Here is a 72,089-nt window from a genome sequence, read left to right on the forward strand (position 1 = left end):
CCCTGTGAAATTCAAGGTCCCTGATTTTGAAAAGTACAAAGGAAATACTTGTCCTCTCAGCCACCTGGTCATGTATTCCAGGAAGATGTCGACTCAAACCGATAATGACCAACTACTCATCCACTACTTTCAGGACAGTCTGTTCGGTGCCGCTTTGCGTTGGTACATGGGTTTAGACAGCGCGAACACCCGATCCTTCAATGATATCGGCGAAGCCTTCGTCAAGCAATACAAGTACAACGTGGATATGGCTCCCGATAGAGATCAATTGAGAGCCATGTCCCAGAAGGATAAAGAAACATTTAAGGAGTACGCCCAAAGGTGGCGAGAGGTGGCAGCACAGATCGTGCCTCCGCTAGAAGAGAAAGAGATGACTAAGATCTTTTTGAAGACTTTAAGTTCTTTTTATTATGAGCGGATGATTGCTAGCGCTCCTTCTGACTTCACCGAGATGGTGAATATGGGGATGCGTCTATAAGAAGGGGTCCGTGAAGGACGGTTAACCAGAGAAGAAGGCTCTTCTGCCAAACGTTATGAGGCGTTTGCAAAGAAGAAAGATGGAGAGGCACATGCTGTGATCTCCCATGAGAAACCAAGAAGACCATCTGTGAAGAGGAAGACTGTGCGTCCCGCCAGAAACCAGCACCAGGTGGCTCATATAGCATCTATTTTCATAGACAATCAACAGTATCAACAACATAGTAACAATCAGCAACCACATTCGCAATATCAGCAACAACAGCACCGACCGCAGCAGCAGGCCTACCAGCCTCGAAACAGTAATCAAACCAGCACGAGTTACGAGAGGAAAAGGGTCACCTTCGATCCTATTCCTATGACGTACGCAGAGTTATATCCCTCTTTGATAGAAAGGAAGCTGATTACTCCGATAGACCCACCGGCTATACCTGCTAACCCCCAGTGGTGGTATAAGCCTGAGTTACATTGTGTTTACCATTCTGGTGCTCCCGGCCACGACGTGGAGAATTGTTACCCTTTGAAGACCAAGGTTCAAGACCTTGTGAGGTGTGGTATTTTATGTTTTGAGGACGTAGGCCCTAATGTGAAGAAGAACCCATTGCCCGAACATGGGAAATCTGTCAACATGGTCCAGGGTTGCCCTGGAAAATACAAGGTCAAATATGTCAGTCATATTCAACAGTCTCTGGTCCAGATGCATCGTTTGTTGTGTGACTACAGTCATTATGAGCATGACCATGATAGATGCCGAGTTTGCTCTGTTAACCGATTGGGTTGTTGCCAGGTGCGCAAGGATGTTCAGGAAATGCTGGACGAAGGAGTCATTGAGATCCTTCAAAACAGGAATGTTGATGAAAATGAGCCTGAGGTCAACGTGATTTCCCCAGTGTTCCGGATACCCGAGCCTGTTATCATCAAGTACAATGGTAGCAAGCAGAAGGCTTCTCCCGCTCTGATCATTAAGCCTGATGGTCCTGTGCCTTACTCTTCTGAAAAGGCAGTTCCCTATCGCTACAACACCGTAGCAGTAGAGAATGGGAAAGAGGTGTCCTTGCCCTCTTCTTCTGTTGTGAATATTGCCGATGTTAGCGGTTTGACCCATAGTGGCCGTGTATTTTCAGCACCGCCGAAGCCTCAAATTAATGCTGATTTTGTTGAACGCCCGATCGGGAACGCTGTGAATTCTTCGAATCCGGCACTTGCTGTTAAGCCCTCCTCCGTACTGAAAACTCCTACTTCTGTTGGCCCGAGTGGCAATGTGAAAGAAGACTGTGATGAGATGCTAAGACTCATCAAAAGGAGCGAGTACAATGTTGTAGACCAACTTCTACAAACGCCATCCAAAATATCTGTGTTATCCTTACTCTTAAATTCAGAACCACACCGAGAGGCTCTGCAGAAGGTGTTGGATGTGGCATATGTAGATCACGATGTCACTTTGGAGCAATTCGATAACATTGTTGCAAACATTACTGCTTGCAACAACCTGAGCTTTTGTGACTCTGATCTCCCTGAGGAGGGAAGAGACCACAACTTGGCTTTACACATATCTATGAATTGCAAAGACGACGCCATGTCCAATGTGCTGGTGGACACCGGGTCATCATTGAACGTATTGCCAAAGTCCACTCTCTCAAAGCTATCATATCAAGGGCCTCCCATGAGGCAGAGTGGAGTAGTTGTGAAGGCTTTCGATGGGTCTCGCAAAACTGTGATTGGGGAAGTTGATCTCCCAATCAAGATCGGACCAAGTGATTTCCAGATTACCTTCCAGGTTATGGACATTCACCCATCGTATAGTTGTCTCTTAGGCAGACCATGGATTCACGAGGCAGGCGCCGTGACGTCCACCCTACACCAGAAATTGAAATTCGTGAAAAACAAGAAGCTGGTGGTGGTAGGGGGAGAAAGGGCTCTCCTGGTTAGCCATTTGTCTTCCTTCTCTTATATAGATGTTGAGGTTGAAATTGGAACTCCTTTCCAAGCTTTATCTATAGCTGAGCCTATTGAGAAGAGAACTCCTTCATTTGCTTCCTACAAAGATGCAAAGTTGGCCATTGAGCGTGGTGCAACCACTGGTTTAGGAAAAATGATTGAGTTAGAAGACAACGAGTCCCGGGCTGGCATAGGTTTTCTTCTGGTACTTTCAACAAGCAAGGGTTATTCAAGAGTGGAGGTTTCATCCACACTGGTCTAGATGAGGAGGCTGCTGCCGTTTTAGAAGAAGATACAAAGGATTCTGGCAACTTCATCATCCCTGGTGGGGTCTGCAACAATTGGGTCGCTGTGGATATTCCAACAGTTGTCCACAAGTCAACGTAATAATCACTTTGTTTAAAAACCCTTCTCCCATGCCAAAAGGAGGAGTGATAACATTGTTGGCAACATAAATACAATGATATTTTCATTCAATAAATTCATGTTAAATGTTTGTTTTTCCCATTTATTTTCCCTTTTTGTTTTTGCATGAAATTGGTGATCACATAAAACCCTAAAAAATAAATAAAATCAATCTTTTCATCTGCATAATGATTTGCTTTGTTTGAATTCTAAAATCTCTTTTATATCCAAAATCATTATGCAGGTTGATTTCTAAACCCATTGAACATAATGACCCAACACCATCTCCCAATTTTGAATTCCCTGTATTTGAGGCGAAAGAAGATGATGTTGAAGAGATTCCTGATGAGATCACCCGTCTACTTGAGCGTGAAGAGAAGATCATTCAGCCACATCTTGAGAATCTGGAAACAGTCAATTTTTGGGGTCTGAAGATTGTGTGCGAGAGGTAAAGATTGGGGCACTTCTGGAAGAATCTGTTAAGAAGGGGTTGATTGAATTGCTACGAGAATATGTTGATGTCTTTGCCTGGTCATATGAGGACATGCCTGGTCTAGATACTGATATTGTGCAACATTTCCTACCTTTAAAGCCTGAGTGCGTGTGAAGCAGAAGCTCAGAAGAACTCATCCTGATATGGCAGTGAAGATCAAAGAGGAAGTTCGGAAGCAAATTGATGCGGGGTTTCTGGTGACTTTTACATATCCTCAATGGGTGGCCAATATTGTGCCCGTGCCTAAGAAAGACGGTAAAGTCCGGATGTGTGTGGACTATAGAGACTTGAACAAAGCTAGTCCGAAAGATGATTTTCCTTTACCACATATTGATAAGTTGGTAGTTAATACAGCTAAATTCAAGGTATTCTCATTTATGGACGGATTTTCCGGATATAATCAGATTAAAATGGCACCCGAGGATATGGAGAAGACAACATTCATCACACCTTGGGGAACATTCTGTTATCGAGTGATGCCCTTCGGTTTGAAGAACGCCGGAGCCACGTATCAACGAGCTATGACTACCTTGTTTCATGATATGATGCACAAGGAGATTGAGGTGTACGTTGATGATATGATTGCAAAGTCGAAAAACGGAAGTTGAACATGTAAAACACTTATTGAAGCTTTTTCAGCGTTTGAGGAAGTACAAGCTTCGTCTGAATCCCAACAAGTGTACATTTGGAGTCCGTTCTGGCAAGTTATTGGGCTTTATTGTCAGTGAGAAAGGTATTGAGATTGATCCTGCAAAGGTCAAAGCAATACGAGAGATGCCTACGCCCAAAACTGAGAAACAAGTCCGAGGTTTTCTTGGCTGCTTGAATTATATTTTCCAGATTCATATCCCACATGACTGCCACATGTGCGCCTATATTTAAGCTCCTCCGGAAAGATCAGTCCCATGATTGGACCGAGGATTGCCAGAAAGCTTTCGACAGTATTAAAGAATATCTGTCTGAGCCTCCGATTCTATCTCCGCCTGTAGAGGGAAGACCTTTGATCATGTATCTGACTGTTCTTGAAGACTCGATGGGTTGTGTCCTTGGTCAGCAAGACGAATCAGGAAAAAAGGAGTATGCTATTTACTACCTGAGTAAGAAGTTCACTGATTGTGAGTCTCGATACTCAATGCTTGAAAAGACATGTTGTGCTTTGGCTTGGGCTGCTAAGCGCTTACGCCAGTATATGATAAATCATACGACTTGGTTGATATCCAGAATGGATCCAATCAAGTACATCTTCGAGAAGCCTGCTTTAACAGGAAGAATTGCCCGTTGGCAGATGTTGTTATCTGAGTATGATATTGAGTATCGAGCTCAGAAGGCAATTAAAGGTAGTATCTTGGCTGACCATTTGGCACATCAGCCTATTGAAGATTATCAGTCAGTTCAGTATGACTTCCCGGATGAGGAAATTCTGTATTTGAAAGTGAAAGATTGCGATGAGCCTACACTTGATGAAGGGCCAGAGCCTAGTTCCAGATATGTAAATCAGTATGGAAATGGTATTAGGGCCGTAATCATTACGCATCAGGGCACACATATTCCTTTTACAGCAAGGCTAACTTTAAAATGCACGAATAATATGGCTGAGTATGAGGCCTGTATTATGGGATTGGAGGAATGTTTTGATCTAAGGATCAAGCATCTTGATGTATATGGTGATTCGGCCCTCGTGTTAATCAGATTAAGGATGAATGGGAAACGAATCAGCCTGGTCTCATTCCATATAGAGATTATGCGAGGAGGATTTTAACGTTCTTTACTGAGGTTGACTTCCATTATATTTCTCGAGATGAGAATCGGATGGCAGATGCTCTTGCTACGCTTGCTTCAATGATTGTGGTTAAATTGTGGAATGAAGTCCCCAATATCACCGTGATACGCTTGGACAGACCAGCTCATGTATTTGCAGTAGAAGAAGTAAAAGATGATAAGTCGTGGTAATATGATATCAAGTGTTTCCTTCAGAGCCAGATTTACCCGCCTGGGGTATCTGTAAAAGATAGGAAGACTTTGAGGAGATTGTCAGGCAGTTTCTACCTCAATGGCGAAGTGCTTTACAAAAGAAATTTTGACATGGTTCTGCTCAGATGCATGGATAGACACGAAGCAGACCTGTTTATGACTGAGGTCCATGAGGGTTCATTTGGTACTCATTCCAATGGACATGCCATGGCTAGAAAGATGTTGAGAGCAGGCTACTATTGGCTGACAATGGAGTCTGACTGCTGCAAATTTGTGAAGAAATGCCACAAGTGTCAGATTTATGCTGATAAGATTCATATTCCCCCGACACTTTTGAATGTGATCTCATCACCATGGCCTTTCTCCATGTGGAGAATTGACATGATTGGCATGATAGAGCCGAAAGCGTCCAATGGACACAGATTTATTCTCGTAGCAATTGATTACTTCACCAAGTGGGTTGAAGCGGCATCGTATGCAAATGTGACCAGGCAGGTGGTCGTGAAGTTTATCAAGAATCAACTCATATGCCGATATGGTGTGCCAGATAAGATCATTACTGATAATGGATCTAACTTGAATAACAAGATGATGAAAGAGCTGTGTAGTGAATTCAAGATTGCACATCATAATTCTTCTCCGTACAGACCCAAGATGAATGGGGCTGTTGAAGCTGCTAACAAGAATATCAAGAAAATTATCCAGAAGATGGTTGTTACGTACAAAGATTGGCATGAGATGCTACCATTTGCTTTGCATGGCTATCGTACATCTGTCTGCACTTCAATAGGGGCAACCCCTTTCTCTCTTGTTTATGGCATGGAGGCTGTACTCCCAGTAGAGGTGGAGATCCCATCAATGAGAGTCTTGATGGAGGCCAAGTTGGCTGATGCTGAATGGGTTCAGAGTCGTTATGACCAGCTGAACTTGATAGAAGAAAAGAGATTGACTGTCATGTGCCACGGTCAGTTATATCAGCAGAGGATGAAGAAAGCTTTTGATAAGAAGGTCAAGCCTCGTGTGTTCCGAGAAGGTGACCTTGTGCTCAAGAAAGTTTTGTCTTTCGCGCCCGATTCCAGGGGCAAGTGGACTCCGAACTATGAGGGTCCGTATGTTGTTAAGAGAGCCTTTTCAGGCGGTGCTTTGATACTTACAACTATGGATGGGGAGGATTTCACTCGTCCTGTGAATTCAGATGCAGTCAAGAAATACTTCGCCTAAAAAAACAAAAAAAAAACTGAATAGCTCGCTAAGTTGAAAACCCGAAAGGGCGGCTTAGGCAAAAATGAGCGTCTCGGTGGATTGAAAACCCGAAAGGGCGGTCCAGGCAAAAGTTAGAGACATGAAAAATGAATATAGGTATCCCGCTAGATTGAGTACCTCATCCTGGGGCAATCTAGGCAAAAATTAGGGATTTGGCAAGTAACTGCATCCTGACAAGACTTTGTTCTACAACTGTCGTCCATCAGAGATCCTTGCTCATTATCAGCCAAAGCTTCAAATACATCGGATTCAGAATTGGTGGAGAAATGGTCATTATGTTCAATGTAGCCCTTTTCCAATATATATCACCAATTTCAAATTTGTAAAGATCTATGGAGTCTTGCCATTCGCAGACTACCATTCTATCAAATAAATTTGAGCCTTTTATCCAATTATTGGCACTCTTATCTGTTTCTATTCAACAAATGTTTTGCATGTTTTGATTAAGAAAATATCATTGTTTTAAACGATCAAATTTTTTATAATTTGTTTTTAAACAAAGTGAACATTCATAATGACGAAAGGATACTTAGGAGATCCTCAGTGCTCTCCCAAGGGTGGTACGATCCCCAACAGGGTAAGATTTTTGTCTATATTCCTGGCATGACTGTATCTCCTCCCTCCGGAACCCCTTGTGGTTTATCCTACCAAGTGGATTGCTTGTTGAGAGTCACCTCTCTTCCCTTCAGCAGAGTAGCAATCTTTCTTCCTCAGCAGCTTGGATCTCTTTGGGCAAGAGCGGTATTTGGTGGTTGATCCCGATAAATCCTTTATCTCCTCGGATAGATTCCCCAGTAGAGTTATTGGTATGGTGGACCTTGTCTGTGATAACTCTCGTCCCCAGCTGGAATGATTGATGATTCATCCCTTGCAGAGTTCTTTGCTTCCTGGTATCTCTGATCCCCAGCAGATTGGATACTCCCCGGTGAACTTGGCTTTCTCTCTTGAGATGTAGTACCGGGTGGTTGATTCCTGGACCTGGTTGTGTTAGATATGTTTGTCTGTCAACATACATCATATATAAACCACGCATATTCATGCATAATTATAACATTCAGATATTCATGTTGCATTCTTTGTCATATATCGTTGTTTGCTGTCTCCTGCTATTTGGTGATATACTTCCCCGAGCAGATGTGTGTGTCTGATCTCTCCATATAGAGTCAGCTCCATAAGCAGAAAGCGTCTATCCTTTCTTCCATATTCCCCACCGGGTTATATCCTCGTGGATGTTGATTGTTTTTGTTCCTTCCCAACACATATACTGGGATGGTTTTCCCCGTTGAGTTATATCCTCACCGGGACAAGTCTTGATTTGGTGTGCCTATCTAGTTTGATCCTAGATCGGTCTCTTGAGACTCTTTTCCTGTTTCCCCGTGGTAAATGAATAATTGCTCAATAATTAGTAATTATTATCCCCGGCGGAGTCTGTGTTTCTTTACCCTCATACCGGTAGTTGTAAACCCTATTTCTTCCCTTTTTGCAGAGTAACTATTTTTGCTCATCTTTAATTGGTGACAGTTATCTTCATCCAATATTCGGTGATGATATCCCCTCATCTGCTTGGATAATTGCCCTGATTACACAATTTATCCCTAGCGGGTCATCTCTCGTCTACCTTGTTGTTGTTGGTAACGATTGTTTCTCCCCTGAATTGGTCATCATTATATACCTAGTTTCGGTATCCCGATGCCTTTTCTTTTCGGTCGATTTATCCTTTATTAACCCAGTAACTGGTTGTGGATAATCGTCCATGCGAGTATATTATCTACGTTCTGACGGTAATAGATAGTATATCTCATGCACTCTCGGGTCTGAAACCTTTTGTTCTTCCCCAGTTGAGTAAGATTTGTATCCCCTTTGTGGAGTCGAATATCCATCCTGTAATCGAGTTTGCTTTTAGCCCTCTTTTGGATGATGAGTGTTTTGGGAATATTCCCCAATTCACGCCTTGGTTGGTCACCTATTATATGCCCAGTAACCGGTATCCCTGGTGTTCCTTCCTCTCTGCTCCCTATTATGACTTTTTGTCCCCTGTGGAGTCAGAATCCTTGAGTTAAAGTATACCTTTTAGGTTTTCCTCAGACGTTTTGAAGTTTTGATATCTCTCACCCTTATACCGGTCTTGGATATTCATCTCTTCCTGAGCATGTTGTATCTCTCACCCTCATACCTGGCGTTCAGATCACATGTCTCCTTGAGCTTATTACCCAGTAACCGGTAATACCTCGTCCCGCTGCTTCCCCAGGAGTGTCCTTGTGGACATCCCCAGCGAAGTCCCTTAGTGGATTGTTTTCATCCGGATTTTATCCGAAGTATCCGCTGTGGATAGTTTTTTGCTGTATTGGCATATTCCCCAATACATGCATCTTCGAGTCAGCTCGAGTCTTTCCATTGGATCTTTTCCCTTTAGAATTCTGTTCACCACGCTTTGAGTCGTGACCTGCTCACGCATTTTTATCCCTTTTCTATCCCCAGGAGAGTCCCCAGGGTCTTGGTCCCATAGAGTGAATTGCTCATATGGATTATCAGTGGCTTCTGATTTCTTTGCTTTTGTGGACACATATCTCCACAGAGTGCTACCATTTTTCATACCTACATTTGCATCATGAGGTCTCTTAGGGACCAAAATTCGTCTCTTTGTTATTATTTAAGCCCATTCTACCCCGTCGAGACGAAGATTTTAACCTTCACTTCTCCGGCTAGAATGACCTTAAATAGGGGCATCTGTAAGACCCCAATTTTTGACCCTAAGATCCCTCATGGCATCATAACATTGCATTTGCATTGCCTCAAGGATCTTTAGCATCTTGGTTCCCTTTTGCCTTTGGGTGGGACTCCTTGTGATTGGTTTGAGATCACCAAGCATGCTTGAATTATACATCATTGTTTCTCTTACTTTTGTTTACTAACCAAAAGCACAAAAATGTGTCACTAACATCTTTTGTTTGAAGCTTGAGTATCATCCAAGACACTTTGTGGGTTCTATTTAGATGATCAGTCAACACAAGGGAATGGCTTGAGATACTTCCAACAGGTTCAAATGGGGTCTATTCGTCAGTCAAAACGTTAATCTTGAAGGAGCAAAAGTTTGTTCATGAGCTGTCATGCTCGCTAGGCGAGCAGAATGGGTCGCTTAGCGAGTCCCAAGAAAAGCCACCAGAATCACCTACGCTCAGAGGAATTTCTTGAACTGTCATGCTCGCTAGGCGAAGCCCACGTGTTTAAAAAAACGAAAAACGAAAAAAAAAACGAAAAAATATAAATAAATAAAATATAACAGAAAAATTTTGGACTTAGGCATCTCTCATTTGAGCCCACAGGTCCACAAAAATCAAGTTATAAATTCAGAGTTTCAGTGAAACAAAAGGCAATTCTATTCCTATTACCCTGGCAGGAAAAAGATAGTGAGAGAAGAGCTAACAGAGTTCAGAGCAACCTCCAGATACTGAAGGGAACTCATCGGCAAAGAACCAATTCCCCCTCATATAAACCCTCAGATTGCTTTGCAAACCCAACCGGGCAATTCAATTTCATTCGATCTCTCCAGTCAGGTTTGCCTTATTCCCATTACTTTATGCTTTTAATTTGAATGCTCTGAATGTATGAGGTATTATGGGTGAATTTGATACCCTTTTGATGTATGTGTTTGACAAGAGGTTTAGGCCTCCTACCCTTGGTTGCGTTTTGTGAGCTTTTTTTGAATTTTAATGGCATGATTCATGTGGTTACATTTTGATTTGGGGGCAACTCTTGATTACCCTATCTTGTTTCTCTAACCTGTTTGTTGAGTTTTATTTTGTGAGGGCTCATATGACTCTTGCAGAGATGGCTTGCCTGGTGTTCCACTTTATTTATGGGGTACCACCTGGAGGTCTATTCCGATTACCTGTACTAACTCACTTTCTTTGATGGTGTTTAGCTTGGAAGAGTCTTTGGGTTTCTTATTTATCTAATATTTGTTACTTCGGATCTTTATCTGTATGGTAGACCTCTCGATACCTTTACTTTTCCCACATGTTACCGATTTCTTAGGTTTCGTATAGCCTCTCGTGGCATGTCATTTAAGGTAGCGCGGTTCCTTCATCTAGGACTGCCTTTTTGCATGAGCATCCCTAAACACCCCAAACTCATTAATTTTTCTTCTCCTAAGAACACGTTATCTCCTTCTACTACAGGCGAGTAAGTCTCCAAAGGTCGAGAATCCGGTAGATTGCGTAGTAACGTCGTTCACCCCAAAACACAACCCTTACCCCATAGGTGGTCGAACTACGTTTTGCTCTGATTTTCATCCCAGATGAGATACGTAGGCATAAGACGCGATGTCTTAGCGAGCACACTCCCCTTTAACCCATAGGTAGCCGACCTACGAAGACTCTGATTCTCAGATTCAGATGAGATACGTATGCAGTGGATGCGACGTCCGTGCGAGTCATTTTCTTTTGACCCTTCTTTTAGTAAGTAGTACATTAGATAAACACACACGCTTTTCTCATCCCTTCAATCATGTTTGCACAAATAAATTTTCACAAAAAAACAACAACCTTTGCAACAAATGTGAAAAAGGGCTCCCTAGGAGTACCTAGGATGCTTTGGGTGCCTAACACCTTCCCATTGCATAACCAACCCCCTTACCCAGATCTCTGACATTTTTACTAGTTTTTTATTCGATAAAACTTTTAGGTTTTTGTTCGCTTTCTAACCATTCCTTTGGATAAATAGAAGTGCGGTGGCGACTCGACTTGTATGATTTACCTTGGATTTAGTCAATATCTCTAATGGTAACGAATACCCCGCTACAAATGCATGAATGCAACAATCACACAAAAGGGATCACACACAAGGAAAACACAAACAAAGGTCACGGGATGGATCAAGTCATCATCAAGATCAATCATCCATTTTGGTGGATTTAAGTTTTTCACCTTATCAACACCCAAGATCCATTTATTTTAACGAGACCGATCGGATCAACCGAGAATCAAAGGGTTTGTTGTGAGTCACGAGCATGGAGTCGAGTTAAGAACCATCCAAAAGGACTGTACTACGGATAAAAACCTGTAGAGCATGTTCTAAAAAGTTCCCAAAGTCGTGATATCATTTATCATATACTATAGGTTTAGATGACTGACTCATCAACCCATAGTATTCTTAAGAGAAACTCGTCTGAGTGTAGTATCGTGTAACAACTGTTATCAAGTCTATACTTGAACAGTCTCCGCACTACGTCCTAAATAGGCCAAGTTGGGTTATATGTTCTACGGTCCTCATCTTCTCGGACTCCCAGGTCGGAAAAAATAATTCCTATCCACAATTTACTCGTGTGACATCAGTAATTCCAAAGGGGTCTCCACTTAGTAGATGAGTCTCAAGCCAACTCGTTAAGGACTACTCCACACGAGTCGAACATGACTATACCATCCTCCTATCTTAATTACACTCAAGTTCGGGTTAGAACTTATCTCACCACTCAGAGATCACCAAGCACAATAAATAGATTATATCACACAAACAATATATACAATTAAATATCAACAAAATATTGCACACAAAAAAGTAGGCCCATCCCACTGAGGACTACTCCCCAGCAGATTCGCCACTTTATTTTTGTAGTGGTGCATTCGTGACCATCGAGCTATGGATAAACCCGACGTCAATTAAAAAATCAGAGTCGCCACCGTGCCTTATTTTTTTCCAAAGGAAAAGGGAAAAGTACGAACAAAAACCCAAAGATGAGAAGTTTTAAAATCAAAACTAATAAAATTCCAGAGATTACATGTAAGGGGGTCGGTTACACAGAGGGAAGGTATTAGCACCCAAAGTGTCCTAGGTACTCCTAGAGAGCCCTTTTTGTGTGCAAGTGCTTTAGTTGAAAAGATCTTTGATAAAAATAGAATGAGGGGATGAGAAAAGAATTCATTAATTATATTTTTGTGTTTTACAAGACATTTGGTCTTATGCCTACGTACTAACATAAAAATGAGGGATCAAAATCCCGTAGTTCGTGGTAAAAATTTCAAAGAAGTTGGTGAATTGATTTTAGCAAAAGTTCTAATGAAGATGGCACAAAATGGCCAAAAGATTTGAATGGAGTTGTTAGTTCTTTTGGTCTTTTTGAAATTGAGGTCAATATGATTAAATTTATTCACAAATTTGATTTAAGAAAAGGTTTGAAAATTCATTGGCATAAGGCCAAAGTTTCTAATTATTAAAACATGTCTGAGTTAAGGAACACAAGCGAAGAAGATTTTTGAAAAGAGGAAGAGATTTTGAAATTAAAGAAGTGGGAGGAGATGAAGAGGCTACCTTAGACAAAAAATTTAAAAGTTAAGAGTTGAAAAGATCTCACCAATGGGATGCAATCCACAAGACAAGAATGTCAGATAGAAACTCATTTCCTTTGGACTTTTAAGCAGACAATGAGCATAAGCAATATCCAAGAAATTATATGAAGGCCAAGGCATCAAATAAAGATAGCCATAATATCCAAGCAAGCATTCCAATATCAAGCAGTCTTCAATATCTTCAAATGTATCAGATGAAATATTTCCTTGGTAAACTCACATAAACAATCATCAACCACAATCAACAATAATAATAAAACAATCAAGCATAGAGACAGAGTAACAGATGAACCCAAGTGGAAATCAAGGCTTCCATCAGATGAAAGGTACTGTCAAGGATATCTCAGTGTCAAAATATTGGCATTGGTCAAGTCCTTTAAAGCACAAGGAATGTTCCCTAATTCTAAGTCGAAGAGTTCAGATCAAGTCAAAGAGCAGAGCTCCAACAGTCCACCAATATATTTTTTAGGGTTTTTGTTGTTATTAGGTATTTTAAGGTCCTAAGACCACAAACAAAACAAAATCAAAAGAGCAAAATATATACAAGCACAAATGACATGGCTCAAGTGAGCAAAGTAAAAATGACTGAAACATAAACATCTTGCATGAAAATCTAAATGGCAATGAATGATAAAGGTGCTGAAATTTAAATTGTGTTAAGTAAGTGACTTGAAAGTAAAGCAATATTAATGAAATGTTAGTCAAATGTTAGTGAAGAGTTTCAATTGTTTAAGCCATTCTTTGGAGAACACTCAACCATCCATTCACAAGTATGAAGACATGAACCAAGACATCATCCATGAGAAGGGCTCCAACTTGGATAAATTAACAAGTATGCCACTAACTCTCATGAATGGAAAAAAGGCCAAGTCTTCACACAATACCATGAAGAATGGGAGACTTACAATCTCACTTACTAGAATATTATGCCTTGCTGGACAAATTTAGCTATATGTTAAGCAATCATAATTGGACTTATGTAGAAGTCACAACTATCTGAGGTCAGACAATAAAATATATTGGTGTTATGCATGTTAGAGACTTGGTACAAAGAACCAAACTCCTAAAACATACCACACACAAAAATAAAGTGGGAATGGTATATCTCAATCCAGCTCATGTTGATTAATCTGACACAAGGTCATTGATGAATCAACTAACATTTGGACATTAAAGAAATCATTGGTCAATGATGGATTGGTAAAGAATAGAGATGAATATAAAGAGGGGAAGGGAAATAGAAACCCAAATTGATCACATGAGGAAATTCATCTGATCAATACTATCCATTCAACCTGATGGATGAAATGTACATTTCATCAACCCCTAAATCCAATAGTATTGATTAAATAAAAGTTCAAATCAACCATGATCAAGGCCAAACAGAAATTCAAACATCACAAGGTCAATCAAATGGCTCAACAATATTTTTAAACAATTAAACAATTAAAAATCAATTTTTAAATGAATTAAAATGTATTTTTAAATGGACAAAACCTCAAATCCCTTCAAATCACCAAATAAATGTTCAAGGGATTTAACCTATGTTAAAAAAGGTCAAAGGACCTTAGACAAAAAAATTCAAATTTTTTGAAAAGTCATAAGTATTTTAAAATATTTAAAAACAACTCAAAAACAATTAATTCACAAAAAATATCAAAATTAATCTAAAAAATGTTTTTAATTCAAAATATAGAAGAGGAAAGTATTTAAATATTTTTGGTGAAAGTCCCATATTTTTTGGATTAAAAATGAATTTATTATGAATTAAATAAGAAAATGCTAATTAAAATATTAAAACAGAAAATCAGTTAATTCAAAAAAATGAGGGTCATCAGATCTCCCTCATTAATTGAGGTAGCAGATCTGATCGACACGTATGTGCAGTCCATGGTGGACTCTGGTTAATGCGTCTGCAAACATGGTAATTAAAACCAATGGCCAGGATTATAACATTCAAACACGATCAGATGGTTGGAAGGGTGCCAACACACCGTCGGAGCCCTACCTCCGGTCTTCTTCTCCTGTGGAACTCACCGGACTGGTCCACCACCAACCTCCATGAAAATGAAAAATGAGTACACTAATTTGAAGGAAAAAACCTCAGGAGTCCGAATCTGACCTCAATTTCTTCCAATTCCAAGTATATTGAAAGATACATGGATTTGAAATTTGAGGAGTATGATATGAGTTGCTTCGATTTAACTTCAAAGCAACTCAATCTTGTTGCCTATATTGGTAGGACTTCAGCCAACCAAAAACCAAGTGAAATGATGAAGAATTGAGGGAGAATCGAAGAAGGAAAATTTCACAAAATTCACCTTCTGTTTGTAGTGATGAAGCTCGATCTGGATCTCAATCTGCTTGGGCTTGCTTCCACTAGCTTGCAAGATATGAAATGGATGCTCAACTAGCTTGGACACTTGGAGTTTCAATCTCAAAATAGAAGTGAATTTGAAACTCGATTTCAAATGAAATCTTCAAGTTTATCCTATCAATGGAGTATGGGAAGGTTGCAGGAGCAAGGCTTGGGCAAGGTGTCCTCAATTCTGAGCAGGATGAGGTGCATTTATAGGCTTGGCAATTAATTTCCACACACTTCCATTCAAATGCCAAAAATAGTAATTCAAGTGTGCATGCTTGCATGGGCGTGTGATAGGCCCATGAAATGATTGGAAATGGCCCAAAATGATGTGTAAACCAACCTGAAACAATAGCATATAGTCATGCATTAGTGAAATGGAAACTGATCATGGAACTTACCAAATGAGGCCATGCATTACACCTATGCGCAAGTCCTTCAAAAATGCTCCAAATTCCATGATCTTGGACTATTTAGAAAGGTAACATGAAGGGGAGCAACTTTGTTGTTGAAGAAATTTCCATTTGGAGCTTGGATCATGATGAATTTTGATGTGGAAGTTGGAGGAATCAAACATAGTTGAAAATTTCTAAGTTAAAAGTCAAATGACCACTTTTTCCACCTTGAATAACTTTTGCTAATCTTTATATAACTGATCAGAAGAATACATGTGTGATCGGTGGATGAATCTCAATCCCAGCAAGCTTTCTCATATTTAAAACTTCATTTATTATTTACCATTTTTACATTACATATTTTATGCAAATAAACAACTTGACCATTTTTCACTTAAAACTATATTAAACTGTTGAATGGTTGTGATATCGCATCGGTCCCTATGGATACGATAAAAACAATACTTACTTTTTATATATTGAACATCAAGAGATTACCTTATCCATTGAGTGAGTCAAAGTGATATAAAATACAGGTTAAGTACTCGTCAAAGTTTGAGGATATTTTTCGAATTTGCTGGATAGAACTTGGAAGCTAGAACGATGGTTAGGTAAAGAAATTTTTTATTTTGTGATGTTCTATTGTTATTGTTCAACTTATTTTCTGTTGGAATGTGTAGTTGTATACAAGTTACTTAAGGACAAACAACGATTCAAGTTTGGGGTTATGATGACATCCCATTATTGCGTGATTTTGGTTGAAGAAACAGATCAAAACAAGTTAAATAGGATAAAAATGAAGAAGAAAGACCAAATAATGAGGAAAAAATAGCTAAGTGTGAAGAAATAGAGACTTGGTGAAAAAGGGAGCAAAAGCATGCAACCATTGGAATAATCACGCACAACTTCATGCATGCGATAAGGAATTAAAATATGTATCGCGCGCACGATGCAGGTCATCATGTTTACGATGGTCCCTTTTTCTGGGCTTTTCTGACGCGTTTTGGTCCATTCTAAAGGCTTTTAAGGGGATTTTCTACACTTTTTCAAGGATTACGAAATTTAGCATAACAAGTACGATTTTTACAGCATCAGTGGTGATTTTGAAAGCATTTGAAGCCATTGGAGGTTAATCCTTCAAGGGATCTCATATGAAATTCGTCTTAATTGTTTTTGGTATTGTATTCTGAATTATGAGTAGCTAAACTCCTCTAGGCTAGGTTGTGTTTGATGAACCTGTTTCAATATTGTTGGGACACATTCTGATATGACTTTGCATGAATATTTTCATCTATAATTCTATTCAATTTCTTCTTGTTTTTAATTCTTTTTATGTGAGATACTCTTTTAATCTGATTTTGAACACATAGGGAATACTGGCCATTAGTCTATATGTTGGGCCTAGTGCAATTATCATGCTTATGCTGGTTGACTGGGATAGAAAACCCCGAGTAGTGGCTAGTGAATTAACGTTATATTGCATCGTCTAATCCTGCTTACGCTAGTGGACTAGGGATAGGAGACTCTGAGTAGTGATTAATGATCTATATTGTAAGGGATTGATTATAACGGTTTTGTTAATTCGTCGCGAGATTATAGTGATAAGATTATTCATGTAAGACATCAAATATCAACAATAGAGAAATAGGAGATTCTATACACAACTTGACCTCTTTTATAATTCTGTTTAAAGACTTTATTTTATTTTTGCACTTCAAACCTGAAAACCCCCAATTTACTTCTTTTTACGCATTGCACAAGTTTGTCTTGTTAAATAACAGTCCATGTGGATTCGATCTTATTTTATTACTACAGAACTATTGGTACACTGTTGAGAGGTCATCACTAACCTTTAAAAATCCTTGTATAAACCTCCTGTAATAACCATCCATACAAAGAAAACATTTGATCTCATTAACAGACTTAGGAGTCTCCCACTGTAACATTTTGTCTACTTTAGTCGAATCGACCGCTATACCACCACTAAAAATCACGTGACCAAGGAAGCTCACTTCATGCAACCAAAACTCACACTTGAACAACTTTTCATATAACTTATTCTCTTGCAAAGTCTACAACACAACTCTCAGATGTCATCCGTGTTATTCATCTGACTTTGAATACACCAGGATATCATTGATGAATACCACAACAAACTGATCCAAATAGGGATGACAGGTTCTATTATTGTACTCCATAAACACACCTGGAACATGAGAGTAATTGAATGAATCACTGAGTACTCATAGTGGCCATATCGGGTTCTAGAAGCAGTCTTTGGAATATCTTCATCCTTCACTCAAATATGATGATATCTTGATCTCAGATCAATCTTTCTAAAAGCACAAGCACTTACCAACTGATCCATAAGGTCATCAATTCTCAGAAAAGGATACTTGTTATTAATTATGACCTTATTCAGTTGTCATAGTCAACACACAACCTCATTCTACCATATTTCTTCTTCACCAACAAAATCGGCGCTCCCTGCGGCGACATACGAGGTATGACAAACTTCTTCTTCAACAACTCTTATAACTGTTTCTTAAGCTCACTTAACTCTAACGCAAACATTCTATAAGGATCCATTAACATAGGTTTAGTGAGAGATACTAAATGTGTGGCGAACTCAACATCACATTCCGAAGGCAAGTCAAAAATATCTTCAGGAAAAACATCTGGAAATTCATACACCACCAACATATCACTAGCCACAACATTGCTCTCCATTTTTAAGGAAGTGAATATCACGAGCATTTGATAATTCTTCCTCAAAGACATCTCAACCTTACTGGCGTACATGAATCTCGAATCCATACTCTCTTCGGTTTTGGGAAACAACACAGTCTCAATAACACCCGCACTCTCACCCTTAGCGACATGTTGACCCAACCATTCACACCTGAAATACCTCAGAGAAACAAAAGCTCATCCCCCACTTATTTCAATTCCGCTCCTGCTGGTAAGCATTTAGGAAATAAAAAATATCATCGACAATGTTCACACACATGTCGTATGCCATGGAAATAAACAAACTCACAAATCCTAGGCTGAATGGAATGACCTGCTCTGGTACCACTATGTAATACTTTAATTCACCGACTCAACATTTAGTACAATAATTCAATTTTAACTCAACGCTTAGAGTGACACACATGTTTCACCAAACATAAAAGCCAACAAAATATAATCATGTTAATTAAGAAGCGGAAACAATAAAGTTTAACATATAACTTCTCAATAACAAATGAATAATAAAGTGGTTCAACAACTTCAAAGTGAGTAAGACATGTAACAATGAAATATAGACAGCATGTCCCCATTTCTACATATCAGAGCGACCCCACTAAAGACCCGAGCGATACATAACTAAAGAGGCCTCAATGTCATCATCTAGATCAAGCTACTACTATTCTACCTGATTTTCTATACTCCATAGGAGCACATACACCATAACAAACAAACAAGGGTGAGAATACACTCAAATATATTAATGTTGCAAAACATACCAAGGGTAGCATATTCACACAAATCAATAAATACATCACATATTCACAACAACGAAACAATTTGCAATACTTTTATGTATGCAAGACCAACAATCTCGACTCAATGCATGTGGTACCAATTTGTACATCAGAGGTATATTGCTGATTTTTGTACATACTTGCTCCTGGTCCCCTCTTATGAACCAGAGCCCACTATAATTGTCATTGATCCCCACTACTGAATCAGTAACGCTTCGCTGATCCCATTACTAAAATTAGCTACTCGCTCCATGTCCCCACTTTTGAACTAGATCTCACCATAATCATCACTGATCCCCACTACTGAATCAGTAACGTTTCACTGATCCCATTACTGGAATCAGTTACTCACTCCCAGTTTCCACTTCTGGATCATAGCTCACCACCGAACCGAAGTCCGTACACCATGATGCATAGACTCAACAACAACATGCAAATATGATCATTCACAACCGACCCCACTTCTGACCATGTACACCGCCAATAAGTCCATCACCTCAATACAATAAGTATGATATACAAATATATTTAATAATACATAATCATACGATTATATCCACATTCCAAATGTTATTCAATTTCTCATAATATTTTACCACAACAATATCATCTCAATATCAACATCCCTTCTCATGAGTAATCATTAATTTAATCAATCACAACAACCAAAACAAAATGTTTTCATCGTCATTAACCATCAATTAGCGTTACACAACAAGTAACACCATATAATCATGTCCTCAATCGGAGTCACAAAACTCAAGTTACATCATTTTTAATTATGCAGTTTCCCACCCATATAGTGGTAATCGGTTACACTCAGTGTGTACCCGGTTATAGGCACAAAAACTAGCCCAAAAACTCATTTTTCTCATAGGTAACCGACTACCAACTACTAAAACTGATTACCACTGTGCCCAAAGTCCAAATTCACCATTGAAGCCCTATCAAAGCTCTGATTTTGACCCCCAACCAGCCAAATTGAATAGAAAATATCATATACATATTATACCATGATTAATACATCACATGCACGAATTAACATTCAAATTCATCAACTAATCATGAATCTAAGGTTATGCTAATAAGATCAAAAATACATCAATGACAACAACAACATTCATATTCATATCAATACAAGATGCATAATTTCCAGTAATACACAAAGTACGAAATTACACATTAATTGGAGCAATTATCGTATAACATTCATACTGTTTTATCACAAACTCATAAACATAATCAATGGTGAAAAGGAATGAAAAACCTAGATGAGGGTGAAGATCCATCTCCATCTTTCATGCATTTGGCACCAATATTAGAGTAATCCCCCCTTACCTTAATTTCCAGCAAGAGCAAGTTTTGGCTATGACTTGTTCCTCTATCTCAAACTCTTGTTTTACCTCTTCTCACAATTTGTTTTTTCTCATAATTTCCTCCTTATTAATATTAACCTAATTTCTAGATTTTTAATAATTTCACTCTTTCCTCAATTTATACTTATTTTCACCTCACTCTCTTATTTTTCAAATAATCCTAATTTCCACCTAAATCTCATGAATTATGTATTTTCTTATTATTTTAATCATTTAAAATTAACCAAAGTCCTAAATAATTTTCACCACTCTCCATAAATCCCATAAAAACATTCAAGCACACCAATAATTAAATAAAACTAATAAATCATATAAACTCACCAATACTAAAAAATAAATAAGCAAAAGCAAATTTAAAATTCAATTAAATTATTAATTGAAAATTTGGGGCTTTACATCCTTCAACAGTTTACTGGTAGAACCTGTAACACCCAAAATTCGATTAAATTATTTAATTGAATTATGTGGATTTATTTTATTTAATCATTGAATGTTGGTGTGATTTAAATTATTTATTTGAATATGGTAGAAATGGTAGGGTGTGGTGAGAAGGTAGAATAAATCAGAAAATACTTATAATAATTGGAATTTTATTTATTATTATTGATAAAATAAGAAATTAGAGAAAATAGGAGTCTGGACCAATTGTGGGATTTGAGGAAGCTAGAGTTAAATTGAAAAAAATAATAATTAAGTAAAAATAAGGAGGTTACTATATATTTTAAAAATTGGGAGAGAAGTTAGGTTTTTGGGAGAACTGGTCAGTACATGAAATTGGAGAAAAGAGGCAAAAAAGGAGAGTAAGAGGTTGAGGTTGAGGAAGAACTCTCAAGATCAGAAGTTTTTTGCTGGAAATCGGGTAAAGGGGAAAAAAGACTACCAATTAGGTGTATTGTATGATGGGGTAGTGATGCGAATTTCTTAATCTCATTAGGGTTTTCGGTTTTCCTTTGATGAATTGTTATATGATGAATTTCTAGAATTTGTTGGTTGATCTTGTGTGTATATGTGTTCCTATTGTTGAATCTATATTTGAAATATCATGAACATGCATGTATAAAGTTCTGCCAATGATGAATGTTTGAATGCTTTAGTTGTGTTCATGATTGATGATGAAATTATTGTTGAAATTGTCGATGGATATCCATGAATCATAATGAAAATAAGTGTTGTAACATGTGATGATTATGATAACATGATTTCAGTATTTAATTCGTGTTGGAGTTGATTAATTTTTGGGAAATATTGGTTTGGTTCATGTATGGTGATTTAGGGAGGAAGAAGAAGATGAACGGGTGTAAAAATTGTTTTTTTAAGAAAATAACACAGTGACAAACGATTGTCACAGCATTACAATCAACTGTCATGCCTAGAAAAGTGATTTTTTTTAAGTTAGTAGTGAAATCCTCTTGGAAACAAACGATTATCACAACATGACAATCGATTGTCATAAGCCAATTTTGTGAAAAAACTGGTTTTACCTTTGTTGTGTTGTCTGACGATTTTGGTCGTATCTTTTGATCCGTAGGTCCAAATAACACGCTGTTTGAAGAGTTAGATAGATAACATATAGAGCTACCTCATGGTAGTGCTTAGTGAAATGTTTGAGTTATAGATAATTATCTAATTTATATATTTTTGTGATGACTTATATGATTGGTTAGTGAATCGTTATGTTTATACGATGATGTGTTATGTTTTAGTTGTCGTACCTCGAAAAATATGATCCTTCGCGAGGCACATCGCACGCTCGCGGAAAAAATATTCAAAAAAAGTCGTCACCAAACTTTATTTATTCTAATGAAGGAATATGACAATATCGATAAAATCTTTGAAAAAGAACATGATCGTCGCAGCCATATTTGGGTTCGGGAGTCGATTACGCAAGAGAAAGATATTAGCACCCCTCACGTCTGTTCTACTCAATGGGAGCCTTTCATTTAAACTTGCGATTGAATATTATCTTATGTAATTTGTTTTCTTTGAATTATTAAAAGATAGAAGAGAGAAGAAAGGGGTCGCAAAAAGTTTTTTTATTATTGTGTCTGACGAGATTGTGGGTCTCACTCCTATGTATCTCCGGTTGCAATAGAGAACTCAAGGCATACATAGTTATGGGTAGAAAATACTTGTTTGTTGGTCGATTTTAGCGAATGTTACTTTGTATTAATTGACGGAAAATATTATTTTACCCAAAACAGGTGAGAAGCGAGCGTTTGCATCACATTGAATGGATTTCTACATATCAATATTCACGGGAAAACGTCACTTATCTCAACTCAACGAAAAGACAAAACATATTTCGTTTTTGAAAAGGTTTTTAAGATTAATCGCACAACGACGAGAAAAGAGTTTGATGTGTTTGATGTATTTTGAGTGAATGATGAATGTTTTATGAGAACTAGACATGAGCCTTGGGATCAAATGTTCGGGGTTCCACCAGAATGCTAGATTCCAAAGGTCCTTTTTTATTCTAAGTTTTTTAAAATAAAATTGTTTGATGGAGAGTGAATGCTTTATAAGAACAAGACACATGCCTTGGAATCAATTATTCGAGGGTTACATCAGAGTGCTAGATCCCAACGGTCCTTTTTAGTCCAAGTTTACTAAGTGTTTTAGGAGGGAAAGAAAGAATGAATGACTATCCTAAGATGCGTGCCTCGGGACCAAAGGTTTTATAGGGTTCTGCTTGAATGTTATTCCAACGATCCTCTTGTTTCATGTTTATTTAAGAAAAGGTTTTAACATTGCATTTGATTTTAAGAAAAATCACTCGATACTTGATCGAGGTTTATTCGTGTAAATGAGAAATAATTTGAAAATAATTTAAGATTGGCTTTGAAAAATGGTTTGAAGTGTCGAGGTAAGAAAAATACTAGTTGTACGAAAAGCAATGGGCATATGGCCCAATCCCAAAAATTCAATTAACAAATAAATAAATCATAAAATGAATGCAGAAATGAGGTATGGAAAAGAAAATATGGGGTATTCAATTTAACAATATTGATTTTTGTTAGTTGATTTAGGATTGATGGATAAATTTATATTCTTTTAATTTTTTCATGAAAATACAAATTGATCTCTATGAAAAATTAAATTAAAATTGCAATATTTTTAAATTTTCTTAGTTCGTGTTATCTTATTTTCAAATTGATTACTTAACATTTTGAATTTTAAAATTTGATGAAAAACTTTCAAAATTCTAATTTTAGAATAATTATAATTACATATCTATACTTTTGTTCCAAAGCTTTAAAATTTATTTCAACATAGTTTTAAAATCACTTTTTTTTTGTAACTCTATCTAAAGTCTAAATAAGAAATAAAATGAAGAGGGTCCAATTAAATTTTCAATTGCTTAAATGTGTCATTTTTAATTTAAAAATTTTAATTAAATATCTAAGAGCATTTGAGTAAGAGATTTTTTTTTTTAATTTAAGTAAAAATCTTATGTTCAATCTTAAAAAAGGGATTCGATAAATCAATTTTCCAGTGATGTATATAAAATGCATGTTTCATAAATCGATTAATGATGATGTGTAAAAAATAATAAAATGATATATTTTTACTAAAATATCCTTCTTTTTTTTTTAATTCTAAAATAATCCTGATTTCAAAAAAAATCTCAAACTACCCCACTTTTAAGAGTAGACGTCAATCCAATTTGCTTCTCCTCTTAAACTTAGAGAGGATGCGCCAATTGGATTGGCTAGGGCTTCTGGTGCTGCCAATTTAATTGGTGGCCATATGTAAAGCTTAAAGGGAGGCGCCAATTGGATTGACATCTTTATGTGTTTTGTAATTTTTTTTCAAAAAAAATCTACATGATACATGAAGTCGAAATCGGACCAATTCATATTAATATTAATTCCCATTTACACAAAAAAGACTAATGTTGATGACCGGGATCACCTAACCGACCTCCGGTCCCACATCCCCTATCTACCCGAACCCGTGACCCTAATCCACGTTGATGATTCACCCCAGATGTTTGAGCATCTGAGGACCCAGGAACATCACTACCAACCGCAGAAGATTGCCTGTTGAGATAGCCAGACAAATCAGCGTAGTCTTGTGTATGCATCAAAGGTGTACTGCTATAGCTGAGTTCATGACCCATGACAGAGTAGTTGGGTTGTGTTTGACTTGCTGGTGGGTGATCTGGACGATTGAAGAGAGACATTGGTGTGAATGATGTGTCAAGGAAAGGTTGGAAAGATTGTTCTGGTGTTTGGTAGAGATATGATTGTTGAAGGTTTCGGTTTTGAGATGTTTGGGCTTCTTGGCTATGATAGGAGGAGGGACGGTTGGTGTTAAATGATTGTTGAGTGTTTTGGCTAAGACGACTTTGGTAGAGTGATGTGTTGGGTGAGAAGCGATGTTGGGTCTCTGGTTGATGATCTAGTTGTTGGTGGTGGTACGGGATATGCTCTTGGTATTGTGGTTGGGTGTATGGCATGTTAGGGTTGTATGTTTGTGGAACAGAAAGTTTGACGGATAGGGGGTTGTGTGTAACCGGTCTGACAATGTTGTTAGGGGTTAGATGTTGAGGCGTCTGGTGTGTAAGTTGTCTGGCGTGGGTCGTATAGGTACATATCCTCGACGATGAACTCAAAACCAACCAATCTGTACCAAGCCATATAAGTACGACTTGATTTTTCTTCAGTTGGCATCACAACGTCAGTTAAGACATGGTTATGGCGGTGCTTCCATTTGCGACACTCGGATCTAGCGAAGCTTTGCCATGGGTTGAAGTTCCATTGGTCGTTAACTTTGCGTAGATGCCATTCTCCTAGGTTTGCTGGGGGATCTGGGATGTGTTGTAGCATACCGAACTGCAATTTCACACGATCACTGTTGTGCATCTCCATAGTAGTGAATCTTATGATCGGTATGCATGCAGTCCATACGACTGCGTCTTCTTCGTTGATCTCATGGTCATGATCCAAATTTAGATATGGACGTCAAATGAACTGAAATGTGAACGTATGTTAGATTATAAATTTGGTAGAAGAAATTAACAAATTATTACGAAATAATTAGGTTATTATCCATACATCTGTCGTTCGAAGGTGATCCAAGAGATTGTGATACTGGGTAATATAGTGTCTAGGACATCTGTTACAACTCATACCACGTGCCAACCATCTGCACCATAAAGGTAAAAATATTAGTTAGAGATAATAATTGGTAAAGTAAGTAAATATATATCATTTTAAACAACATACTTTTATGCATACGGGAATGTGAAAGGGTTGTTGTTGACGGACGCTAGGGACGGTAGTCTTCACCAACCCCATGCTTGGAGCAAAACAGCACATCCAGAAAAGGTAGATGTGTCTTTGTGTGAATTTCAACACACATTCATCTGCAATAGGAAATTAATTTTCATCTGCATAAGAAATATTACAATGTCATTTTCACCGAAACATAGTATCAATATTCACTGCAATGGTGAGACATATGAGTCTGAGTTATACGACTTTTGTTTTTGAAACACCGATACCATCCGACTTACGATCAAGAGAAATTCAAATTTATTGCATCTGGAAAAAAACGAATTGAATCCTGCTTAGGATCTGGTATTGTGTTAAATATCACGTATCAAAATTCATTTTTTTAGAGCAGTCAATGCAAGTTTTTTCTGCTAAAAGTACGGGATGATGAAGATGTTGAATATATGTTTGTTACTCACGAACATTCTGGTTGCAATTGTATTGAGTTGTATATTACTCTTCAACCTAGTATATCATCTCAGTAATCTCAAATCACTAATCAGGATGAATCTGATGAATTTGATTCACAATACTCAGATGACGTCGACCCAGATGCAGAAGCAAAATTCAACGTCGTTGATGAAGATGAAGAAAAGGCCGAGACACAGGTCGATCATATGTTGAACAACAACATTGAAGATGATGATCAACCAGTGCCATTACCTCCAAGTCATGTATACAATCCGCCTCAACATATGACAAACATGGATTTGCATGACGATGAAACATCCAACAGTGTTTTTTATAATCCGTATCCACGATCAGAAGGCGAGTTAAAGGTGGGAGACATGTTCCGCACTAAAGAAGAATGTGTGCGAGCTATCAAAAAATTTCACATGAATAACTCTGCTAATTTCACAGTGAAACGCACTGATTCGAGAAGGTATATCATCGAATGTTGTAACATCCTTTATAAGTTTCGGTTGGCTGCGTCTCACAAAAAGAAAAGCGACTCTTGTGAGATAGCTTCAATATACCCACCTCACAGTTGCACTATAACTAACATTGAACAAGATCACCGTAAATTAAGCACTGCATTGATATGTCAAGATATTTCGCCGCTTGTTAACAAAGACCCATCAGTGAAGGTGAGTATAATAATATCTCATATCAGAATAAGATATAATTATACTCCATCTTACAAGAAAGCATGGATTGCGAGGACAAATGTTGTTGAACAGGTATTCGGTAATTGGGAGGATTCATACAAATAATTGCCACAGTTTTTATAGGCACTAAAAACATACGTACCAGGAACTGTTGCAATTATAGAGACATTGTCAGCATTTACTCCAGACGGAACTTGTGTTGCTGGAAATAGAATATTTCACCGTCTCTTTTGGGCGTTTGACTCGTGCATCAAAGGTTTTGCATTCTGTAAACCTATTATTCAAATTGATGGAACATGGTTATACGGCGAATACAAGGGTACTTTGCTTATGGCGGTTGCACAAGACGGCAACAATAATGTCTTTCCCATTTCCTTTGCTCTGATTGAAGGTGAAACTGCTGGTGGTTGGGGTTTCTTTCTTCGACATCTCAAAATACATGTGGCTCTACAAGCCAATCTCTGTTTGATTTCTGATAGACATGCTTCCATTGAGAGTGCTTACAATAAGCATGACAACGGATGTCATGATCCTCCTTCTACCGATGTCTATTGCATTAGACATATCGCGCAAAACTTCATGCGTGCAATCAAAGATAAGAACCTTCACAAAAAAGTGGTGGATGTTGGGTATGCTCTAACTCAGTCTTCATTTCAATATTATTGTGATGAAATTAGACTGTCTAATGAAGATGCAGGAAGATGGTTGGATAACATACCAGTAGAGCAGTGGACAAGGGCATTTGACGGAGGCTATCGATGGAGCCACATGACAACAAACCTTGTGGAATGCATAAACGGCATATTCAAAGGCATTAGAAATCTACCAATAACCGCTTTGGTCAGATCAACCTAGTATAGGTTGGCTTCTACCTTCGCAACTAGAGGTGAAAGATGGAGTGCGGTGTTAATGTCTGAGAAAATATTCAATGAGTGTTGTATGAAAGTGATGAAAGAGGAGAGCATCAAAGTTAGCACACACGCGATAACAGTCTTTGACCGTCATAGGCAAAATTTCAGCGTACAAGAAACAATGGACCACAATGAGGGGACACAAAATTTATCCTATGTTGTCAAACTAAACAGAAGTTGGTGCGACTATGGAAAGTTCCAGGCCTTCCGCATTCCTTTCTCCCATGCCATTGCAACATGCACACATACTCGCCATGACACTTACAACCATCTATATGATGTTTACAAGGCCATTACCGCCATGAATGTGTATAACAAAAGCTTCTCAGTGCTACCAATGGAGGAATATTGGCCTTCATATGAAGGTGACATAGTTTGACACAACGACGAGATACGAATAAAGAAAAAAGGATGGACAAACAACACTCGTATTAGAACAGAAATGGATACGACTGATAAAATGACAAGACTGTGTAGTATATGTCGTCAATCAGGACACAATAAGAACAACTGTCTCAATCGAGGAGCAACATCTGCATCATAATCTTTTTATAACCTTGAATTTTTGTAACCTTCGATTTTTATATATCATTAACTTTTTGTTACAACAAGGTTAACAACAAACATCACTACAACATAAGCAAACTTAAAATAAAATATTTCTAATTGATTATAACAATCAAACTGATGTCATCTCGTCCAAACATCATTTCCCTAGCATCCTTATCAGTTTTGATTCACACCCAACCAAATATATTGTCGAGTCTCTCAATACTTCTGATTTTTCCCCTTCTGGTATTTTTCCATCTAACCAACGAACCAGCTCCCTCTTCAGTTGATCAAAACTAGTGATGTTCCAGAAGAGCATCAACATCTGAGGTTTGTCTCTCGAATATATCACTTTTTCATAACTGCGACGAACACCAAACATGTTTGCAAAATGATGAAATGAAATGTGAAAAAATGATTCACACAACACTTATATTTATAACAAAAAAAATGCACTTTACACTGAGGCGCCAGACCAATTGGCACCTCCTCTCAAAAGTAACACATGGGCGCTAATTGGATTGACAGCACCATGTGCCCTATACAATCCAATTGGCGCCTCCTCTCTAACTTTAGGAGCTGGCGCCAATTGGTCTGGCGCCTCCTCTTAAAAGTGGGGTAAAAGTTGGGTAGTTTGAGAATTTTTTTGAAATCAGTGTTATTTTGGGATTTTTTTTTTTAAATTAGGGGTATTTAGGTAAACAAATTGTTTGTTTCAGCAAAAAAATGTTTTTTTTATTTTAAAAAAATGAATTTTATAAAACCGTTTTTAAAATATTATAAGTTTTTTAATATTTTTTTTTTAAATTGAAGAAATAATTTTGACATCCTATAATATAAATATATATTATTGAAAATTAAAACATAATCAAAATTCTACTTTTTTAAAAAAATATATTTAAAAAATAACTTTTATAAAAGTTTATTTGAAATAACTTTAAAATTAAGTGATTTTTAAAAATATCTAAAAAAAATTCAATAAATTGATGAAGTATTTAAAATAACATTTTAAGAATAATTATTTAAATTAAATTTTTATGAAAAAAAATTGTAATTTTTTTATCCAAAATTATATTACACTATAAAAATTATTTTTAAAAAAAACAACCAGGCCTTTAGTCAGACACATTTTAAATATTTTTTCATAAACAAATTGATACTAATTATTAAAAATTCACACACACAATCTTTGAGTTGTGAGATTTGAATGGACCTTTCTATTAGTCATGATGAGAGAGATTTGAATGGACATTTACAATGAGTGTGAAAGTGTTGAGATCATTTGGGATGATATTTATAATGGAGATACAATGAAGGTTTTGGAGATTAAACGCACGCACATGTCACCTCTCTCCATGTCGACTACCATGTTCTCTAAAGCTCCCCTTGTGGTTGAAGCCTTATTGTTCTTGGTTTCTATTTGGAGATAGGTAGTATCCAAAGTTGTTATGAAAGTAGACAACAATGATGGGGAGAAATATTTCAATGACTTTTAGTTTGGGTTTGGGGTATTAGGTGGTGTTGAGGACATATTTCATAATATAAACAAGGTGTGAAGTAAATGACATACAAATGGTTCATCAATACTTTGAACATGGTAGATTGGTCAGAGCTTCGACGTGAGATAATTGTGATATATGTGACACCCCAATTTTTAAATTAATTTATTTTATTAAATTGTATGTGTTTAAATGATTTATTGGTGTGACGTGTGATTTTGTGGGGTTGGATAAGGTTGGGTAGAGTTTATATAAATAATCACTATTATTTATTAATTAAAACTAATAGAAAAGTGAGTAAAATATAAAATATTAAGATATGGGCTAGAAAATAGAATTTTATGGAAACTGGTGGACAAAGATGTAAGTCACCAAATGTTGAGGGAGAATTATGAATTAAATAAAATAATTGGAATTATTAGGTGGCATAAATAGTTAAGTGAAATACGTGAAAATTTGAAAAAAGAAGAAAGAGGCAACGACAACCTAAAGAGAGTTTTAGGAAGGTGAAGCCATCTTTGCTAAAAATTAAGTTAGAGGGAATTACTCATTTATGGGTGTCAATTGCATGAAGGATAGAGATGTATATTCACCCTCTTATTTGTTTTTCTATGTTTTTCACCATTGTTGACCTTTATGTGTTTTGGAATATGTTTCTGTGGAACCCGATTTGTTTTGATGTAATCTATGTGAAAATTCGTGCTCTAATTCATACTGAAATTCATGCATGATTTGGATATAAATTTTTTTGATGTTGTTATTCATGTTAGTATGAATCGGTGTGATGAACATGTTGATGAAATTGTTGTAAATTGATGTATTAATTGATTAACCTATGAGTAATTGATATGATAATTATAGTATAAATTATACATGTTGATTTATGTGCGATTTGGGTGAATTAGGGTTGAAATCGGAGTTTTGAAAAAGCTCCAATGGAAGAAATCACAGTTCTACTTTCTACACAGCGGTGACGAGCCAACGTCACTGCATCGGGTGAGCTAACAAGCGTCAGCATGGTGACGGGGCGACCGTCATGGTCCCTGAGGCGGACTTCTTGCCCCGGGCGTCACAGGATGACAAGTTTGTGTGTGGGTAGGTTAGCGGGTTGTCATAACCACTGTCATGATTGGTGGTTGACCGTCAGCCCTTCGGTTGACTAGTTTTAGGTTGACGACTCGATTTTTCGAGCTGTCTCCAATTGTAGTGACTATTGGTTGTTATTTTATTGTGTTTGATGAGTTGGTGAATAAATTGATATGTTTTATGAGTTGTGTGAATACTTGTGAATGAATAGGCATATTTTGTTGAATGCTTGTATGATTACACGTTGATGAGTCGTAATTATAAAGCATGATTATTCATGTTAAAATGATGGTCTTATTGGCGAGTACGTAGGGATGGAAATGAGTAGGGTTTGGGCAGGATACTATAGTACTCATTCCCATACCTGTGATTTTAAAAAATCCCCGTGCCCGAGCCCATACTCACTTGGGTGTCAAATTTAGCACTCGTACTCATACCATATGAGTATGTAAGTACCCATACCCGTACCCATGACCCGCATTTCTATAAAAAATAAATAGATTAATTATAAAATATCATATAATTTTAATTTTTTTAAAATATTAAAAAGTTTTCAAACAATTTATTGTTGAAATAAACGAACACTTATATTAAGTACATAATAGTTTAACATTGATATATGTTTTATAATTGATAGACATACATTTTTATATAATAATATAAATTAAAATATAAAAATATAAAAATAAAAATAAAAATACATAAATATATAGTATGTGGGTATGGGGAATGGTGGGTATTAAGGTGCTCATACCCATACTCATACCCGCTTATTTTTGTGGGTAATTACCCGAGCCCATGCCCGTATCCATTTTTGCGGGTTTTTACCTACCCGTTGTGGATAAATTTTTGGGTACCCACTAGGGATGAGTCAAATTGTCATCCCTAAGTACGTGGTTCGAATGGGAACTAATTGGACGGGAACTAAGCTCATATCTGATTTGATAAAGCGTGATTATTTATATTAAAATGGTGGTCTTATGAAAATCGAACCGAACTGATGGGTTCAACTGGTTAGACCGGGAATTAGCCCCATGTCTGGTTTAATAAACACCTATAACTGATCTGCCAAGGAACCATGATAAAAATCGAAGAAAAAAAAACAATTAAAATTACGCATCCTCTAATCACAAAGGTTAAACTAGTTTTCTTAAAACTTTAAATTTTTTTAATTTTTTTAAAAACAAAAATATTATTAAAAATAAAATAAATCACAAATTTAATACTATTGAATCAAATGTGTCTCACAATGGTCTCACTCTAACTCATTCAGAATTTTGATTTTTTTAATAATGAAGTAGAGACTTTTATTTATAATCGACAATCTCCACTTTATTTTTTAATATTTTTAATACGAGACTTAATTCTTTTATAATATTAAGATAGTTTTTTCATAAAGTTGATAATATAAAAGAAAATGTGTTTCTTTCCAATATTTTTTTGTTTAAAACAAACACGACACTAATATAATTTTTTTACATCAACCACAAAAATTCTAATATTCTTTAATTCTTCCTCAAGCTGATTTTCGTAAAAAAAAATTAGACGCAAAAAAAACCAACAAAATGTGTAATAAATACCTAATGCTAAATCATATAACCTTAAACCTTAAACTCCTGTCCATGCTTGTTTTATGTGTGGTCTAATTTTAATTATCTTAGGTAAAACAATAAAGTAGAATGAGGTGATTGTCATCGTTATTAGCTTAGCCCGTGTCCTCAATTCTATCGGGGATGATTATTGAACATCCATCCATCACTAAAAAAAATGTAAATTTTTTCATCAAAATAAAATTTACTTATATATTTTTAAATATTCACATTTCATTTCTTCGTACCATAAAAAATTAATTATTAAATGAAATTACGAATTTTTTATCAAAATAATCCATATTTAAAAAAAAATCAAAATGTCCCACTTTAAAGAATTGCTGTCAAATGAATTTACGTCTACTCTCTAAGTTAAAGAGGTGACGATAATTGGATTGACTTATGCACCTAATGTTGTCAATCCAATTGACGCCTATGTGTTATTTTTAAATGCAGTCGCCAATTGGATTGACACCAGTGTGTATTGTGTAATTTTTTGGGTTAATAATCGACATATTATATAAAAGTCGAAATCGGAAATAGTAATATTATGGTTGGCATATCGATGTCGAATGTCTTGATAATGATCTTCTTGTTGGAGGTGGTACGGGGTATGCTCTTGGTATTATGGTTGGGTGTTTGACATGGTAAAGTCGTAAGTATGTATGTTTATGGACCGATAATCTTGTTGGGTATGGGTTGTGAATAATCGGTCTAGTAACTTTGTGGGGGTTAGATGTTCAAGCTTCTTGGGTGTAAGTGACTTGGCGTGGGTCGTACAGATACATATCCTCGTGGAGAAACTCAAATCGAATCGATTTGTACCCAACCATATAATTACAAGTTGATTTTTCTTCGTTTGGCATCATATCGTCAGTTAAGACATGGTCATTTTGATGCTTCCATTTTAACCCGCACTCACCCACGCAGTGCATCGTGTCTCTCAATACTTCTAAATTGTTCGCCTTTAGGTATGTCTTCGTCTCACTACACCTCTATTTATACTAAAAATTATACAATATACACTGGTGTCAATCCAATTGGCGATTGCATTTAAAAATAACACATTGATACCAATTGGATTGACAACACTAGTGCAGAAGTCAATCCAATTGACTTCATCTCTTTAAATTAAAGAGCATACGTCAATTGATCTGACAACAATTCTAAATTATTTTAGAATTTTTTTAAAAAACTGAATTATTTAAGATAAAAAATCTGAAATTGATCATTCAAAATAAATAAGACATAAAATTTATATTTTTAAAAATTAAAATTTTAAATACTAAATTATCTAAGTACTACATATTATAGTAATTATGTAATAAATTAATAAATACAATGGTAATTTAATAGTTTTGAATAGGTTAGAGAATGTGGGTGGATATCAACACCTTTCTCTGATTTTTAAATTTTGGATTTCTCCTACAATTATTCTCAGTTAAATCAATTTTTCTCATTAAATCAAGACGGGTTCACCTAAGCTGGAATTTTGTTGTCATCTAATTTCAGTTTATATACTATTGAACACTTTTTTTTTACTCTTATCCTCTTAGGATATTGATTCCCAACAAGATCCTTAATCCATTCATTTTTATTGTTCTCATTATTATCCAAAACATTTTTCAATGTAAATTATTGCCAAATTAAGAACTGCATAAATAGGTTAATCCAAGTTTACACTACACTTTCTTTTCTTAACTAGCAAATGCTTTGAGCGGTTCCTTGAAAATGTCAAAAATAAACTTTTCTATAAATAACTCTACCACTAGTTTTTTCGCTACACTTCATCATCAATATCATCAACAAAACCTAAGTTAATTCTGTTCCACACAAGCTTTTCAAATCATACATTCATATTCATCGCAAAAATGTTGAATGAAGGGAATGAAAATGTTTTAAAGGTGAAATCTAGCTTAACAAACTCATCATTGTATATAGTAGTTTTTTTTTCTTTTTTTTTTCTGCACATAATCCAATAAAATTTCCATCAATGAGCTCACATAATTCTTACAACATGAGATCCAAAGGATCCATTGAAAATGAAAACAAAGGCACTGTGAAAGATAAAGATGATGGGGTAAGTTAAACATGTTGAAACTTTGAATCTTAATTAACACGCACCATGTGTTTGATGAAATTACCGTGTTACATTTTGAACTATATGTTTTATATCATTTCTTAAAGAGACACATAATTTAGGGTACTTCTTGTAGTAAAAAGAGAGAGAGAGAGAGAGAAAAAAAGTTTTTCTTTTTAAATTTTATTTGTGTAGTAGTTCAAAATGATGACAGCTTGATGAACACATTACAAATCCAGGGAGGAAGTGGAAGCAAACCAGGGAAGATGGTGTCTCCAAACAACAAAGAATTTATGTTCATATGTTTTCTTGTGTCTCTTTGGTACTCATCAAACATTGGTGTCATTCTTCTCAACAAATACCTTCTCTCAAATTATGGTTTCAAGTTTCCAATCTTCCTTACAATGTGTCACATGTCAGCTTGTGCTATTTTTAGCTACATCTCCATTGTGTTCTTCAAGGTTGTTCCTCAACAGATGATTAAATCAAGGTCACAGTTCTTGAAGATTGCAACTTTGAGCATTGTTTTTTGTGCGTCGGTGGTTGGTGGCAACATTTCTCTGAGGTATTTGGCTGTTTCTTTTAACCAAGCGGTGGGTGCAACCACACCTTTCTTCACGGCTGTTTTTGCTTATTTGGCTACCTTTAAGAGAGAAGCTTGGATTACATATGCTGCTCTTGTTCCTGTTGTTGCTGGTGTTGTCATTGCAAGTGGGGTATGTTTTTTTTTCTTTCTTTTTCAATTTTTGTTTGATTTTATGGAATCAATCATCTGTATGCTCAGTGAATTTGACTTATTATGCTTGCTTATGATGTAAATGTGTTGATTGATACATGTTTATGAGTGAATGAAGGTATACAACACTCCAGATCTGGAATGTTGTCTATAAGATCTATGTTTTTCAGAGCTGCAAATCTATGACATTTGGAATTTTAATTTTCTGATCTGCACTTTTCTGGTTTATTATTATAATATCCAAAAGCCAGATTTTTTTGGTAATTTTATAAACATTTAGCATTTCAGTTACTTAATTAATTGTCATGAATTCGCCTCCGCATTATAATTTAATTTGTTATTGAACAAGATGGTGCATATTTCCTATCTATTTTCTGTATGTATACACATGATTTTTTCTGCAGCACCTTAATTTTTTGTTGGTGACGGTAGGGCGAGCCAGGGTTTCACGTATTCGGATTTGTTATGTGCCTAAGCGCAACCGCTGCAAGAGCTTTCAAATCTGTTCTTCAGGGCATTTTACTTTCTTCTGAAGGGTAAAATATTCTGCACCATACCTATGATTTCTAACTTCCTTTTCTATTTCTATCTTTACACCAAAATTGCACAATCTTTTGTTTTCTTAATTTTAAAGAACTGCTGCTTATATTGTTTCATACATTCCAACCTATCAGGGAGAAGTTGAACTCGATGAATTTGCTCCTGTATATGTCTCCGATCGCAGTCGTACTTTTGTTGCCTGCAGCGCTTATCATGGAGCCAAATGTTATAGATGTCACCTTAACACTTGGAAAGGAACATAAATTTATGGGTGTGCTTCTTCTTCTTAACTCCGCCACAGCATATGCAGCAAACTTAACAAACTTCCTGGTGACAAAACATACAAGTGCTTTGACACTCCAGGTCTGTCGCTTTTATTAATATTTTATATATCATATTAGACGCAAAATCGGAACAATTCATGTTAGGTGGGCCTATTACAAACTTAGCTTTGTTATTTTGTGCAACTTATTTATTTACTGAATTTTCTGTCAAATCTTGTTAACCAGGTATTAGGCAATGCAAAAGGCGCTGTAGCTGTTGTTATCTCAATACTGATATTCAGAAACCCTGTCACTGTTATTGGCATGGGTGGCTATGCAGTTACTGTAATGGGAGTTGTTGCATATGGAGAAACAAAAAGGAGGTTTAGATGAACAGTTCCCTCCCATTCACTGATTGTCATATTCATGTATTTTATTGTAGTTTATTTACATCATTAAGATTATTTGTAACGTGACTAGGAGTAGGGGCGACGACGCGGGGGACGTGACGTGATTTTATAATGTTATTCTGTTGTATCTAGCACATAAATATTTATATATCATTAGTACATTGTTATGATCTAATTGAAGGATCACTTGTTACGTACAGAAAACTGAAATTGTGTATAGCAAAATTTCAGAGGCATTCTGAATTCATTCTTAATTAAAAAGAGTGCATTCTGAATTAAAAGAAACTCTACCATATAAATATAGTTATCAACTTTAAAGATGTATACAATTTTATTGTAAACTACAAAAATGCACTTATCAACAATAGTGTTCAAGAGATCTCTACTTTGTGCTCAACAATTATAAACATCATTATCAATTTTGCCAGTGTTGAGATATTTGTATTACAAACCAAAAAAATCAAAGTAGCTTGGATATAGATTCTTGTAAATGTTCAAATTTAATTCAAATCTAAAAATATTGAATTAGATAAGAACAAAAATATTCAGGGACCATACTCTTGTAATAATTTGAACCATACTCTTGTATTAATTTGTTCTAAGCTAGCTCAGGACCAGATGGAAGTGCATCGTAACCATCATGGTGTTGTTTATTTGTAGTATTTTTGTTTTCAACTGGGATGCATTTCAAGATAACAGCTACAGGCATGCTAATTGCTCCAATTAAAACACTGAGTAACCAGAATTGCCAGCTTAGAGGCACAGTGCTGGCAAATGCTCCAAGAAATTCAACTATCACCGCTTGAAATGCGACGGTGGCAAAAATTATCATCAAGAATATCCAGCTGTCAAACATGCCTTTGAATATGTTTATCTTTTCCATATCTCTGCTGTTTATCTCATTAAACACCTGCAAACAAATAGAAGACAATGGGAAACAACAGACAATAAGTGCAAAACAATGTGCTGTACCTTTGTCTACAAAAACAATGTACTCCTATACATTAAAATGACAAACTGTAAAAGTAACATAATCCCTAATTTACTGTCATTTGTCTGTAAACAAAATATCGACACATTAGTACCTGACAAAACACAAAAGAGTTGAATATCAAAGTGTTAAGCACTTCAGTTGCATCTGAACCACCAATTCTGAGTAGCCTCTTGCCATCAAAATTTAGAATAGCAAGCACAATTAACTGATAAATACTCTGTCCAATGATATTCCTCCACATAGTTTTGGTGATAAAGCTTGTTCCCCTTCCCACCGGGGGTCTTTTCAAAAGTCCATCGTTGGGAGGTTCAGTAGCAAGGGCTAAAGCTCCTAGAGTGTCCATAATCAAGTTGACCCAAAGTAACTGAACAGCTGTGAGTGGTGCAGACCCTGAAAATAAGGAAAACTATATCATAGTACCTAATGTTCCTTTGAAACATGAAAAAGAACATGAAAAAGGAAATCGATTAACAAAACAAACCAGTGATGCATGCAGAGACGAAGTTGATAATAAGCGCGACAACATTAACTGTTAATTGAAACTGCACAAATTTTTGAATGTTTATATATACTGCTCGTCCCCATTTCACCACATTGACAATAGTTGCGAAGTTATCATCCATTATAATCACATCAGCCTTTTCTTTGGCGACCTGTAAATAGTTTTAATGTCCCAAAAAATAATTATTTGATATACCAAACTAACATTACACTTAATTGACAGAAATTAGAATCAACATGGTAAACAAGATGCATACCTCGGTTCCAGCTATGCCCATGGCAAGTCCAATGTTTGCCTCATGCAATGCAGGAGCATCATTTGTTCCGTCGCCGGTAACAGCAACCACCTCACCAAACATATTCTTCAAATTGGTAACTAACTTATGCTTGTCGAGCGGTAAGGATCGTGCCATCACCTGAGACCAAATTCAATACATAATAAAGGAAAGTTCAGAATTTCAAGAGACTTGAAAGTCACAAAATATACAATGAGATCATAACCTGGATTCTCGGTATTATATCCTTCAGTTGCTCAGTGGACAAGTCACGAAAGCTCGGTCCCTCTATGGCTACACCATCATCGGTAAGTATACCACATTCCTTAGCTATAGCTTTAGCTGTATTTATGTTATCACCAGTGACCATGCGGACGGTTATTCCAGCTGCGATACAAGTTTGAACAGCTTCCTTAACACCAGGGCGTACAGGATCCTTGATTCCAACTATAGCTATTAGAGTATAACCACTATCAGGAATTTTTGTTCCTCCCCGCGTTTCATTTATATCTTTGACTGCCAAACACAGAGTTCTTAAAGCTTCAGAGGCAAAGCTATTTATAACATCTAAGACGACATTTGCGCGATTTGCAGGAAGATCAACTACTTGCCCGTTGCAATCAATAATTTTGTCACACATTTCTAATATTATTTCAGATGCACCTTTGCAGAAAGCTTGAACACTTCCATCAGGGAGACTGACGAGTACAGACATCTTTTTTCGGACTGAATTAAAAGGCTCAAGCTTAAGTATCTTATAAGCTTTACTATGGTTGCGAGCATCAAAATCAGAACCTAAAAGCAAGCCAAATTCCAATAGCGCTGATTCTGTTGGGCTTCCCAATATTGTGTTCTTTCCATTTTTATCCTTAACTATTTCAGCAGAAGTATTTTGACATATAGCCTGCAAAAGTATGCTCAGAACTCCTTCTGGTATGTTCGTTTTCAGTTCATCTGCACTCTCATTACCTTTCAATTGGGTGGTATTTTCACATATCCATATTTTGTTAACCACCATATGGTTAGTGGTCAATGTTCCTGTCTTATCTGTACAAATGCAACTAGCTGAACCCATTGTCTCGCAAGCAGAAAGATGTCTTACGAGTGCCTTGTCATTCATTAATTTTTTCATAGCAAAAGCAAGACTTAGTGTCACAGCCAGTGGTAATCCTTCGGGAACCGCGACAACTATTATGGTTACAGCAATTGCGAAGAAGTTCAGTAGCTTTGTTGCATCATTTGAAGACCAATTGCTAAACTCACCATGAAGTGCTTTTTCAACAAGAAACCTTATAGTCAATACCAAAAATGTCACAATGGCGAAACCCAAACCAATTTTCCCAATAATAGTAGCAACGCCATTCAATTTCACCTGCAATGGTGTCTCATCATCTCCTCCCTCGTTTAGAGTTTCCATCAATTTTCCCCATTCAGTCCTCATGCCAACAGTTGTGACTAACATCTTCCCCTGACCATCCTGCACTTTAGTTCCCGAGAGAAGGAAAGGGTGTTTTTCAGTTATAAATACAGGTTCACTTTCACCTGACAAACTCGATTCATCAATAAGCAAAGAGTATCCAGATATATAAGTTCCATCAGCTGGAACTTGATCTCCAGTTGACAAATGAACAATGTCACCAACTACTACATCATAAATCGATATTTTCTTTCTTTTCCCATCCCTAGTGACCTGAACAAAAATCTTTTTCTTCTCTTTGTCCAAATCCATGAACTGTAGGGATTGTTTGTAATCACTGACAGCAGTAACAATGACAACCAAGAATATACTGATTATGATTCCGACCCCATCGTACGTTCCCTTTGGCCACCCTTCAGTGGCAATTCCAACACCTATAGAAATTACGGCACAAACCATGAGAATAGTTAGAGTTAAGTCCTGCATTGCATCCCATACAAACATCAGGAACGTTCGTGGAGGTTTCTCCGTATAACGATTGACCCCAAAGATTTTTTGTCTGCAATCTATACTTGCTTCACTGACACCTTCATCAGTAGATACCGACAGTTTCCTTGCAATGGCTTCAACTCCACCATTATTACTCAAGTTCCTATAATCCTGACTACGGACAATAGAAGCGATCTCATTTGGATGAATCTCAAAACCAGCTTCTGTTGCCTCTTGTGATAACTTGTATTCAACTCGGTTACCAGCTGCATAAGAAAAACAGATGAGCTTAGAAAAACAGTTGAAGAGAAAGTAATTAATTCTAAAGCAATGCCATGAACTTCAAGTACTGAATTTTGAGTACCATACCATCAATAAACTGCAATGCTGCCTTCTGAACATAGAGAGCAATACGAATTTTTTCCTGATGGTGTAAATAAAGTTAATATAGCCAAAGTGGTACTGAGGAATTGACAATATATACATTAATGATTGTATATTACAATAATAAGAATAATGTCGTTATTGAATTTTTATTTTAAATCTAGATATTTTATGTGAATTTAAAGGCTGAATCCATTGGCATAAATGAAGGTTTAAGCCCATTAGTCTTTTTTGAGATAGTATGGTAGATGATATAGTCCTATTTGGAGAGTTGAAGAAGGATTTAAACGAGAGATTGAAGACTTGGAGACGAACTTTAGAAACGCATGATTTTCGTCTAAGCAGAAGTAAGAAGTAACACGGTGTATATGGATATAAGTTCGGCAAAAGAAGAAGTGTTTCTAACAGGAAACTTGGAGAGCACGTCATTCAACAAGTCTCACGGTTTAAATATCAAAGGCCTGTAATACAAAACGATGGAGAAATAAAAGGGAATGTAAATCATCGAATTCAAGTTGAGTGGCTGAAATGGAGGAGGGATTCAGGGATTTTTTTTACATAAAGATACCGCTCAAGCCGAAGAAAAACTTTTATCGGACTACGGTAAGATCTACGATGTTGTACGGAACATAGTGTTGGACGGTTAAAAATCAACACGAGAATAAAGTAAGTGTAGCAGAGATGAAGATGTTGTATTAGGTGTGTGATAAGCGTAGACAGGATAAAATTAGAAATGACAATATTAGAGAAAATGTTGGGATAATGTCTATAGAAAAGATGGCGGAAAATAAATTTAGGTGATTTGGATGTAGGTAATAGTCCTATGAAATTTGTGATTAAAAAAATAGATCAGATATAAAGGAGTCAAACAGCTGGATACTCCCTTTTTTTTTTTCCTTTTTAATTATTATTTTTTAATTTTTTACACATATCAATAAAGCTAATGATTGTGGTTACTTTTCAAGAAATAAATTTCCTTTTATCTATAATACCTTTAACTTTTTATTATCTTAACTTAATTTTTCTCTCTCTATAATAAATAATTAATAATTAGGGATAATTTTGACAACTATCATCAACACTACTTTGAACTTTGAAAACCACAACTAAAAAGAAATATAAAATTTTGACAAAAGTGGGACCGGAGGGAGTAGTTAGAGAAAGGTATAGAAAAACTATAAGAGAATTTATTAAGAAAATTTTTGAAATTAGCGATTCAGATATAAAAATGGTTCTAGATAAAACATTATAGTGAAAGTTAATCTATGCAGTCGACCGCACTTTTCATAATAAGACTCTGTTATTGTTGTTATTGTCATTGTATGCTGGCTTAATTTATTTTTGAAAGGTATCTGACACTGACGTCCAGCTAGAGCTTAAGATTGTACTAGTACCAATAATGTAGCTATTGTACCCATGTTGCTGTTGCTGGTAAATTTAGAAGAGAAAAACGTGCGATAAACCAAGTACAATATCGAAAAGAAAATATTAACTGTCCCCAACCAACATCCACAATTGTTAAAACCAGATGACATGGAAACTATAGGAAGCAACTAGTTTTACATGCTAAACTTTCAATTGTTATGATCAAATCAACCATTCAACAACCAAACGCGTTTGAAGTAATTGGTCAATTCAAGACCAACAAGAAGTCAATGGTAGTTAAGTTGTTTCCTAATAGACTGCAACAGGTGACTGAGTACCTTGTTTCCGTGTCAAGAAAGTTATAATGGAACCAAATCATGTCCACATTTCTTATAAGTTATATTCCTTTTTATCTTTTTAATTCAAAAAAGACAGTCCACTTCAATGATAGATAATTTTTTAAAAACACTTTAATAACAAATAACCTCAAAGACCGAAATGAACAATCATGAACACAACAATGGGGATCCACCAAAGAAAAAACAAATATATTTTATAAAACTACTATACTTTCTAATTTCAAATGTTGCTAAATACTACTACATTTCTTAAAAACAGAGAAATAATAAAGAAGCCACACATATCCTAATTTCAAATTTTGCTACATGCATTTTCCGGTCAATAATCTAAACAAAAATTTACTTTTTAAATTAATTAAATAATATCTAATATAGATCATTGTTTAATAAATTTAAAAATTTTATTTATAATAGTGACTCGTATTCACTTTTTTTTTATGAATTTAATTTTTTTTTAATATAGGATTGGAGCCTCCAAATGAAAGATTTTAGAAATCATGAAAAAATAGTCATGTTATCAACTATTTGGTTCCACTTTCTCTGGTTTATTTCCCACTAGTTGTCACACTGTCCATCAAATTTATGCGTTATTGTCAGACAATGATAGCATATTTTGCTGGGGAAATTTCGTGGAAATTTCCATGCCTTTCTCTCCTAATCCTATCACTAGGTTGAATAGATTCTTTTAAAGGGACGTTGAATACATTAAAAGAAAATTATTCATAATACTTTTAGTTATTTATTACACTAAAAAACTAGATAAAATGATATGATAAATAAAAAAACATTTTGAAAATTAAAAAAAGAGTTTAATGGATATGCTCTTATATTATAAAATGATTTTACAGTTTCATCCAATAGAAAACCAATTGTCATTAAAAGAACTTTAAAATACAGTGTAATATGATAGAATATATGATTGTCATTAGTTCAATATAAAAAGATTAGTGATATTAAAGGCATAATTTTAAAATCATTATTGTTATGTCTTGTCTGAATGATTAAACCAAAATACTAGACCTCTCGTTTAAATTGGTTATACTGTACTAGTGAAAATCGACTTGTTCGCACTTCGCACTAAATATACATGTTGATACAAATTTAATAAAAAAACCAAATGAAAATCAAACTTGTAAAGAGATTTTCTTTTTAAGTGTATGTTTGGTTTGTTGTTTGGAATAACCTAAAAGTAATTTTAAAGATGTAGAATTGATTTTGAAATGATTTTAAGATGTTTGGTTCTTCTAATGTAAAATTGATTATACGTTCAAAATTAATTCTACTTAAAACTACAATTTATAGTTTTTAGTTTAAACGTGTTTAACTCACTTTTACGTAAATCTATCCAAAATAATTTACTTACATCCAACTTACTTATAATCAAAATCAAATCTACAAAATTAATTCACTCATAATCAATTCTCCTCATTATATGTGAACAGAGCTTTTCATAACTCTTTTGTTTACATTTCACAATACATCCTTAAATCCTAGCTAAAAGTTGATATTGTTAGATAAAAAATAATTATTAGAGTTCGAACTTATTTATGAATTTCTAACAGTTATTAATTATCATTTTGTTTATGGGTAAAAGAATAATATTTAAAATACATTTTATACAAAAACAAAATTATAATCAAATAAATAGGTGTAATTTACTGGTATATATATAGAACCATCAAAATAGACTAAATCATAGGTAGAATCATAAGATTTGTCTTAGAATTATAATCAATATTTTTCAAGATTTTTTTAATCTTACTCTAAAAAGCCTATTACCTAGTAGACTTAACCCGTATATCTCAGGTAGTCTGGTAAATCCCCTTAACTATAAACTTTTAAAATATATATTAATATTAATATTTATGTTATCATTCTAAAACAACAAATTAATTTTTCTCACCTAACTATATTTTATCCCTGTTCATCTTTCTCTTTTAAATATTATACATAAATAAATGTAAATTAATATTTAATTATTTTGTATTTTACTTTATAATTTTTACATATTCTATAAGTTTCTTTTATGTTAAATCACTAAATATTATTTTATATAATTTAGATCATGTATGACATATTATAGTATTTTAAAATATAGTATTTAAAAATATATTATATTTAAATAATATATTTTTATTATATTTATAATAAATATTATGAAATTTTATTTTAATTTTTGTATTAAAACTAATATAAAAAATAGTCAATTTAGGATGAATAAGCCAAAGTCCGTAAAGGATCGAGCTCGAGTATAGTAACTTTTGGATCCATTTCCGACTCTATAAAGTATGATGCATGTTAAAGCCACCCAGCCCGTTTGTGATGTTGTTAAAGATTGAATTATGGACTTAGAGCTGTAACAATTTTAAATAACATGAAAACACCATTTTCCTAAACAATATTTTTTCTTAAAATAGAACAAATTAATACAGTCAAAATAATTATATTTAAAAAAATTATTCACAACAATGCAAATCCATTTTATTGTATTAATATTTCTCTATTATTGCTTTCCCATTCTACTAACTAACAAATGGACATTCAATGAGAATTAGTTGCGTGCATAGCTTTATAAAAAGAAATATACATTAACTGAAGTCTCTTTTATTATGGTTAAATTAATTTATTTTGTTGAACAAATTTAAGCAAATATCTTATAACTGAGAGGTCATTTTTTCTAATTTAACTCTGAAAATGCAATAATATAAAAGTTTGAATGCGAGCTTGTTTTCCTATTACTGTTAAGGTTAGGGAAAGGAGAAGAGAAAGAAACCTTGATTCCGTGCTTAATCTGTTCAGCTTCGGAGCGTTTTTCAAGATCGGCAACCATACGGAAGCGCCTACGGCGGTTTTTAACGAGAGTGACGGCGGATCTCCATCTCCGAAGAGCTTCGACGGAAGGATTTTTGGGTTGAAGGTCGAAATCCTTGAGCAGACGTTCCATAACGGTAGATTTAGATTTACAGTGTGTCAGAGAGGCCAACGCGAGAAACGGAGACCGAAACCGCGAAAATTTTGAACATCTGTGCTCGTATACATACAGAGTGGGTGGGGACTAGGGAAGGGAGAAACTTGCTCGCTAGAAGAAATATTTTTAGGTCACTAGAGTACCGTTCTAATCTTCGTACAAAGAGTCTTCTTTTTATAATTAATGGAACTCACGTCCTCAGCTTCTTTTGTCAAAGGGTTCGTTTATTAGTACGGCTGAGTGAGCAAGGGAAATAAATTGGTTATAAATTAGCGTAGAATTCTTTCATGATTCTAAATTTTTTTACTCAAATAATTTAATTTTTTAAATTAATTTCCATAATGATTCATATTTAAAAAAAAAATCTTAAAATACTGGAGTTTCAAATATAAAAAAATTGTGTTGGCAAACAAATTGGCAACAACTATATATTTTATTATGGAGACATCAATTGTGTTGGCGACTGTACATAGTGTTATCAATTTAATTTTTATCGGTGTACATATTTTTTAGAGAGACGCAAATGGACCTGACACCAATATACATTATAATTTTTTTTGTTATAAATAGAGGCATCTCATACTATTTGCTTCACTTCACACTTCATTTTAAATTTTTCTTTCATTTTCATCACTAACTCTATCATGATTGTTAAAAGATATAGACATGTATGTTATTCTGCAACGAAATTTTTGATGAAAATTCTTTTTTGGAACATTTAAATATTCGAACATCTTCAAAGGAGTTTGAAAAGTTGGTTAGACAAGGAGATTAATGATTGGAAAAGAATTCGAAGTATCGAGAGGTTTGTTTCCTATTAATTTGTTGCAGATGAAAATAATGTTACATGACATATGTGGGTGTGAATTAGAGATGACAATGATTTTAGGGATATGATGTCTACACCAAATGACATTGCTTTGATTGTTATAATCTCATAGATATGTTATGGTGTTAAGTCTTTTTTATCTTCTTTTTTTTTGTTGGTTTATGCGTATTTATTTTTGTTTGCTATGTCTTATGTTGTAATCAAAGTTTATATATATATATATATATATATATATATATATATATATTATATATATATATATATATATATATATATATATATAAAACAAGGTTATAAAAATTTCAAGAATAAATAAATGTTCATGTAGATCTTGCTTCAATATTGGGACATTTTGTCAGATTGTGTCCGGGTTGACGGTATAAACCACACAGTCTTACCATTTTATCAGTTATATCCATTTCTGTTTTAATCTGCGTGTTGTTAAGGCGATCCTTTTTCTTTCGTCGCATATTTTCCTTGTGTCAAATCATATCTCCTTGATATGCAGGTCAATAATCTTCCAATGATACCGCTGTAAGTTATTATTGTACACATTTAAAGTCATTCACAGGTAGTCTTTGAAATTGTAATCAGTTTGATTATTGGATTAAGTTCTGTTGAGAAAGCAAAATTACTCTGGCGAGCGGGCAGGACTAACGGTGAACTGGGATAAAAATAATGTGTCATTTTTATCATTGTTGTTATTATTTTTAGATCACGAAAAATTGTCATATTTGAAACCCAGTTCAATTCTCTCTTTCTTGTGTTTCTTGAACCTTCAATATCACATGTTAAACAAGGTTTCACACATAAAGCTTCCCCTTTTGCAGATCTGAATTTGATAAATCAATAGTTTATGTGATAGTAGTGGATTGTTTAGCTTTTGTTTATATAGTGTCCTCCTCTGACATTTCATATGGATTTGACTCCTTATACTCCATTGAGCTTAGAGGAGTATCGATTTGGCTAATTTGAGTCTCCAAATGTTTTATACATGAAGGAGAATTGCCATCCAAGGCGCAGCGGAATTTAAAATTTCTCCATTTAGTGATCCTTACGAATGGGCATGATCAGTGATAGAATCGTTACCTCTTGTGGCGATCACGAACGTTGAACGATGACAACGTCTCAACTCAGTCCACACGAACGGATTCCTTCAATCGCAGTGCTAGCTGTTATGAATGAAGGCTTTGAGTGAGAGAAAGAGAGATACGAAATTCCAACTCTTCAGTTGTGTTGTATTCCCATACAATGCTTCTGCACAAGAGTTCTATTTATAGAACCACTTGTGTGGGCTTCAAGCCAAAAAACCCACTTAAGTGCATTTTGCCCATATCTCATAATATGCCAAAATCACTTAAGTATTTGATACCTTACCATATTTCGTATTCTACTTAAGGGCACCATACATTACGGTATTCCTTAATTACTTTATCTCTCATCAATCCGTCCTTTGTGTGTGACCCTGTAGGTTTTCGCGACGTTGGCAATTATATTAAATCACGCATTTAACATAATAAACAGTGAGCGGTATCTAGCAACACATCACTGCTACCCAAGACACGAAAATGTCATGTGATCTGACAAAACCTCCTGTGATAATAATTATGTGTATAATTACCCCTTTACCCTTATGTCTATATTGAACACAAGGTATAGACCGTGTCATCCTTGTCCAGTTCAATATTGGGCCCATAAACATTTATCCCGTTATGCAGGATGGGCAAATTCCATCTAGGACACTCATGTCCCTCAGCATGCTTCGTGGAGTACCCATCAACTGTCTTTATGGTTATCCAGTTACAGACAATGTTGGATCAGCAATAAAGCACTCAACTCTACATCTAGGATCCATAGTGGTTTCAGGTCGAAGAGTGGTATACACCATTATCACCATGAGAATAACTTATGACACTTTGCATAACTTTCTATATAGTATTCTCATAGCGGGTCAATCCGGTATAAACATTACTCTTAATATTCATACTTATGTTTAAGACTTGATAACTCTTTATCCATGATCCATGAGATGTGATCATCAATCTACAAACATAATAGTCTCAATGCTTTAATGTTATCCCACTTCACAATAAAGCTCGACTACGGATACTTTAAGAATAGTGTCCTTATGTTTAATGTGGTCTCATGATCAAGTCACACTTGATGCATTAAACAGACTAGCTATTCTAGGGACTTTATTAAACAACCGTAATAAAGAAAAGGCCTTTTATTATTAATAAATAATTCGATACAAGTACCAAAAGTATTTGCCTCTAGGGCTTACACCAACAATCTCCCACTAGCACTAGAGCCAATCAGGCATACCCCTTATGCCCATTGATCTAGTATGGCCATCATGCTTCTGCTGCGCAAGAGGCTTTGTCAGTGGGTCAGCAATATTGTCAAGTGTAGGTACTTTACATATTTTCACATCTCCTCTATCTATTATCTCTCCAATGAGATGATAATTCCTAAGTATGTGTTTGGATCGTTGGTGAGATCTAGGCTCCTTAGCTTGTGCGATAGCACCATTGTTATCACAATAGAGACCAATGAGATCCACAATGCTAGGGACTATGCCAAGTTCACTAATGAACTTTTTGATCCAAACAGCTTCCTTTGCTGCACTTGAGGCAACAATATACTCGGCCTCGATTGTAGAATCAGCAACTGTATCTTGCTTTGAACTTTTCCAACTCACAGCGCCACCGTTCAAGCAAAACACATAACTAGATTGCGATCTAAAGTCATCCTTATCTGTCTGGAAGCTAGCATTGGTGTAACCAATTACAGCCAACTCTTCCTGACCTCCATATATCAAGAATGATTCCTTAGTCCTTCTCAAGTACTTAAGGATATTCTTAACAGCTACCCAATGGGCATCACTAGGATCAGATTGGTACCTACTCGTTGCACTTAAAGCATACGAGACATCTGGTCGAGTACATAACATGGCATACATGATAGATCCTATTGCAGATGCATATGGAATCTTATTCATGCGTTCCATTTCTTCCTTAGTTGAAGGGGATTGTGTTTTTGATAGACACAGGCCATGTTGCATAGGTATGAATCCTTTCTTGGAATCATGCATATTAAAGCGTCTCAGCACTTTGTCTATGTATGTACTCTGACTTAGGCCAAGCAGTTTTCGTGATCTATCTCTATAGATTTTGATTCCTAATATATAGGCTGCTTCACCTAGGTCCTTCATAGAAAAGTATTTCCCCAACCAAGACTTTACTTGTTGCAGGGTAGGGCCATCGTTTCCAATGAGTAATATGTCATCTACATATAACACCAGGAACACGATCATGCTCCCACTAACCTTCTTGTAGACACAAGGCTCATCTTCGTTCTTGATGAATCCATATTGTTTTACCGTTTCATCAAAACGAAGATTCCAGCTTCTGGAAGCTTGCTTCAATCCATAGATTGATCTTTGTAGCTTACATATCTTTTGGGCTTCTTCTGGTATGTCAAATCCTTCAGGCTGTGTCATGTACACATCCTCAAGAAGATTCCCATTAAGGAAAGCAGTTTTGACATCCATCTGCCATATTTCATAATCATGATATGCAGCGATAGCAAGTAAAATCCAAACAGATTTAAGCATTGCAAATGGTGAAAAGGTTTCATCATAGTCAACCCCATGAATTTGTTTATATCCTTTTGCAACCAGTCTTGCCTTATAGGTATGTACTTTACCATCCATGTCAGTCTTCTTTTTGAAGACCCACTTGCATCCTATAGGATTAACTCCTACAGGAGGCTCTACCAAGGTCCAAACTTGGTTTGTGTACATGGAATCCATTTCAGATTTCATGGCTTCTAGCCACTTCTCAGACTCGGGACCAGTTATGGCCTCTTGGTAGGTCACAGGCTCATCTTGATCCATGAGTAATACATCACCTTGATCTGTTATGAGATATCCATATCTCTCAGGTAGGTGACGTATCCTGCTTGACCTACGCTGGTCTTGTTCTACTTGAGCAGGTTGCTCTTCCACAACCACTTGTGTCTCCTGCTCTAATTCCTCCATAGGTGTATCAATGCTTTGTGATTCTTGAATTTCTTCAAGCTCTACTTTCCTCCCACTGGTTCCTTTGGAAATAAAATCCTTTTCTAGGAAAACTCCAGTTCAAGCGACAAACACTTTGCCCTCAGAAGGATTGTAGAAGTAATACCCTCTTGTTTCTTTAGGATACCCCACAAATAAGCATTTGTCAGATTTTGGCTCAAGCTTAGTTGAAATTTGTCGTTTCACATAAACTTCGCAACCCCAAATTTTCATGTAAGATATATGTGGTTTCTCACCACTCCATATCTCATATGGTGTCTTCTCAACCTTTTTGGATGGAACACGGTTAAGTGTGTAAGTTGCTGTCAACAACGCATGTCCCCAAAAGGAGTTTGGAAGATCGGCGTGACTCATCATGGATCGGACCATGTCTAACAGGGTTCGATTTCTTCTCTCAGATGCACCATTCCATTGGGGTGTTCCAGGAGGAGTGAGTTGGGATAGGATCCCACACTCTTTCAGATGGTCATCAAACTCTAGGCTTAAATACTCACCACCTCGATCTGATCGAAGAGTTTTAATATTCTTACCTAGTTGGTTTTGTACTTCATTCTTGAATTCCTTGAACTTTTCAAAGGACTCTGATTTGTGTTTCATTAAATACACATAACCATATCTACTGAAATCATCAGTAAATGTGATGAAGTATTGAAAACCTCCTCTGGCTGGTATGTTCAGTGGTCCACATACATCAGTATGTATGAGGGCCAAAAGATCATTAGCTCTTTCACCTTTTCTTGTGAATGGAGACTTTGTCATCTTTCCAATTAAACAATATCTGCATGTCTCATATGATTCATAATCAAAAGAGTCCAAGAGTCCATCTTTATGGAGTTTGGAAATGCGTTTCTCATTTATGTGGCCTAATCGACAATGCCAAAGGTAAGTTGGATTTAACTCATTAGGTTTAATCCTTTTAGTATTAATGTTATAAATAGGCATTTCAAGATCAAGGACATATAGTCCATTGTTCATTTGTGCAGTAGCATAGAATATATCATTCAAATAAATTGAGCAACAGTTGCTCTTTATTATAAATGAAAAACCAAACTTGTCCAAACAAGAAACGGAAATAATATTCCTGCTAATTGCTAGTACATAATAACAGTTCTCTAACTGAATTATTAAACCACTAGGTAAAGTCAATTCATAAGTTCCTACGGCTAAGGCAGCAACCTTTGCTCCATTGCCAACTCGTAGGTCGATTTCACCTTTTGCCAAATCTCTACTCCTTTTTAGTCCACGCACATTTGTACAAATGTGAGAACTGCATCCAGTATCTAATACCCATGATGCAGAAGTAGATAAATTAATTTCAATAACAAAAATAACTGAAGTTGGAGTCTCTACTCCATTCTTCCTATCTTCCAGGTATTTTGGGCAGTTTCTCTTCTAGTGTGCGGTCTTACCGCAATGGGAGCAGGTGCCTTCTTTTTCTATGCTTCCACTAAGCTTCAAAGCAGCAATAGTGGGTTTGGGTTTGGCAACTTCCTTGCCTTTCCCTTTATCATGTTTGAGGACAATCCTCAGGTTTCGGTACCAATCTAGAAAATTTGTCCCAGACAATTTTTCCTTGTCAAGGATTGATCGCAAGATGTTGTTAGAGGTGTTTGTTGTCATGGTAATCTACACAAGGATTAATGAAAATATAAGTATCATTGACATATTTAATTAGGCCTTTAATTAAATATGTTCCCACTATTTTATTCAAAACAAATGACCCTCATCATTTGATTCGGAAAATCCCGTTGGAAGATTTTCTAGTGGTCGAGATCCATATTTCACTTCGTTCTAAGTCCGCGTAGGCGGATTACACAAAACTAGGTTATTTAGGTAGGAACTCCTTCCAATTGTATCTCATACAACTCTCAAAAATTTCAGTTGGGTGAATAACTCCTTATTCCAATCCATCATATGGATCATTCCCAACTCTTGCTTCTAAACATATATATAATCTTATTATAATTTGTTTAGTTAAGTCTGACCTATTGTTTTAACAGTTGGATATTACAATTATCCCATCGCACCTTACTAATATAGAACATGCACCTCGCGTAGGCGAAACCTACATTATCCGATACTAGTCTTGATGAGTGTTAAAACTTGGAAAGCATAAACTTAATATTTAATTTGAGGGAATTGCAATTATTCTGATCTCACCGGCTTATTTATCATATAAATCGCCTCTCACATGCATCAACATACATTCACATGCATCAACATACATACATACATAATTGTAGCGGTGTATTCGTCGCTATATGATTTATTGATTAAACCATAAGCAATGTATACAATGAATCGAGTCGCCACCGCACTTTTATTTATCCTAAGGACTGGTTAAAAAGCGAACAAAAACCTAAGAAGTTTTACACGTAGAAAACCAATAAAAGATCAGAGAGTCTGGGTAAGGGGTAAATTACACAATGGGAAGGTGTTAGGCACCCATCACGTCCTAGGTACTCCTAGGGAGCCCTTTTCACACTTGTTGTATAAGAATGTTTATTTGTTTTGACATATTGTGCAAACATGAATGGGATGATGAGAAAAGAATGTACAAGTTAATTATTTTTGTGTTTGAACGGATGAACCCGTTGCCTACGTACCTTCCATCAAAGGTAAGGATCAAAACGCCGTAGTTCGGCTAAAAGATTTCCAAAAATTAGTGAGTTCATTTTAAAACACAAGCATTAAGGCTTTTCATTACCAATGGGAGAAAACTCAACCCGAATCAACAATCCACCATGCGAGGACGACTTCAACATACTAGTGAGGGGTTAACCCTATAATAAGTATGGAAGACTTACAATCAACTCACTAAGGATAAGGTAAGATTTACATCAACCACTATGGTAATTGAAACCTAAGGCTAATGCATGAAAACATATTAACAATGGACAAAGCCAAAACAATTGAATGGGTGAAGTTAATTGATTATGATTATTCACAAAATATGGTCAAGGTATGATTAAGATTGATTCAAAGAAGTGTTATGAAAAGTGAAGTTTGAAAAGTCAAGGACTTATGGTCCAGGTTTCTAATTTGAAAAGACATGACAATGTTTGCACAACAAGTCAAAGTTTTTGAAAGCAAAGTGTGAAAAGGTTTAGGACAAAGAGGGTATGGATGACGGAGTGTAAAACTTCTTAAAAAGGTTCACCTCTTGAAATCATATAGAAGATGATTCAAGTGTGTCCTTAGGAATAAGCAACAATGCAAGTAAAATAAAGGCAAGGTGATACCGGATGCCATCAAGGGACTTATACCAATCTCACAAACAAAAGCGGATATCGGATACCAATAAATGGGTTTACACCAACCTCCTAAAGTAAAACAATGATACCGGAAGCCATCAATGGTCTTATACCAATCTCACAAAGCAAAAGCGGATATCGGATACCAATAAATGGGTTTACACCAATCTCCTAAAGGAAAATAAAACTTGGATGTCAGATGCCAATCTATCTGGACTCATACCAACCTCCAAAGGATGATCATAGGAATACAAGGGCCAACAACATGGTCTTACGCTTGCATCCTCACATACAACAAACAAACAATGCACTAAGCAAAGGGGATATGAGTGACCAAATGACATGGTCTTACACTCTATCCCTTCCAAATCATAGGAACAATGGCCAAAGAACATGGTCTTACAATTGTCCTCAATGGGTAAACTCAAACATGGATCACAAAATATGCAATGATGATCATGCAATAATGAACAATCGATGATGATAAGTGCACAAAGGAAAGCATGCAAACATGTACAAATGCAACAAACAATCAATCAACAAAGTCATTTAGCACCCACTATAACCAAACACTTAGGCTCAATCAAAGGGTTAGACTATGAAGTCAACTGGAATAGGGTAAATGGTGCTCTTAACCTTGACATTGAGAGCCAAGGTGAAGCAGATGAAAAGATATGAGGGGTGTGCCTCATCACTCTTATCCCTGGTCAGGGAGAGCATTGAATATCAGAAGGTGTGGGAGTTCAGAAAGATGGAACTCTCTCCACAAGTTAGACTTGATAGATCTTGGGTTTTTACTCACTATGCATCAACACAAGTGGTGTGAGCAAGGTGAGAGACCCACAGAATAGTAGGAGATAGGCTACATATCTCTTTTGTCTACCAATTGCCTCATATGAGGTCTTTACCTGCTTGGGGACAAAGTTAAACAATCACAAACATCGCCTCTTAAGGAGGACTTCAGACAGTTGCCTGGCTAAATAACAAGCCAAGTCTTCCAGACTACATGGAGACAAGAGAGTCTACCTCAATGCTTAAGCAAAGCAAAGCAATAGCAAGTTCTCAAAGGAACTAAAGCGACTATGGTACCTGAAATCAATCAAATATAATCAGTATCCCAATCACAAAGTCAAAACAGACAAGTTATGAACCAACAGACAACACAATCAATCACATGTGCAAAGCACAAACTCAAAGCAAATGAGTTAGCATCCTACAAAATAAAACAAGTTAGTTCATGATAATCAATTAAACCAAACTCAATCAACTTGAATTAATCTCTTCAAAGCATTTGCTTCTTAACCTGAAAAGACAACTCAAATGTGAGAAGTGAACCCTTAGGCCAAAGCCTAGGGTCAAAAGGAGGTGAAAAATTCAAAACAGCAAGTGAAAATTGATCAAAATCAAGATTTATCAAATAAGAACAACTTCCAGTTGGTCCCATATCCAAAACAATTCACCAATTGCATTTCATACACAAAACATGTCAAACTATGCATCTTGGAATCACATTGGAGCAAACAGAATGATCACAATCAAACCAGTACCAAAATAGCTCAATAAATTCCCAGGAAATTCAAGCTTAAACAGAACACATTCAATGAGCTACATATCAAATTTCATGCTATTTGGACCAGAGGAAGTATGGAAATTAAATTCAACAAGTCATAGTGTACAAGAACAAACTCAAACAAGGCCACAAATCATGTATCAACTTTAGGCAAGTGTAAAACAGAAATGGCATAAGATAAATGAACCACACCAAAGCCAAAATGAAGTTAAACATGTTAAAAATCAATCCACAAAGTTTCAGCTTCATATGATAAGGCATGAGAATTTCAAAAAGCATGGAAGTTCCACACTCAAAAAGAATTCACAAATGACCAAACAGCAAAGCAAAATTTCAATCAAATAGGGAATGAAGATAAAAATCTACCAAAAAATCATGCTCAAACTAGACATACAGAAGTAATCACATGCAAAAATTCAGCGCAATTGGCATAGCATAAGCATGGAAACAAAATTCAAGAAGTTGGACAAAACCTAGTGTGACACACATTGTCACACTCAACTTGATCACATCATATCTACCAATCCAGAAACTCAAAAATAGCAAACTATACATCAAAATCACCAGGAAAGAGTCTAGATCATGCATATAAAATTTCAAGCATTTCCAATAAGGCATCATTATTTTATGATCAAAATGGTAAAACCTATACACAAAGCACACATGATCAAAGGCCTTAGACAAAATTAAAAATCAACCAAGCACAACTTTTGCTATCATGCCTAAAAAAACTAGAAAGAAATTGGAGATGAATGCAAAAATTCCCAGCCAAATTGGATCATCCATGAATTATTTGTGAATTTTTGAAGATTGAAATCAAAATGAAATAAATATTTCACAATTAAAATGAATTTAGATTGCACGGATGGCATTTTGGTAAATCAGGCGAAATTTTGAATGTTGCCGCCTATGCAATACGCTGCGTTTCATTAAAGAAACGCAGCCACCAACCACAACACGCCAAGTGGACGAATGCATGGAGAAAAACAGTAAACAGCATGCAAAAGCGCGGGTGGCGGATCTAAATGCAATTTGGACGCAGAATTTAAGCGTCTTCCTCGTGTTCATCGTCATTCATCATCATCAAGAACAAACAATCACGGAAATGCACAAGACATACATCATTGGAACCAGTGTTCAGCCTAGATCATGAATCTATCATTGATTTCACCTAATTCTAACCACATGCTATGAACCGATCGAAATAAGTTTCACAAACAAATATTCAAATCAGCATATCTAGCTCAAAACCTAATGGATTCGCACGATTCAAGTTTCAGAATACTCAGCAATGAACGATCTATCGAAGTCATATCTTAATTCGAGCAAATGTAAGATTCGAAATCCTACCTGAATCGAAGTGCAGATCTTGATTTGATGAATTCACGACTCGAAACTATGAAACAGATGTACAGTAATGTGTGGACAAGGATATGGAATCAAAATTTCAGCTCGAAGCAACTTGAATCCGCAACAATCTCCAACTGTTATGTGCAAGATCCAAATTCCACTGCCACAATTCTTCAAGATTTCTCCACTGTTAGCTTCAACAGATCCTCAAATCCACCTGTTAATGATGAACAACACAAGATACAGCACCAAGAGTGAAGAATTCTTGATGAACAATTGAAAAAAAAAAGTGTGAGTGAAAATTGAGAGAATTGAGAGAATTTGAGAAATTTGTGAGTTTGATCTGAGATTGTGAAGGTGGATCTGAACTTTCTGTTATGATTAGGCTCTTATAGTCTTGTTAATCCAATGCCTTAATCATGATTAGCACAAATTGGAAGTGATTAGCAAGTTGCACAAGTTATGTCAATTGGCAAAATTGCCCTTTCTCACCTTGAACCAATGGAACAGTAAACTTTTGCTTGCAGCAAGTCATAAATCATGTTTAGAAGCTATTCAAATTGGTTTGGCATGAAAATTCCATGTATTTTTAAAAATCACTATTTTTCCCACCAAATTTTAAATGGTTCACTTGAAAAATGACCTTTTTATGTGAAAGTTTTTGATGAAGTGTAATGATGCATTATGATAGTACGTGTTAAATGTGGTTTTCTCAAAAAAGAATCACCCAAATTGGCCTTTCCATTCAAAAGTTATGGCACTTTGAATTTCAACTTTTTCTGAAAATGATTTGATCATAACTTGCCAACCATAAATGAGAAATGAGTGTTCTTGGACTTTTTGGAAAGGCAAGAGCAAGATCTTCAACTTTTATGTTGGACAAATTTTGATTTGAAGCTCGCTTGGACATGTAATTTTGAGGAGAATGACTTTCCATTTTTGGCAGCTGAAAATTACAGGTCATTACTATTTTGGAAAACTTTTTGTCTGACCTCAAATCCTTCACTGTGGATGTTTGAAATGTTATATGAGGCTTATATGGACTTGAATGAGACCTTTCCAACCATCTCACACCTTCCAATCCCTGATTAAATGCACAGTTGACCACAGTTGACTTTGCTAGGGTTTTGGTGGACTGAGCCATGCTCTGATGAATTTCAAGCCTCTTTCTCTTGAGGTCTTGATACCAAATGATGTCACAACTCATATGAACCTCTTATGAATGATCATGGTGCCCAAATTCTTCAAGAATGGCCACCATCCATTGCTCAATGAATGATTTGACTATTTTGACCTAGTTTGCTTCAGCTGCAAGAAACAAGGTTAGATGACAATATTTTTGTACTTTTGGTTAGTAAACCAATGAAAAGCAATGATATACAAATGCACACATGCTTGGTGACCAAGAACCATACTCACAAGATACCCACCCACTAGGAGGGAAGCAAAGTGCACAATGATCCTTGAGGCAATGATATGATATGATATGATGCCTTGAGGGATCTTAGGGACAAAATTGGGGTCTTACAGATGCCCCTATTTAAGGTCATTCTAGCCGGAGAAGTGAAGTTTAGAAATCTTCATCTCGACGCGGTAGAATGGGCTTAAATAACAGTAATGAGACAAATTTTGGTCCCTAAGAGACCTCATGATGCAAATGTATGCATGCAAAAGACACAAACTCTGTGGGGATAATGATTCACACAGAAGAAAAGACGATCCATCGGAGTAATACCCTCACCAGGAACAGAGACTCTAACAGGACTCTCATGGGGATTCTTATTGGGGGATAGTAAAGAAAAGAATGCGTGAGCAGGATACGACTCCGAGTTGGGGAAAACAAAACTGACACAACGTGCGCAAGACACGACTCCGATTAGGGGATAACAGAAATCGGACTGGAGACCTCACTGGGGAAGTAAAGGACTCAAGCCGGGGAAAGAAGGAAATTCCAAAGGAAAACACTCCCATTGGAAAAGACTCAAGCTGACTCACACAATGCACGTACCGGGGACAACACCAATACAACAACACAAATAGGAATACAACGCCGCTGGGGAAATCTAGAAAAGACTTTCCAGGGGAAGCCAAGGATGAGATGTCACCGGTATAAGGGCAACAAACTCAGGAAGAATGAACATCTAAGACCGGTATAAGGGTGAGAGATATCAATCAATCCAACATCTGAGAAAGACCTGAAAAAGGTACATCACCTCAGGCAAATCTGACTCCACAGGGGACCAAGGTCATAATGGGGAGCAGAAAGGAAGGAACACCAGGGATACCGAAGTATATAATAGGTGACCGACCGAAACGTGAATTGGTATATATGCCAAGACACTCATCATCCTGAAGAAAGCTAGAAAACAGACTTGCTTATAGGATGGATACTCAATTCCACAAGGAATATGAACCTTACTCTGCGGAGAAAACAATCAAAAGATTGACCCAAGAGTGCATGAGACATATTATTCATTACCGGCAGACCGTGAATAATATACTCGAAAAGGAAGAGACACCAGAGATACCGGGGTATATAATAGGTGACCTACCAAAGACGTGAATTGGTATATATGCCAAGACACTCATCATCCGAAAGGAGGGCTTGAAAAAGCAAATCGACTTACAGGATGGACATTCGAATCCACAACAGGAAAACGAATCTTCCTCAACTGGGGACACAAACCCAAAGAGTGCATGAGATATAATATCCATTACCGTCAGAACGTGGATAGAATACTCGCATGAGATATATTAAATATTACCGGCAGACCGTAGATAATAAACTCGCATGGTAAGAAACACCAGGGATACCGAAGTATATAATAGGTGATCTACCGAAAACATGGATTGGTATATATGCCAAAACACTCATCATCCAAAACACAAACTGGTTAAAGGATGGGTATTCGATTCTACAAAGAATACGAATCTTACTCTACTGGGGAAGATCAACAAAGGATTCCAACCAAAGAGTGAATGAGACATACTATTCATTACCGGCAGACCGTGAATAATATACTCGAAAAGGAAAAGACACCAGAGATACCGAAGTATATAATAGGTGACTAACCAAAGAGAGAGACAATCGATACCAAGCATCCGGGTAAACGAAAGACAACTCAAAGAGATAAATTGCAAGCATCCGGCAATTATCCAACAACAAACATTCGATTCCGCAAAGGGAATAACGAATCTTACTCGACTAGGGAAACACAAAAGGCTTCGACTGAAGAGCGCATGAGATATATTATCCATTACCGGCAGACCGTGGATAACACACTCGCATGGAAAATTATCCACAACCGGTTACTGGGTTAATAAAGGATAAATCGACCGAAAAGAAAGGCATCGGGATACCAAACTAGGTATATAATGATGACCAATCAAAGAGAGCAACAATCATTACCAATCAAACGGGTAAATGAAAGGCGATCCGCTGGGAATGAATTGCAAGCATCCGACAATTATCCACAGGGACTGGCTGGGGATACATCGATAAACAAATCAATGACCCGGGGAACAAATCACTAGCAAACGGTGAAAAGACCCACTGGCAACTTCAAAAGGGATAACATTGCGAGCATACGGCAATGATCCAGAAGACAACTTGCTGGGGATAGATTGCTAGCATCCGGCAATTATCCACAAGCAAAGGGAGGAATATCAACATCAAATATTGAATGAAGATAACCACAAAAAGTAACCATCATCGGTTAGGATGAACAACAAGGTTAACTCTGCAAAAGGGGAGAAATTAGGGTTTACAACTACCGAATACGGGGTAGAATACCAAAAAATCTGGCTGAGGAAACAATAGGTTAACACTACCGACTACTGGATAGAAACCAACGACTCAGCTGGGATAAAATTGCAAGCAACCGGCAATTATCCAACTGTACCATAAGGCACAAACTCCGATGGGGAGAACAAAATAACATGGGATTTATAACTACCGAATACGGGGTAGAAGACCACAAACTCCACTGGGGATAGGGTGAATAAAGGCCAAATACTGAGCACTTATTCAACTTATACCACCGGGAAACGCAAACTCTGTTTGGGGATAAAACCACAACAACAGAAAATCCACCATCAACCAGAACGAACCAAAAAGGTTACCTCTGCTAGGGTAAAAAGATAGGACTTACAACTACCGAATACGGGGTAGTAGCCATACTCTGGTGGGAATAACCACAAATTAGGGTTTACATCTACCGAATACTGGGTAGAAAACCAACAACTCCGCGTGGGGATGGAATGAATCACAAATCCGCACGGGAAACAAAAATAGGGTTTATAACAAACCACAGACTGCTGGAGAGCAGGCAAACAGGATTTATGACTACCGACTACTGGGTAGAAGACCAACAACTCTTGCTTGAGGAACAAAAGGTATATAACCACAAATTCCGCCAAGAAGCAAGAACATAGGACTTACAACTACCGGTTACTGGGTAGAGGCCCACAAAACTCCGCTGGGGATAAATGAATTGATGCCGGTTACTGGGCAAACCATTCATTTCTTCCACAGGGAAGCACAAGAAACAGCTGACACCATGCCGATTCGGGATTGATCCGAAAAAACTGACTGAATCAAAACACGTCCTATGAGGATATAACTCAATAGGAAAATCCATCCCAATATATGTGTTGGGAGGAAACGGAAGAAACCGTCATCCACGAGGATAATCTCAGTGGGGAATTGCAGAAGGAAAGACAGACACTTTCTGCTTACGGGGTCGACTCTATATGGAGAGATTTAAACACCCGACATCTGCTTGGGAAGATCTATAAAGAGATCTACAAAACCCATGGCAGGAGACAACAAACAAGAGATATATGGCAAAAAATGTAACATGAATATCTGAATGTTTATGAATATGCATGAATATGCGTGATTTATGTTTGATGAATGCTGACAAAACAGACATATCTAACACAACCAGACCCAGGAACTAAACGCCCGGTACTATACTTCCAGGGGAAAAACCAATTGGAAAGCCAATCTGCTAGAGATCCACATGCTGTAAAGCAAAGATCTGTGGATACTGCAGGGGAAACAAAGAGATCAGGATACACTAAATCTCTGAGCAATGGATCAATAAATAACCCAAACAGGGTACAGAAAGTCACAACAGGCAAAACTGCCACCAAGATCAATCTGTAGGGGCACAAGAGAATCCTGAGGATATCTGCAGGGGATCCCAGTATCAACTGAGAAACAAGAGTTCATGGCTCAACCAAGAACTGCTGCAAAAGCAACTCCAAACAACTCCGGGGAACAACCCACTGAAGGAGAATCATCCGAGTAGAATCTAACTGCACAAGCAACTCTACTGGGGAAAGCTGTCAACTATCCTTTCGGGGAACAACCCACTGAAGGAGAAAGCACCACACAAGTAGATTCTGTAACAAGCCACCCTACTCGGGGAGAACATACATCCGACGGATCACACAAGTAGATTCTGCAAATAGCCACTCTACTGAGGATCAAAAGTAATCAGGAAATCATTCCAGTCTTTAGGGATGCTAGAGCCACCAACCGACCCTACTGGGGATTGAGATAGCTTTCAACAGGCAGAAGCTGCCACACCAACCATTCTGCAGACTAAGCTGGGAAAAATGGAAAGCAACCATGCTGAGGAGAACACAACAAACAAGAGATATATGGCAACTGCACTGAGGAGAGACTACTGATGGAGAGGAACGCGAAGTCTTCAACAACATCTCTGCTCGCGACTATACTGGGGAACAACCCCACCAACAGCTCTGCTTGCGACAATGCTGAGGAAAGCGGTAAAGCACCGGGATATCAATCCACCAACCACTGAATCTACCACAAGGAGAACAACCATGCTGGGGAGATTACTGCTGGAGAAGAAACTGAGTCTTCAACAACCACCTCTGCTTGGGGAACAACCCCAACAACAACGCTGCTTATGGAACAATCCCAACAGCAAAGCGGGAGAAAGAGGATACAACCAAATGCCAGGAATGTGAACAACGGTCTTACCTGTTGGGAATCATGCCACCCTCGGGAGAGCACTGAGAAATTCCTGAGTATCCTTTCGTCATTGTGAATATTCACTTTGTTTAAAACAATAATTTTGAAAAATTTATTTGTTTAAAACAATGACATTTTATCAATTAAAACATGCAAAACATTTGTTGAACTGAAACAAATAAGAGTGCAAATAATTGGATAAAGCTCAAATTTATTTGATGGAATGGTAGCCTGCAAATGGCAAGACTCCATAGATCTGTACAAATTTGAAATCAGTGATATATATTGGAAGAGGGCTACATTGAACATAATGATCCTTTCTCTGCCAATTTGAATCTCAATGTATTCGAAGCTTCAGTTGACGATGAATCGAGAATTTCTGACGAAAAGACGGTTGTGGAACAGAAAGTCTTGTCAGGATGCAGTTACTTGCCAAATCCCTAATTTTTTTGCCTAGATTGCCCCAGGGTGAGGTACTCAATCTAGCGGGATGCAAATATACTCTTTTTTTCAAGTCTCTGATTTTTGCCTGGGTTACCCTTGCGGGTTCTCCACCGAGACGCTCATTTTTGCCTAAGCCGCCCTTTCGGGTTTTCAACTTAGCGAGCTATTCTGTTTTTTCATTTGCATATACTTTTTTTTTAGGCAAAGTATTTCTTGACTGCATCTGAATTCACAGGACGAGTGAAATCCTCCCCATCCATTGTTGTAAGCATCAAAGCACCGCCTGAAAAGGCTCTCTTAACAACATATGGACCCTCATAGTTTGGAGTCCACTTGCCCCTGGAATCGGGCACGAAAGACAAAACTTTCTTGAGCACGAGGTCACCATCTCGGAACACACGAGGCTTGACCTTCTTATCGAATGCTTTCTTCATTCTCTGCTGATATAACTGACCATGGCACATGGCAGTTAATCGCTTCTCTTCAATCAAATTCAGTTGGTCATAACGACTCTGAATCCATTCAGCATCAGTCAACTTGGCTTCCATCAAGACTCTCATTGATGGGATCTCCACCTCTACTGGGAGAACAGCTTCCATGCCGTAAACAAGAGAAAAAGGGGTTGCCCCTGTTGAAGTGCGTACAGATGTACGATAACCATGCAAAGCAAATGGCAGCATCTCATGCCAATCTTTGTACGTAACTGTCATCTTCTGGATAATCTTCTTGATATTCTTATTAGCAGCTTCAACAGCCCCATTCATCTTGGGTCTGTAGGGAGAGGAATTATGGTGTGCAATCTTGAATTCGGCGCATAACTCATCCATCATCTTGTTATTCAGATTAGATCCATTATCAGTAATGATCTTATCTGGCACACCATAACGGCAAATCAGCTGGTTCTTGATAAACTTCACAACCACCTGTCTGGTCACGTTCGCATACGAAGCGGCCTCAACCCATTTGGTGAAGTAATCAATTGCTACGAGAATAAACCTGTGTCCGTTGGACGCTTTCGGTTCAATCATGCCAATCATGTCGATTCCCCACATAGAGAAAGGCCATGGTGATGAAATCACATTCAGAAGTGTCGGAGGAATATGAATCTTATCCGCATAAATCTGACACTTGTGGCATTTCTTCACATATTTGCAGCAGTCAGACTCCATTGTCAACCAATAGTAGCCTGCTCTCAGCATCTTTCTAGCCATGGCATGTCCATTGGAATGAGTACCAAATGAACCCTCATGGACTTCAGTCATCAACTGATTTGCTTCGTGTCTATCCACGCATCTGAGCAAAACCATGTCAAAAATTCTCTTATACAGCACTTCACCACTGAGGTAGAAACTGCCTGACAACCTTCTCAAAGTTTTCCTATCTTTCACAGATGCCCCAGGCGGGTAGACCTGGTTCTGGAGGAAATTCTTGATATCAAAATACCAAGGCTTGTCATCTTTCACTTCTTCAATTGCAAATATGTGAGCTGGTCTATCCAAGCGCATCACGACAATATTGGGGACTTCATTCCAATACTTCACAATAATCATTGAGGCAAGCGTAGCAAGAGCATCTGCCATCCGATTATCCTCTCGAGGAATGTGATGAAAGTCAACTTCTGTAAAGAAAGTTGAAATCCTTCTTGCATAATCTCTGTATGGAATGAGACTTGGCTGATTCGTCTCCCATTCACCCTTGATCTGATTGACAACTAGGGCCGAATCACCATACACATCAAGGTGTTTGATTCTCAAATCAATACATTCTTCAAGTCCCATAATACAGGCCTCATACTCAGCCATATTATTCGTGCATTTGAAAGTTAGCCTTGTTGTAAGCGGAATATGTGTGCTATGAGGAGTAATGATTACTGCCCCAATTCCATTTCCATACTGATTTACAGCGCCATCAAACACCATCGTCCATCTGGAACCAGGTTCTGGACCTTCATCAAGTGTAGGCTCATCACAATCTTTCATTTTCAAATACAGAATTTCCTCATCAGGGAAGTCGTACTGAACTGACTGATGATCTTCAATCGGCTGGTGCGCTAAATGGTCAGCCAAGATACTACCTTTGATAGCTTTCTGAGCTCGATACTCAATATCATACTCAGACAACAACATCTGCCAACGGGCAATCCTCCCGGTTAAAGCAGGCTTCTCGAAAATATACTTGATTGGATCCATTCTGGATATCAACCAAGTTGTATGATTTATCATGTACTGGCGCAAACGCTTAGTTGCCCAAGCCAAAGCACAGCACGTCTTCTCAAGCATAGAGTACCGAGACTCACAATCAGTAAACTTCTTACTGAGGTAGTATATAGCAGATTCCTTCTTCTCTGATTCATCTTGTTGACCGAGGACACAACCCATCGAGTCCTCAAGCACAGTCAAATACATAATCAGAGGTCTTCCTTCCACAGGCGGAGACAAGATCGGAGGTTCAGACAGATATTCCTTGATACTGTCGAAAGCTTTCTGGCAATCCTCAGTCCAATCATGAGACTGATCTTTCCGAAGGAGCTTGAATATCGGCGCACATGTGGCAGTCATGTGGGATATAAATCTGGAAATGTAATTCAAGCGGCCAAGAAAACCTCGGACTTGCTTTTCAGTTTTGGGTGCAGGCATCTCTTGTATTGCTTTGACCTTTGCAGGATCAACCTCAATACCTCTTTCGCTGACTATAAAACCCAACAACTTGCCGGAACGGACTCCAAATGTACATTTGTTCGGATTCAGGCGAAGCCTAAACTTCCTCAGACGTTGAAAAAGCTTCAACAAATGCTCAACATGTTCAACTTCCGTTCGGGACTTAGCAATCATATCATCAACATAGACCTCTATCTCCTTGTGCATCATATCATGAAACAAGGTAGTCATAGCTCGTTGATACGTGGCTCCGGCGTTCTTCAAACCGAAGGGCATCACTCGATAACAGAATGTTCCCCAAGGTGTGATGAATGTTGTCTTCTCCATATCTTCGGGTGCCATTTTGATTTGATTATAACCGGAAAATCCGTCCATAAAGGAAAAGACTTTGAATTTAGCTGTATTGTCTACCAACATATCAATGTGTGGTAGAGGAAAATCATCTTTCGGACTAACTTTATTCAAATCTCTATAATCAACGCACATACGGACTTTTCCGTCCTTCTTAGGAACATGCACAATATTGGCCACCCATTGAGGATATGTAGAAGTCACCAGAAACCCCGCATCAATTTGCTTCTGAACTTCCTCTTTGATTTTCACTGCCATATCTGGATGAGTTCTTCTGAGCTTCTGCTTCACAGGCACGCACTCAGGCTTCAAAGGCAGGAAATGTTGCACAATATCTGTATCTAGACCCGGCATGTCTTCATATGACCAAGCGAAGATATTGGAATATTCTCGTAGCAATTCGATCAATCTCTTCTTGACAGACTCTTTAAGAAGTGCCCCAATTTTCACCATACGAACACAATCTTCAGACCCCAAGTTGACTGTTTCCAGATCTTCAAGGTGCGGCTGAATGATCTTCTTCTCGTGCTCAAGGAGACGGGTAATCTCATCAGGAATTCCTTCAACATCATCTTCCTCTGCCTCGAATACAGGGGATTCATAATTGGGAGATGGCGTTGGATCATTATGTTCAATGGGTTTTAGAATCAACCTGCATAATGATTTTGGTTAATGAAAAACTTTAGAATTTAAACGAGCAAATCATTATGCAGATGAAAAATGTTTGCTTTTATTCTTGTTTTTATGGGTTTTTTATGATCACTGATTTCGTGCAAAAAGCAAAAAGTGAAAACAAATGGAAAAACAAATGTTTAACAATGCATTAATTGAATGAAAACATCATTGTATATATGCTTCGCCAACAATGTCATCACTTCTCCTTTTGGCATGGGAGAAGGGTTTTAAACAAAGTGAACAATTACTCTGATCTATGGATGACTGTAGGAACGTCTACAGCGACCCAATTGTGGCAGACACCACCAGGAATGACAAAATTGTTCAAATCTTCTGCATCCTCTTCCAAGATAGCAGCAGCTTCTTCTTCAGGTTGATTGTCGTGGATGAATCCTCCACTCTTGAACAAACCTTGCCCATTATATGCCCCAGAACAGTAGCCAATGCCAGCCCGGGATCTATTGTCTTCCAGCTCGATCACCTTCCCTAAACCAGCAACTGCACCACATTCAATGGCCAGCTTCGCATCTCGGTTGGAAGTGAATGAAGGAGACTTTTTCTCAATTGGTTCATCAATAGATAAAGCTTGGAATGGAGTTCCAACTTCATCCTCAGCGTCAATATATGAGAAAGAAGACAGATGGCTAACCAGGAGAGCCTTTTCTCCCCCTACCACGACCAATTTCTTGTTCTTCACAAATTTCAGCTTCTGGTGCAGGGTGGATGTCACGGCGCCAGCCTCGTGAATCCATGGTCTGCCTAAGAGACAACTATAAGATGGGTGAATATCCATTACCTGGAAGGTAACTTGGAAATCACTTGGTCCAATCTTGATTGGGAGATCAACTTCCCCAATCACAGTTTTGCGCGACCCATCGAACGCTTTCACAACAACACCACTCTGCCTCATGGGAGGCCCTTGATATGACAATCTGGAGAGTGTGGATTTTGGCAATACATTTAATGATGATCCAGTGTCCACCAGCACGTTGGACATAGCATCTGATTTGCAGTTTAGAGATATGTGTAAAGCCATGTTGTGGTCTCTTCCCTCCTCAGGGAGGTCAGCGTCACTAAAACTCAAAGTGTTGCAAGCAGTGATGTTTGCAACTATACTGTCAAACTACTCAATCGTGACGTCGTGATCAACATACGCCAAATCCAATACTTTCTGCAGAGCCTCCCTATGGGGTTCTGAATGCAACAGCAAGGATAGTATGGAGATTTTGGATGGCGTTTGTAGAAGCTGGTCTACAACGTTATACTCGCTCTTTTTGATGAGCCTCAGCATCTCATCAGATTCTTCATTCGCAATGCCATTCGGGCCAACTGAAGAAGTGGGAGTCTTTTGTACAGAGGAGGAGGGTCTGGCAACATCGAGTACCGGATTCTGAATATCCACAGCTGTCCCAACAGGACACTCAACAGATTCAGAAGCAACAGGAGCCTTGGCCGGTGCAGAAAATACACGACCACTACGGGTCAGCCCGCTCACATCAGCGATGTTGGTTACGGCAGTTGAGGGCAAAGGCACTTCTACCCCATCCTGCACAGCCACTGGGTTATATCTGAATGGCACGGCTCGGTCTGAAGAATAAGGCACGGGGCCTGCAGGTTTAATCACCAAGGAGGGAGAAGCCTTCGGCTTGCTGCTATCATAGCGAATAACAACAGGCTCGGGTAACTTGAACACGGGGGATATAACATTAACCTCTGGTTCGTCCTCATCGACATTGCGATTCTGCAGAATCTCAATGGTTCCTTCGTCTAATAACTCTTGCAATTCTCTACGGACCTGGTTGCAACCTAAGCGGTTCACCGAACAGATGCGGCATTTGTCGTGGTCATGCTCCATGTGGCTGTATTGACACAGCAAACGATGTAATTCCACCAACGACTGTCGAATATGACTTACATATTTGACCTTGTATTTCCCAGGGCATCCCTGGACCATGTTCACAGATTTCCCGTGCGAAGGCAATGGGTTCTTAGTGACATTTGGGCCTGAATCTTCAAAGCTCAAAATTCCACACCTCATAAGGTCTTGAACCTTAGTCTTGAGTGGATAACAGTTTTCAATATTATGGCCCGGAGCTCCAGAGTGATACACACAATGCTGATCTGGTTTATACCACCATTGTGGGTTTGCAGGAATAGCAGGAGGATCCTTGGGAGAAACCAATTTTCTTTCCAGTAAGGAAGGATAAAGCTCTGCGTATGACATCGGAATCGGATCGAAGCTGATCTTCTTCCTATCATAATTCAAGTTGGCCTGATTGGTTGTACTTCCACGAGGCTGGTAAGCCTATTGCTGTGGGTGTTTCTGTTGCTGATACTGAGGCTGTTGCTGCTGATGCTGATGTTGAGGTTGCTGGTATTGAGCACTGTCCCTGAATACAGGTGCTATATGAGCCACCTGGTGCTGATGACCGGCACGACGTGCGGGTTTCCTCTGAACAAGAGGTTTTCTTGATTTGCCATGGGATTGCACAGCATGTGCTTCCCCATCCTTCTTCTTAGCAAATGCTCCATACCGCTTGCTAGAAGAGCCTTCATCTTTCGCCAAACGTCCTTCGCAGACACCTTCTTCCAACCTCATCCCCATATTCACCATCTCGGTGAAATCAGAGGGAGCACTAGCGACCATCCGCTCGTAATAAAAATAACTAAGAGTCTTCAAAAAGATCTTAGTCATCTCTTTCTCCTCCAGCGGTGGAGTAATCTGAGCTGCCAGCTCTCGCCATCTCTGGACGTACTCCTTGAAAGTTTCCTTGTCCTTCTGCGACATAGACCTGAGTTGATCTCGGTCAGGCGCCATATCGACGTTATATTTGTATTGTTTGACGAAGGCTTCGCCAAGGTCGTTGAAGGATCGGATATTAGCACTATCCAAGCTCATATACCATCTGAGCGCGGCGCCAGACAGGCTGTCTTGAAAATAATGAATCAACAACTGATCATTATCGGTCTGGGTTGACATCTTCCTAGCGTACATGACCAGGTGAGCTAGTGGACAGGTGTTCCCTTTGTATTTCTCAAAGTCAGGCACTTTGAATTTAATCGATATCTTGACACCGGGAACAAGGCACAACTCGGCAGCAGACTTGCCGAACAAATCTTTACCTCTGAGGGTCTTCAATTCCTTCCTCAGCTCAAGGAATTGGTCGTTCATGGCGTCCATCTTTTCATTGACGTCCGGGCCCTCAGACGGCTCGGAATGATAGATGGTGTCGTCTACCCTCGGCATGGTATGCACGACAGGAGGAGCAGCAACAGGGACCGGGCTAGATGCCGGCATGTGAGCAAAAGTTGGAGCAGGGATATCAGGCATGAAACCTGGAGGCATACCCCAAGGGAACCCGGCTGGCATGGTGTGAGAAGCGAAATGAGCACTGGCGGCTGGCACGGCCGGAGCTACAATCTCAGAAATAGCTGTCCTCTGAACAGGAGTTGCAGGCGGTTGAGCAGGCTGATTCTGAGCAGCAAGAAGTTGCTCCATCAAAGCGCCAAGTCTGGCGACCTCTTCCTTCAGTTCTCTGTTCTCTTGCTCTAGCTGATCCATGACTCTTGCAGAATTGGCTCGAGTATAGTACCGGTGAGTCAGCTTGTCTTCAAAATAAATGAAGAACACAGAGTCAGCACAAGAAGACCAGAAACAAGGTACCTGCTTATGCAAAATGATGCATGAAGTGCTAATGCATATGCTTTGTTTTATTTTCAAGGAACCCTTAGGGTATTATTTGCAATTTTTGAATTTTTAAGCATTTATTATCATCATAGAAAATATCTCATTCAATATATCGAGACAAAGAAGTACAACATTTTTTATTCAATTACAAGGAGCAAAGGAAAATAACATCCTATGGATCCTTAATAGCTCGGGATGCTGGAAGACGAGAAGTACACAGCTTCTTGATCTCTCTCTCATAGGCAGCTTCCATATCTACTTTCTCCTTAGCCAGCTGATCATACCCCCTCTTCCAAAACTTGGAAGACTGAGGAAGCAAGGAAGTCCAAGTGTCGTTCGGATCGTCGATCACTCGATGCTCAAGAAACTCAATCAGAGCGTCTTTCTCCTTAAGCTGCTGTAGCAATTCTTCTCTTTCACGGATCCAAGCACGTGAAAGGTCTTCTTCTCTCAACTCCTCTACACGTTGGGTAGGGAGGGTTGAAGGCTCAGCCACATCCAACGGTGTAGGTCTCGGATGGTCGTACGGCATCAAGTACACAGCGACTCTCTGTCTAACCCAAGAGGTATAAGGTTCCAAAGCAATGCAATTCTTCGGACCTAGCTCATTCCTACTCTTCTTGAAGATCTTGCGCCAAGCGCGGACAAATCTGGCTTTCAGGCCTTGGGGATCTTTACCCTCCTGAAAGAATACACCTTCTAACATAATGTTATGAGGTTTATCCTTTAGGGGGAACCCAAGCTGACGTCGTGCTAGAATGGGATTGTAGCTGATCCCACCACATGTACCGAGAAGAGGCACATTAGGGAATTCACCACAATAGTCAATGATCTGGATGGTATCGTACACGCGATCATACCAAGAGATATCATCATTAGTGAGAGACATGAGTCTCTGAGACCACCGTAGACATCCCTTGTTCTCCTTAAAAGCAAGTGTCTGCGGCAAGTGCGAAATAAACCACTTGTACAGCAAAGGTAGACAGCAGACAATAACTCCTCCGCCTTTCGCATTCCTCAGATGCAAAGAGACATAAGCGTCACCCAACAAAGTCGGAACGGGATTAAGAACCGAGAAGATCCTAATGGCGTTCATGTCCACAAATTTGTCGAAATTGGGAAACAACACCAACCCATAGATGAGCAGCACAAACAAAGCCTCGAAGGCATCCTCACTCATGGCCTTCCCATAGATGGTAGCTTGAGCGACGAGGAACTCGGAAGGAAAACCCTGAATTCCACCTTTGGTAGTCAGATTAGCTTTAATCAAAGCTTCATCTATGTGCAACAAATCAGCAATCTCTCGAGCGGTCGGAATACTCTCTAGGCCACTGAACGACACCTGATCCAGAATCGGGATCCCAATAAGGTGAGAATACTCCTCCAAAGTAGGCAGTAGCTGGAAATCCGGGAAGGAGAAGCAGTGATACAGAGGATCATAAAACTGAGCCAGAGTACTCATCAGCCCTTCGTCAACCTGAGTAGTCAACAGAGGCATAAGCTTCCCATAGCGAGCTTTGAAACCCAAGGGATCTAATACATAAGATGTCAGATTCCTTAACTCTTTCACATCGGGCTGTTTAAAGCTGTACTTCTTTGTATGCCTTTTTGGTCTTTCCATGTCTGAAATTTTGCAAATAAACCCTTTTAAGTTCCTTGAAAATTTTCTCTTTTTTCTGATGACATGAGATGCAGATGAATGCATGAATGCATGAATGCAACAATCACACTCAAGGATCAAGCAAGTCACACCAAACAAAGGTCATGGGAAAGCTCATTGTATCCCTAATATCAATCATCCATTTTGGTGGACTTAGGTTTTCACCTTATCG

General features: G+C 37.4%; 2 protein-coding genes across 3 annotated transcripts; one reads left to right on the plus strand and one right to left on the minus strand.

Moving 5' to 3' along the window:
- The first annotated feature begins 34,254 nt into the window (after positions 1-34,254).
- On the plus strand, positions 34,255-36,774 carry LOC127108133 (UDP-URONIC ACID TRANSPORTER 1). 2 transcript variants are annotated; one of them, XM_051045555.1, is made up of 5 exons: positions 34,255-34,474; positions 34,890-35,366; positions 35,819-35,922; positions 36,061-36,289; positions 36,436-36,774. In XM_051045555.1, the coding sequence occupies exons 1-5, from the start codon at positions 34,442-34,444 to the stop codon at positions 36,580-36,582; spliced, it is 990 nt and encodes a 329-aa protein (XP_050901512.1). In that variant the 5' UTR covers positions 34,255-34,441; the 3' UTR covers positions 36,583-36,774. The 2 variants fall into 2 exon arrangements, with proteins under 2 accessions (XP_050901512.1, XP_050901511.1); XM_051045554.1 differs by having other exon boundaries at positions 34,258-34,650.
- A 129-nt stretch (positions 36,775-36,903) lies between these two features.
- On the minus strand, positions 36,904-45,592 carry LOC127108132 (calcium-transporting ATPase 4, plasma membrane-type). Its single transcript, XM_051045553.1, has 7 exons — positions 45,157-45,592; positions 40,645-40,699; positions 38,596-40,541; positions 38,352-38,510; positions 38,075-38,246; positions 37,685-37,983; positions 36,904-37,509 (listed from the first exon to the last, which is right to left on the minus strand). The coding sequence occupies exons 1-7, from the start codon at positions 45,325-45,327 to the stop codon at positions 37,198-37,200; spliced, it is 3,114 nt and encodes a 1,037-aa protein (XP_050901510.1). The 5' UTR covers positions 45,328-45,592; the 3' UTR covers positions 36,904-37,197.
- Between the last annotated feature and the right edge of the window lie 26,497 nt (positions 45,593-72,089).

Source organism: Lathyrus oleraceus, chromosome 7 (assembly GCF_024323335.1).
Source record: "Lathyrus oleraceus cultivar Zhongwan6 chromosome 7, CAAS_Psat_ZW6_1.0, whole genome shotgun sequence".
Classification (NCBI taxonomy): domain Eukaryota; kingdom Viridiplantae; phylum Streptophyta; class Magnoliopsida; order Fabales; family Fabaceae; genus Lathyrus; species Lathyrus oleraceus.

Excerpts from the sequence above, each read along its gene's own strand:
- LOC127108133 (XM_051045554.1), top strand. The coding sequence starts at position 34,564 with ATGAGCTCACATAATTCTTACAACATGAGATCCAAAGGATCCATTGAA. Across the intron at positions 34,651-34,889 it reads TGAAAGATAAAGATGATGGG|GGAGGAAGTGGAAGCAAACC; the intron begins GTAAGTTAAACA and ends TTACAAATCCAG. Across the intron at positions 35,367-35,818 it reads GTGTTGTCATTGCAAGTGGG|GGCGAGCCAGGGTTTCACGT; the intron begins GTATGTTTTTTT and ends TGGTGACGGTAG.
- LOC127108132 (XM_051045553.1), bottom strand. The coding sequence starts at position 45,327 with ATGGAACGTCTGCTCAAGGATTTCGACCTTCAACCCAAAAATCCTTCC. Across the intron at positions 40,542-40,644 it reads AGCATTGCAGTTTATTGATG|CTGGTAACCGAGTTGAATAC; the intron begins GTATGGTACTCA and ends TTTCTTATGCAG. Across the intron at positions 37,510-37,684 it reads ACTCTTTTGTGTTTTGTCAG|GTGTTTAATGAGATAAACAG; the intron begins GTACTAATGTGT and ends ATTTGTTTGCAG.